This window comes from Pseudopipra pipra, unplaced genomic scaffold, assembly GCF_036250125.1.
Source record: "Pseudopipra pipra isolate bDixPip1 unplaced genomic scaffold, bDixPip1.hap1 HAP1_SCAFFOLD_267, whole genome shotgun sequence".
Classification (NCBI taxonomy): domain Eukaryota; kingdom Metazoa; phylum Chordata; class Aves; order Passeriformes; family Pipridae; genus Pseudopipra; species Pseudopipra pipra.
This window is the reverse complement of record NW_026990746.1, coordinates 1-51,364: the sequence shown is the minus strand read 5'-3', so window position 1 is coordinate 51,364 and position 51,364 is coordinate 1. Positions and strand designations below refer to the sequence as shown.

Below are 51,364 nucleotides of genomic sequence, written 5' to 3'. Positions count from 1 at the left end.
TGAAAAAAGTGAGCTGCAGAGTGTGTGACCTACAGCGACAAAGGAAGCATTTTTGTCAAGCAGGCACAGACAGACGGATTTTGCAGGAAAATCTGCTCTACAGACAAGGGGCAGCAGCAATATTCAGCTTTCAGCACAGGGGGAGTGCCTATGTCCCTGCATTAGTGATGAGATGCAGAGATGGGTGTGAGCTCTGAGGACCTCCATTCCAACACCACCTTGTAGGGCTGGGATTACAAATCCTCCCCTGGTTTTACTCTGTCACTTGCCCATGATGGGGCAGAGCAGAGCTCACCCACTGTCTCCCGCTCCTCCATGTTCCTCAGCTTGCAGAGATGGGGAACATCACTGGGGCTTGCCCAGCAGAGCCTTCGCCAGTGCAGGACAGAGCAACTGCTCCAACCAACACCAGGGACCTCCTTCTCCAGCTGGGACACCGACCTCTACCAGCCTCCTGCCTGTCGGAAAGGCAGGGTGATTGTTGCATTGTGACTGGGACAGAGTAGGGCTGCAGCAGCACAGCAGTCCTGGAGAGACAGTGAGCCTTCAGCCCACCCACGGGTATTGCAGAAGAGGATGCGATTTTCCCCATAAAACCATTTTCCTCACAGAAGTGATCAGACATTAAACAACAGGACAAGGCAATCAAAGGTAGAAGTAAAACACGCCCATGGTGACAGGGCGGTGCCTCTGTGCACTTTTTCCACAAATAGCTGTAAGTGAGGCAAGTAGGTGGAAAGGGCAAAAGCAGACACAGGTGACTCACTGAGAAAAATAAATAATGGGTGTTACCTGAGAGCGAAAAGGGAAGAAAACAAATGCTGGAAAGCAATGCCCAACCTACCACTTTAAAGATCAGTCAGAAGCTTACCTGGCAGGATGGCAGCGACAGCTCTGCAGGAATTTGGGGTGCTGTGAAGGCCATGACTTCCCAGGTGTCACCGAAGCTTTTCCAGAGGCAGAGAGAAGTTGGATGATGGAGCTGCAGGCCCTGCCAACCCCACTGCAGGTTGTGAAAACCTCCCTCGCCTCCTCCCCTTCTGCTCTCTTCAGTGAACTTATTTGCCCCCTGGCAATCAGATCTCTCAGCTGCCCCAAGAGCTTTCAAGTTCATTTCTGCCAGTGCAAGCTGCTTGCTGGTCATTGCTCCTTTAAGTGGCTGAAACAATCCTACAAGCCCAGGTCTAGCTGCATGAGTGGAATTGGCCCACCAATTGCCACTGTGCCCATAACAAACAGCAAGCAACAACGGTGTTCCCCATCTGAGCCTGCCTCTGGGGACACATAGGGTCCCCCACATGCTTTGAACCTCAAAGGTGGAATTTACAGCTCAGTCTAACCAGCCTGTCACTCCCAAGGAGTTCAAACCAGGCTCCCAGCCCAGACTGGTAGCAGCCAGGCAGTCCAAATCTCTCCCTGCAGAAGCAAGCTCAACATTGTACCCGCCCTACTTACCAAGAAACAGAGTCCCAGCAGAGCACTGCTCTCTCCTACAGGGAAGCTGTGTTGGATGCTCCCCTTCCCATAGCTCTACAGTGCACGCTGGGAGGGGCTTGCTGCAGCTGTAGATGCTGCTTTGTCCAAATGCCATCTCTCGTAGTACCTATAAACCTTCACAAAATATGCCAGGAATATCTTCGAAGTGGCTCCATAATGGAAATACCAGACCAACAAGGCAGGCTTTTGGCCTATACACCCTGCGAAAATCAAGGAAACTGATAATGTGGTATCCCCAGATCCCAGTACACATATAAGAAGCCACAAACCCACTGGGAGCGAGAAGCAAGGGTGGCTGACACTTCTTCCCAGTTCTCTTCTTGGGAAAACAGTCAATGTCCTGAGACTACATAACGTTCACACTGTGATGGAAATCAACACTGAACACTGAAAATTGCACCTGGTTCCCCCCCCCATCAGCCCTACTAGTGAACTGTGCAAGCTATTCCTCGTTTATACTGGTATTTTTGGTCTTCCCTCTGCAATTTTAAGCATTTCATTGGTTAACCAAGAACAACTTTTGCTGATGTCGCTCAAAAAAAATGGTCTGAGTTTCAGAGAGATCAGTGAAGCTCCCAATGCTGCTATAAAGAACACTGGCACAAGGCAAGAAATTAGAAATCACTTTGCTCATGACAATGAGACGGTCTTTAGAGCAACCTCTCCAGTTTCACTGCAGTAGAATTATAACCATTTTGGTACAAAGACATTTGTAGTGGAATTATTTATTTCATCTTCCCCTTCACTGTAGGAGGAATGATTTTTAACTGAGCCCAAATCCACTTGCATTCAACTGGATTGCTAATTAAGCTACAGATGTCTCCTGATGGCAGCAATTATTCCTGGTAACCTTAATGAGCTTGCTACATTCCTTAGTTATTGTTATGAAAAGTTATATGAAATACTTTGCCTAATACTACACAGCTCCTGGGGGAATTGCTTCTTGATCTGTTCTGGTTTGATTAAAGGGAATGACTGTTTCCTTTCTTAGCAGTATTTCTCAAGCTTTTTGCAGCTCATTTCCCTTGTCTTTTTTTTGGCACTTTTAACAACTCTGACCAACTTTTTCACAGATATTTTCTTTTCCAAACATTTCTATCTGGTTTTGCTCTCCCTGAACTCTCCAGTGCGTTTGCCTGGTTTATTGCACAGTTTTTTTCTCTCTTTTCCAGTGATCTTTTTTGTCTGGAACATATGCTTTACTTACAACAGGGACTTGGTGCTTATCAGAACTCAGTGGGGTTTTGTAGTTGTTGTTACAGTTTGTTCCAGATATAAGAAATGTACCTCCTCACAGTGGAACTTCAGGAAAAGCTTCACTTCAGTGCACAGAAAATAAGGATCTCCTTGAAACATTTAACAGAACAGAATAAACTGAGTAAGCCAAGTAAGCACAGCTTTCCAGGTCTTCTCCTCTTTCCTGTGCCTTTGTACATCCAAAATCCAACAGGCATGCTATATAACAAGCAACAATAAACCCAGGGAATAAAGAACTTCATTGCATTTCAAACCAAAGGATCACTTTTTTAAAAAAAATCTGTATTTATTGTGTTTATACTCCCACTATATTCCTCCTGAAGTCTCCTACCATAGGCAAGAGGTGCACAGAAAGCATTTCAGTGGTTATGACTACTTCTTGTGGCTTAGTACTAATTTCAGGAGCATCAGAGTTCATATGAATATGTGAACTTTCCTTCAAATCACGAGCAATTATGATTAACTCCAGAGTCAAACAGATTCCTGCCCAGCAAGGCACATCATGGAAAGCAAAGACTCCAGGTGCTAGGTCCTGATCAAGCAATTAAAACACCATAGTTTGGAGAAGCATTCAGTGATGATCCCATTTTTCTGACATCGAAAACAAAGGAAGGCTTAGGAGCACCTTCCGCATGAGCAATTAGAGCAGGTAAATGCAGCAGCTTTTGAGTATCCAACCAGTTGCTACCTCCTTCTGAGCCAACCCAAACACATGTGAAAGCATAGCTGGCAGAGTATCTTTCAACAAAGCTTTTTTTGCAGGAACTGCTGATTTACTGAAACAAACTTTTTATGGAAATGAGCTGTTCCTCCTGAAACATTTCAAGTCCTGGGATGGCATTTCTGGATGAAACCAGCAAGTCAGAGGAGCTGGTCTGATAGCTCAGCAATGTTGTGAGACTGGCTGGGCCAGAATTTAGGTCTGGGAACTCAGATTACTGAGTAGCCTTCCATGCAGGCTGTCAGCTATTTTACAGTGCCTTTTCTGTTCTGCCTTTGAATAAAAAGAAATGCAAAAGCCTCAATTTCTTGTTGTCAAAGAGACTCCTCTTCCAATCACTCTGTGTGCAAAGGCCAAGAGGAAAACAATTAAATAGCAAAAAGTAAGGAATTTGTTCAAGCTCGCACAATCCTCAAAATGGTGACCGGACCCTGGTGGTCTCTAGTCTGACCTCCCATGAGGAGCAGGACTGCCATCACCACTACAGCAGGTCACATGCGGCTTCATTCAGCCATGTCATGAACATCAAGCAGAGATCTGTCCACCCCTTGGGGCAACCTGTTCTTCTGTAGCACCACCCTCCAAGTGAAGTCATTATTCCTCATGTTCAACCTGAACTTCCCATGTGGCAACCTGTGACTGCTGCCACTTGCCATAATGCCTGTACCCACAAGATTTCGTTCTGCCATCTCTATGGCTCTTCTTTAAGCAGCTGTACAAGGATCTGCCTTCACTCTCTCTTCAGGCTTAACAAGTCCCCTTGTGCCAAGGACATCTCTGAATCAAAGGGATGCCTTCCCTCACTTTTGACACCCAGACACACTCTGCCATGCCAGAAAAAAAGGCTCTACAGGAAGGGTAAGCAGAGACAGCTTGCACAATAGATTTAGACCTGGCATTGGTGGCAGTGCTTCCTCAGTTGCCTTTCTCACTACAGAGATTCAGTCTCCTGACATGAGCCAACACAATGGCATTCTGTTTTGGAGAGTGGTGTGAATTCTGCTCTCAAAGAAACATTTGTTTCAGTTCAAGCTTTGGAACTTTAAACAAGTGCAATTAAATGCACTGAAAATGCTATTACAACATGAAGACTAAAAATATAAACACAAAATGCCAGGAGTCACAAGAAAAGTTCCTGGAAGAAATGCCCACTCACCCACACTGCACAACCATAACATCATCGAAGCGACAGCTTGCATTTTGAAGCCAGATAAACAAGCCACAATTCAGCCTTTTTTCTACTGCCAGAAGTTTACACCCACAAACAACTATTGTCAGCACTAGAAGTGGCACCATTTGGAAATTCTCTGATCTGCATCAATAGGTAAGTCCCCAGTGCTACTATTTGGTATAGATATGATTACTTGTGGTTGTAAGTTTCTACCTAAAAATGCTAAATCACTCCTAGTTTATACCACAGAAAGCAAACTTCAGAAGAAACATTTGCAGTACAGGTTCTTGGATGCTTTTAAGAACTAATACTGTCCTTATGCATGAAAAAAAAAAATCAATTTTAAATTTACAGCCTTCACCTGACAATAAGTGTCCTGAATATGCTGTGCTTTTTAAAATGCACTGAATGCTCAGACTTCAGTAAAAAAAATTTATTTTCAATATAAAAGTGCCAAAATATTCACCAACATTGTAATCTATTCAGCAACCAGCTTACTCTAGTAATCAAAATTGCAAGCATCTTTATTCACATTTTTAAACCGAATTCCTTTCACACGTTTCCACAATAACCCGAGTCCCTCGAAAGAGGGAAATTTGCATTTCGATTGGCTGCTGTAGTCCATATGTCCAAGTTCATGTAGGCACGGAAAGGGTTAAACCTCGGATAGTATTCCTGCTTACACATAACTGCCTGGTTCTCCACATGGGTTGAATGTTGAGTCGTGGCACTGACGGGGCAGCAGCTTTCATAAACATCACTCTGAGGTGCCCAGATGGAACCAAAAAGTCCAGACATTGGAGACAAGCTTCGGGTGCTTGAGAGGTAGGGCTGCAGAGCAAGATAAAACAATCATGGGAAACTGCACAATGGACCATTTGCCAAAGAAAACCTGAAAACGTAGTACTAAATGGGAGGAAGCAGCACTTTTGCAGAAAACTTGAGAAACACACAGTAAAAAATTGCACAGGAGTTTACAAAGAAATATGGCTGCCGAAATTACAGCAGCATCGCGCGCACGTGTGTGTGTGTTAAGGACCTTCACTGAATCAAGCCATGTGAGCTCATCCCTGTAAGGCATAGATATTACTGTAACAAGAATATACTGTAACAAGAATACTGTAACCAGTATTCAGTTCTGGTCAGGATGCTAAGGAAAATAAGGGAGAAATGGAAGGCACGTGAAGAACACCATCCATATTTTGAGAGTTAAAATTAAAAGAGAAGGATGCCTAGAAATGACAAGAAAAAGGTTCAAGTATATGTCAGTACAGAAAGACTATGCATATCGGGAGCAGAAAGGGATATTCAGTATGAAAGAGAGACTATAATTGGGAGCTAGGGAATTTAGTTAGAAAATTTTGAAAGCTTATAAAGAACCTCCTGGAGGGCAAGATGTGTTAGTCTGCAAGGAAGTCTCTCAGTGAAGGTCATGGAAGTCTTGGGACTTTTAAAACTGAATGAAACACTGAAATGTATTGTGGAGAAAAGCTCACCAGGGAAATGAACTGAATTATCTAATGTATTTTCCAATCTCTACCTTCTGTGTTTCCTGGCATTCCTGAATAAAATATGAAATAAAGCCATGTTTGTTTTAGGCAAAAGTCTTCTACCAGTTTTTAACTTTTTAACACAGAAGAATTTTCACTTTTACAGTTAAAACTATTTCTTGCTTTATTTGGTTAGTTTTATTCAAAATAAACCTACTGTAAATGAAAAAAAAAAATCAAAATTCTAAAACAGAGGATCTTGAAATATGAGGAGAGGAGAAGGTGATTACAATTAAAGACCACCTTGAACTGAAGTCACTACACTGCACTATGGGATGACACAAACATGGCTAGTATGGAGTAAAACAGGTCAAAGTCAGCATTCAGAAAGCTGCACAAATCCAGCTTAAATCACTTGGATTTCCTAGCAAAAAAACACCTGTCAAAGTCACTGAGAGTAGCTGTCCTTTCAGCTCTACAATTTCCAAATCTTTTGGGTTTTGCTGTCAGCCATTTCTGTGTTTCACCCTCAACTGGAAAAACCGATTTCGATAGGAAAAAGTTTCAGCAGACTACATAAGTCCAAAATGTTTTTCCATATGTAAGATGATTTTAGTCAATTTTCAGGAAAAAGGATCAAGGATCTGTCTTAAAATTTCACAGACAAGGTCAGTAACATCCTTGACGAACAGCTGGGAAAAAGCCAGACTACCAATGCTAATACATATGCCAATACCAAATACATATATCAGGCTACTTAAAAGATTAATGAAGAATATGCAAGCAACAGATAGGGAGAAGACAGAAATGCACTACAAAGGCTTTGAAGAAGTACGTGAAGGCAGCGCCTCACAGTGACAACACTCACTGTGGAGTTGACATAACTGGTGGGCTCCCAGGCAGGTGGCAAGTTGGGATGAGCATTCCAGGTTGAGGGACAGTTCTGGTCAATGAAGGCTGTATTCTGCACTGCTGCAGTACCTGGGAAGCCACTGGGATAGTTCATGTTTTCTGCAGTTTATAAAAACAGGAAGACAAATTAAGGCTTTTGCAATATAAACACTACAAACATTTCTGTGGAGGAATGTTGAATCTTGTCAAGAGTGAGCCAGGCTGGAACTGACCTAATCCTTCAGTGACTTCAGGCAGCTTCAGGGTAGCACAGCAGCAAAGCCTAGCAATTTCTGTCAACAGGACTACCACTCTCTATTAGGGAGCCACTAACAAATTGTTATCAGGAGGATGGAATAAAGAGTTGGCAACTCCTCTACTGGAGAACAGTCTTTATTAGCCACAGAACATGCATGACAGAGCCTACCCAGGCCTCTTTGCCAACATGTCTCAGCTCTAAGCACCCAAGGGAACACCGTCCTGCCTGTGATACTCTAGTCTGACCTTTAATTATTGCTTAGGTAGGTAATGCTAAAGAATTCTAGATTGCTGCCAGTGTGCTCCCCAAGCCAAGAAACTCTAGCCTGGGAAGGTAATTGGTCACAAGAGGCCTTGTATTTCACACACTGGAAGGCAGGAGCCTGCCAGAGGGGAAACAAAGAAAATTGTACAAAAAGATTTCTGTAATACTGTAGTCACAAGCATTTCTCTCTATTCCCTCTGAGAGTCCTGCATACCGCCTTTTCAGGCTTAATAACTCCATACGAAGGCCAGTCTTCTCATCCACCACATGCTCACATTGTTTATTTCTACAGAGCACTCAGTCAGCTGGAAAATGTAAAGTCCACTTAAGCAACGAATGCCCAGATGTGTACAGACAAGCTCAGCCTTTTGTTTTATAAAAGGTGAGAGGAAAATAACCATGCTCTGTGATGATTCATAAGCTTACCTTCTGGGAAAGCACCATATTCATTCATCTCTAGTGGGCAATACATGTTGGAAAACTGGCTGTCACAAGCTGCATTCCAGTCGATGAAGCTGTCCCAAGAAAAAAAATATGCTGTCAGAAACAATTTGCAGAACTTCTGAAAATTATTTAGAAATATTTATTTAACGTAAAGCTGTTGGATGCAAAATGCCTGTATCTGATCATGAGGTTTTTCCCATTCCATTTGTCAATTTTGCCAGTATCTACTCTGTGCCACTACATAATCACAGAGATTCTCTCACTGAATTCTTTTTCATCTGGGAGAATGAACAACTTGTAATGACGGCTACCAGAGTCCTGCTATGCCTGAGTTCAACTTCTTCTTCCACAGAAATAAAGTTGTACTTCTTTCCCACAATCATGGATAATGCGATTTGAGGTAGAAGAAAACTTATACCATTCTCAAGCATTCGAATGCTTGAGAATAGCAATTAAAATCAAGATTTCTATTTTCCTCACAACATGTGCTAAAGTCCTGTTAAACAATATGTTTTCTAAACTACACATTAATTTGTAGGGATTATACTTCTTTTAGTTAAAATAATTTCAAATTTCAAGAAGATTTTTCAAAAGTAATTCCTGAAGACATGTCAGTAGTGAAACAAGCCCTGCTATGCCAAAAGGTTGAAGTAGTCCAAGTCTGGATCCAGTCTGGACAAGGTAGACATATAAAAGGATTTCATGTGAAGCTGCACTAATTCAGTTTTACTATTCTGCCAAGAAGCTATCGTAAGCTATCACTACTAAATATCAATAAATAATTACGTGCAAGTAGTATAATATGGAATCTGCCAGGAATCATGGTCACTCGCACAGTAAAGAAATTCTTCCTCATGTTCCTTCACGTTTCTGCCCATTGCCTCCATCCTCTTGACACCCTACTTTCAGATACTTATAGACATTGATGAGGTTCCCTCTCAGTTGCCTCTTCTTGAGGCAGAACAGGTCCAGCTCCCTCAGCCTTTTGTCATAAGAGAGATGCTCCACTCCCTCGACCAACTTTAGTAGGTCTCTGCTGGACCTGCTCAAGGAGTTCCATGTCTCTCTTGTACAGCATTCCATATGTGTGGCCTCACCAGGGCAGAGTAGAGGGGTGGGATCACCTCCCTCAACCTGCTGGTAATGCTCTTTCTACTGCATCCCAGGATACCAGTGGCCTTCTTGGCACACTGCTGGCTCATGGACAGCCCGTTGTCCAGTAGGACCCCCAGGTCCTTCTGTCACTTCGGATGACAGCACACGACTTGAAGAACTGGCCGTATTTCACTGCTATGTGGTGGCAGAACATTTCTGCATTTCTCTAGTTTGTGGTGCATCTTTCATTAGTAAAATTTGACATGTGAGTAATGTAAAACACAAGAATTAATCAAGTTCATTACTAGAGGAAGATCAACCCAAATACACACAGAGCCTGAAATATACCAACTCGTATGCCTAAACCACCTTCAAACTGGAATATCTGTCTTTTTATAATGATGTCTGCTCATGCCATTTAACACAAGTACACACTACATGTGATATACAGAAGCTATGTATTTAGCAAGAGGATAACAAATTTAAAAGCCAGGCCCTCTGCCTGACAATGTAAAAGATATGAAAGGAATTAATAGCTTTCCAAAATGTAACTAATTAAACCGGAAAGGAGTTATTCTAGAACATCTACATATGAATAGGAACAGCAGTGAATTTGTCTTAGTAAAATTAATCATTGTGTACTAATGGAAGAGCATTAACAACTGGAACTAAGATTGAAGAGGCAGCAAGAATTTAACTATCATCTGCCTTACAAATATAAGTCAACTACAATCCTCTGCATCACAGAAACCTAAACAAAGCATTAGCCACACTTTTTACATAAAATGTAACTTGCCTGTTGTGAACAGAGGGGGTTTCCTGGATCATGCACGGTATATTATTCTCAAGGTTGTAGTTTAAACTGTTTGTCATGCAGACTGGCTGGGCAGGCCACAAGTCTCCTGTTGGGTAAAGACCTAAAAAAGGAAAGGGGAATGAAACGCAGAGCAACAGGAAGGAGACTCTGCAAACTCTGTCACAATGACACTTTATTCTCAGATCCACAATAAGGAATGTATGCTAGAGAAAAAATCCAGAGTTACTAACCTATTTTTTTTTGTGATAAATGTCCACCTTCAAATCTCAAAATTTCTATTTTTTATAAAACATATATATAAAGATTCAACCTGAGAAACTGGAATTCAACAAAACGGTAAGAAATTCCTACAGAGGAAGGTGGCACCCTTCCACACAGCAGGACAGAGAGCAGGGATGTGATTCCCACTGGCCTCCTTACCCCTACACATCAGTCGGTAAGCACCTCTGAAGTCCAACTACACAAAAACAGTGGCAACAGAGTCAAATTTTTAATAGACTGGAGCCATTTATAACCAAACAATTTGTGAACTCGTATTTAGCCCCTAGGGCAGATATTCATTGTGCTGCTCTTTATGGACTGAATGCCCTGACTACCCACAGATACCTGGTTCCCATCAACTGTGAGAACTGGCAGATGGAGAAAGCAAAAAATCCAAATCAGTAATTTCCATGAAAAAATGGTTGCAAAGTTAGCTCTATTGCATTATTTCATGTGACACATGTTAATACTATTACCATGTAAAAAGTTTAATCAGCATTTATATCCTATCAGACACATGTTAAACCTACATGAGAAGGGATAGTGATGGGTAGGCAGTGCTGTTGCTTAAAGAACTATGTGTGTGTCCTAACCAGCTTTCAAACTCCACCATGTAGCATGATGCCTTTATGAATCCCACTCAAAAAGCTAATATTACTTCCCTTTGAGACACAAACAACGAAAGCTCAAGAGTTTTAACAGCTCAACCCAACCTCATTCATTGCTTTCAAAGAAAGCAAGTCCCAACTGTGGAAATTTAGAGAGAAAAATGGTCATGTTTGTTTTGAGTCATGTTTGAGCTTCACTTTAACACAGCAACTAATGCTCTTGATCTCCCAACTGCATTGCTTTTGGACATAAATCTGTGCAAAGCAAGAGGATAAAGAAAATAAAGAATTCCTAGAACATGAGTTGAAAGCTAAATGCAGTCTTCACACAGAGAAGATGCAGCAAAAATTGTCAAGGTTATAAGTAAAAATTATCAAGGTTATAAGCCTTCATTTGCTAACTTTGAACCTAAGTTGTTTAGAAGTTCTAGTAACAACATGTCTATCGAGTTGGTGTACACAAATGTTATTAGCAACATCACTGAAACTGCTTGACAAAATGTGCAAAAACCAGCTTCAGTTTTTAATACTGACCTTTATTTTTGTCAGGATCTGCAGGTATGTCAGTGAAATTGGGACATAAGGTTTCAGGATACTGGGGGATGCTGTTCATGTCTCTGCTGAATTAAAATAAAATTTAATTTTTTAAGTCTAGACACTGTTATGTTTCATAATCCAAAGTATTTCAAAGGAAATACACAGAGATGTAAAAAATATTCTAATGAACATCATGATTGCTGCTGCTTTCCCACTGTCCTGATCATTCTTATTTTTTAATTACCACTGTGCAATTTTTTAAGGTTTTTTTTTCCAATTAAAAGCCAGCTACTTATCACACACGCAAAATTAATAAAATTAATATGTCTTAATTATCCCACTTTTATTATCCAATATCAACCTATTGGAAATTAATTCAACAGCTTATCTCTAAAATTGGAAAACAGGTTATAGTTCATGAAGATCAGTAGGACTTCTCATAATGTTTCAACAAACTCCAGGCAAGTTTACTTTTATGTCCATGAAGACACATAGACACACACTAGCATCAATTTGATATTCATCAAAACCCATCAAAGAAACTCATAAAAATGAATGGAAAGGAAACATTTTCAAGCACCAGAATCCCAAAGGAAAAGGATTAAATTATTTCTCCTAATGAAAACACAAAGTGAAGAATGAGAAGTGAAATGAGGACTCACACTAATTGTAGATTCTATCTCTAATACAGTAAAGAGGTAGAAAGGAATGTAGGGGAGGGAGGAATCAATTTTCATGCTGTATATCCTAGGAGAACATTATTCCCATTAAAAGAATAGCAGCAACTTGAAAGTCTCACTCCCACCTTTTTTTCAAAAAACATTACTACTTTAATATAACTAAGTGGAAATATAGTAAGTTGCTTTTCATATACTGAAGATGATCTTCTTCCAACTAGTAAGCAGAATCAGATGATCATAAAAAATGACAACAGGTAGGTATAATTTACCAAACTGAGACACAATTTCAAGTTGGTGGTGTTTCTTTAATGTCTTACAGGTGTAGATTAAAATTTTTTACCTGGTATTGCAGATGTTATGAGACAGATTTAAAGTGATAGGAGTTTCAGATGGAAAATCATTTTGTGAAATATTCTCTCCTAAAGAAAAGAATGACTGTGAAAATCAAAGGTCCTATAAAAAAGAAGTATGCATAGAATATACATACACACAAATAGATTCATCAATGGTGTTAATTAAGTTTTCTCTCAGACTGGATTATCACTACCTGCATTAATTTCAAAGCATGCTACCTAAGTCCATGTGGTTTAAAATGTATTTTATGACTCAGATGTGATTATCATACTCTTAATGGAGAGGTTCACCTGTTACTATCAAATTGATTTTGAATTTGTATTTACTTATTTTCTTTTTTTTAAAAAGGGCATTATAATTTGAACAAACAGAAAAGTCATATACACAGAATTCGTTATCTTTTAGATCTCAGGTTCAGATACATCATGTCCTATCATTTAGTAATGTAAAGTTTTATACATACACAAATACACATGTAAGTTCCTGCATATTTTTAAATCATTCAAACCATATTTTTTCATGTACTCAAAGCTGGGTTTGCTTGTGTCACTTCAACATTTTAAAATTATGGCAGTGACAGGGTTTACGCTTTCAACTATTTTAATGATATTCAGGCATTCAAAAATTGCAGTAATGAACCACAGCTCCCATTTCTCATAATAGTCAACTGGCACAGGTCTCCTGTCTACTTATGCCTTGAATACGTCTATCCAAACCCCACATCCTCAGATCTGAACTGCTTTCACACATTCTTCATTTGTGCATTTCTTAAATAGCTATAACATTTTAAAAAGAATAATATGATGAAACATAAATTCAAAGGCAGAAATTGCTCTCAGTTCTCCCATCTTTCCACAAAAACTAATTCAGATTCCTCCAGCGAGGAGCCTGATGCTTTCTCTGGAGCCTGACAGGTCATCTTCATTTCCACAAAACTTGTGGTACTTCTTGTCAAGTACAAAATTATTTAAATCTCACCCTCTGTTTCTGAGAGGTGCCCTATAAAAGGCAAGTTATGTGCCCCATGCTGTGGTAGCCCTTTCCATTCAGAAGGAAGGCGAAAACTTTGCCTGCCACTGTGAAGAGAGACTATTTGCAAAACTTACTGGATGGAAGAAAATGCCTGGCAGTAATCATTGGCTTTTTATCTCCGTCTGAACTGCTGGTACTGCTCCAGCTACCCCAGCTCCCACGACTGGCACGAACACTTCCTGATGAACTTCCACAATCAGAGCTTGAATCAGAACAAAACTTCTCCAAAGACTTCTTTTTGGACCGCTGATAAAAGCTTTCTAAAGAAGTTGGGAAAAAAAACCAACCAAAAAACCAACACAACATTTAAGAAAGCTTTGACAGTGAAAAGTCATCTGAAACATAAATTTACACGTATTCTCTGTATTTACTGACAGTAAGAGAGAAAATATTTACTGATAGCCTCTGTAAATATACCAGCCCCTACCACAACGTCCCAGTAAAATATCCCAGTAAAATAAATGCAAGTGAAGATAAAGTGCAGCTACAGGCAACAGGTTGAAAGAGGAAGCACATACTGTCCTTTGAAATATACAGTTAGCACTTTAAACATGAAACATATCCTGGCTATAGGATCATGCACACTAAGAGCAATGACAAAATGTTGCAAGTAATGAATTCATAAGTGATAGATTCTCCTTTCATATTACCTCATCAGAGAGGCAAACGACTATTCTACAGACATTGATATCTTTCATCAGATCTCATCTTCCCAAAAGTCAGGGAAAACAGATGATTAAAATCCTGACAGAAAGGCAGGAAGCAGGCACCCAAGCTAGTGGGGTTTTTAAAAAATGACCTGCCTATTCTAAAACTGGCCTTTGCTATACAGTTGCTTCAGTTAATACCAGCTTTCATTTGAACACACAAGACTGTCAGTCCTACATCAAGAATAGATGGATTATGGCTTCAGACTGACTCATTTTCTGATTTGCATCACCAACTAACCCCCTGGAGAAAGCATGCAGAGCCCATCAGAAATGAGCACGTATTATTTCAGGCACTGTCATCTTAGCATCAGGGTTCAAAAGTGAGAAAAGCACAGGTCTCTCAAGAAAGGAATACAGCTCTAATGCCACAGAATCCATATTGTGTTTCTTTCCCCATTTAAGACAATTAAGATTGCGTACCTGTTTCTCCCTGTATAGACAAGCTCCCAGCTTTTTGGTCTGCTTTACAATTTTCCCCGTTACTCTGAGGACACCAGGCTCTTATTCCAATATTCGCTCTCAGATCCGGCCTTTCAAATTCACTGCACATATGCTTCAACTCACTCTGCTCAGGGACCCTAATACAATCACACCCAAAGAAATATGTTTGCATTTTATATTTGCATTATTCCTTTTCAGGCATTAAACACTTTAACTCACACTCCTATATAGGCAGGATGCAGGGGAAGGAAAAGTTTTGGGAGTCTTATTCCCAACTTTACAGAAACCTAAAAAACCTTTCTCAAAATACAATATTTCGCTACACAGATGACTACTTTTCAGGGGGAGAGGCAAAACACGTGTATATTTAACTTCATTCTCTAATGCACTTGCAATCAGATGTTAGAGGAATAAGCACTAATGTGTAATAAGCACAGTCTAGCGCTGTACGAATATCCAGATACATGGAAAAATGTGCCCTGTGTTCATTTCACTGGCATAATTATAACTAGAATAAAATCATAATCTGAAGCGATCCTAAGTTTTTGCTAGTAAAACTGAAGTATCTCCATTCAATATTATAATCACAGAGTATTAAGGAAAATGAATAAAAGCCAGCTGTCAAATTTCTATAGAAAGGGAATGGTTCCATCTTAACTCAGAAAGCAGCAAAGGCTGAACTGGTCCAAGGAACAGACACTGAACTTCAGTATTTCACTTCTGGTATTTTATCCATCCTACTTATAAAGGTATGCATGCAGCAAAGATTTACACATGTGCTGACTTCCCACACAATGAATAGTAATTTGTGCATAATGAGTTATAACAGTCCCTTCAGATTTACAATCTCCTTGTTAAGTCCACTGACCTCAACAGGACCGCTTGCAATAAAAATTAAGTCTGTGAAGGCTTTGTAGGATTGTGACCTTAATTCAAAGTGCTGGGGGAGGGGAAGGAGGATGATTTTCTCCTCAGAAGTGTTTCTATTCTAGCAGCAGTTTGTAAATAGTATTTTTTAACAATCCAAATAACTTAAATTTAAAATACATTAAAACAATATTTAAAAGTGATTTACAACTGACATTAAAATGCATTTAAACAATCCTCATGGGGGAAAAAAGTAACTTTCCACTGTGCTCTCCATATTCTTTAGTCTAGGGCTGCTCTAGTCTTTTTAATCATTATGGCAAAAATGCAAGCCATCGTCTCCTTTCTACATATTCCTCTTCCAAAATTACTAGAAGACAACATTCCCCAGTTACTCAATATAGCAGATGATTCTCCTGAAGATGGAATCATTTCAACAATTTTATTTTCCTTTTTTCACTGAAGGGAATACACAACTGGAATTTCTCCACATAATACACAATGGAAAGGAAGCTAACCATCAAACTTCAGAGACAGTACACTCCAGACTATAACAGAGAGCTACCACTGTTATGCAGAATGGAGTGCATCTATATAAATACAGATTTACAAGTGGAAATTTTATTTTTTTTGCTGGTGATATTTAGTACTGCACATTCTTAAAAATAAAGCCTCAGGCAAGGATTGAAGTGTGTTTATTTAAATAGATAAAACAATCCTGCCTAATGTACTATTCAAAACCTGTGGAAACATGACAGTAACTCTGGATTTCTTCATGATTTGGTGAGGCAATACATACCTTGTAGATATATTAACGTTCTTCTTCTTATTTTTTCTAGATGTTCTATTTCTATTCCAATTCATATTTGATACATTTCCTTCCTTTTTCTCCTGAGGTTTCTTCTTCTTATATGTATCTTCTTGCTAAAGGTAAAAATATGAGCTGAGACAATATGTACATTATAAAATGATTTTAACTCAGTCAATGAACTTCATTGGATTTTTCTAGCTAAATTTCTTTGGACAACATCACCCGACCCAAATGCATAGTTACTTTATGATTTAGTGCCTTTCCACAGCACATCTTCTTTCCAGCACCATGAATTTGATCAGCCTTTCCAAGACTCTGTCCATCAAGACAGCAAGAGATGACAAGAAAAATTTTTGAATTCCCAAACTTAGCATTTTCCCCTTCACAGCATCTAGCTCTGACTTCCAGGGAAATAAAAAAATGGAGGGAGAAAAAGTAAAGCAGTCAATAAAATTCCCAATGTGCTAAAAACAAAAAACATCTGCCAGATTTATGATCAGTTTGTGTGCAAGTTCAGCAGTAATAAATCCTCCCTCTCCTCAGCAGCTGGAGGGGGCAGGGGAAAGCCTTCATTTGAATTACAACTGAGAAAATTATGGAGTAAGTTACCAACAAATAACAGTAATATAAAAAAATGCAAGAAACAAACTGAGCACCATCAGCCACACATGGAAAGAAGTTTGTAAAAACAGATCCCAAAATAAGACTAGACCTTGTCTGACATATTCCCCAAGCATGGTTAGCAATTCCTCCTTACACTTTTTTTGCTGTGGGATTCCTATCCAGTAGACAGGATATAAACATAATCCAAATTATTGGGTTTAATAAAGTTCTGATAAAAGTTCTTTTAGTGTTTTAGGCTGCCTGTAACAAAGGTACAGTCTGATGTGTTTAGCATACTCAGAAACCAGAGGTGAAATGATCCTTCTCAGCAACTCTGCAGTCTGTTAAGGGGCTTCTGCCTGCTGTATTCTCAAATGCAAATTTCTGATGCAAAGCCCTGTATTTGGAGATCAGGTCTGCAACTGAAGCCCAGTGTGCCCACCCCCCCTCCAGAGAATGTTCCCACATCATTAGTGTGGCTGATAGCTGGCATTAGATTCCAGTACACACGTGCTGCTCTGACAGTAACAATCTCTGGCTCTGATATGGCACATATCACAATATAAGAGCTGTTTTAATTTTTACACAAACTGTTCATCATTCTATACAGCAGCATTAATACACAATGGATGAGGGACAGCACATCTGCTTACTTCCTCAGTCATCTGATTTACGGTGTTTCAGATCTGTGACTGTATGTAATAGTCCCAACATACACATACATACCTATATGTGTATGCATATATAAAAAATAGAAAGATAATTTTAAATTTGAAAAGCAGAAAGATCACAATACAAACCTCAGAACAAGTGGTCTCCTCTTTTGCACAGCATGGAGGCTCTTCCTTAGGACCCTTATTAATCTTTTTCTCTGTGGAAGGCTTTAGGTTGATCTGCCTTTTTAAAGTCTCGCAGCTTTCTGCTTCATTCCTGAGAGGCACTTGCTGGCTATTCCCTACAATCAAACAGTAAAAACAGTTGGCTTGGCATGAGAATGGGCTCCTAATCATAACCATTACCTTTCTTTACAAAGACTTGTGTTGCTTTCCAAAACACTAGGATACTAAGCTCTAGGCTGATGACACTGAAAATTTCAAAATCAAAAGCTAATGCTGTGTAAAAATTCTTAGAGCAGTTGCAAAACGTAGCTTTGTGGTTGGTGTGGTGCTGGTTGGCTCATGTTCATGAGCACACAACTCCTAGCACATGCATAAATTACACAAGCCCCGCTCATCTTATCTGAATTTGAGCTATTTGGGTCTCAGCCATCAATCTGTAAGGTAGAATCTGAAGCTAGAGCATACTGGGCTAAAAAAAAAACAAAAAGAAAAAAACCTGCAAGCTGAGTAGGGAGAAGACTTTTTAAGAATGGGTAAATCAAACTAAGGACGGCCTTTACTTGGTGCTTTACGCCTCTGAAGTGCCCTCTGCGTTCACTACGAAGACAAAGGGAAATCATCCTTTTTTAGGATGGGTTCCACATTAAAAGTTCCTTTTCTTGAGAGACTTGTGAGGGAGAATTATTATTTTGGTGTAACAAAGTCCAAAAGGTGAAAGATTCAAGAGGAAGCCTGCCTCAAAAACTAGCTGAGTTGTCCAGTTGAGTCACAGTCCTCATCTGGGCCCTGCCAATGTTGGACAGGACAGCATTAACTTCACCTCTAATCAGTTCCAGGCATCTCAGATATCTACCATACATCTACAGTGATGTGCTACCAAGACTCTTGACTGCTTTGCATGAAAAATGTCATCACTTATTGAACTGAACTGGTCTTCTCAAATGGGAAAGGCACACCCAAACGTTTTTACCGTTTCCTACCAACAAACTACAACATCCTAGCTCCGAGTCAGACATCCTCTCCCCTCTGGAGCAGGCAGCCATGGTGACTGCAAAAGGAGTGCTTGTGAATGAAACATCAGGCAAGGGAGGTTGACAGAACTCTAAAGAACTCTCTGTTGACCTCCAGCATACAAACCTGCAAGTACCCAAGGTCTTGAACACTCACTATTTGCACAAAACCACATCTGTAACTATAATCAAGATACAAACACTGCAACATAGTACTTTTTAGACTTATTTATCCCATGAAACATCTTGAAACAACTTGAAATACTCACATCCCTGATAGCACAGAAAACCACAACTGCTAATAGACAACAAGGGAGTTTACCTTTAGTGCTTTACCACTGAATACAAGAGACTGGTAACTGTGTCAGGACTCCTGAAACCCTCTCTCAAGGTGGAAGTTTTGTCAATGAAAGTAGGTCTATTAGCTCCCAACTGGTTTACGTATAATCATGATTTCCACAGCCTATACTCAAAGCTACTTTCCTGTGCACACAAATACAGTTAAGACATAATTACTGACTCCCACATTCCCCCTCTCTCTCCCCCCATCTGATCTCCTAATTCAAAACAAACAATAAACAACACTGCAGCTTAGGAGCACAGGGTCAAAGTACTCCGTACGTATGAGTGAAACTATCCTGCCTCTACCTGAGACTGCACACTTGTACCCATTGTATCTCACAGACGACGACACGAGAAGCAACGGGCCCGTGGTAACAACTACATGCGACAGGAGGGCCTGAAATCCTTCTGTGATCGCTCACTCACTGAACTCTGCCACAGCTACAGCAAATGCCAGTTTTCAGCATTCAGCTACTTTGCCGAGTGCCTCAGCAAAGCCGAGCTTCCAGAAGATACATTCTCCTACCCTGCTTTTGACTTCTCCCAGGTGTTCTTTTGCTGCTCTTAAAATTTTGAATTGTGAAGCTAAGAGATAAGACTTCCCAGGCAGCTTATTTTCACACTTTTAAAAAAAGAAAAGATAAAAAATATAGCTATGCAATTACTAAGAGAAACACTGATCTGCAGATTCCTACAAAATGTAAGTTCATAGCATTCTGATGTCAGTTTTTTGTTATTTTAGGTAGTTTCATCATAGGAGTTCTGCATATCCAGTTCTGAACATCCTTGTTGGTGACTATTAAGCATCATATTGTCAGTGGACTTGAAAATTGCAAACTGGGATGCTTCTAAATATCTGAAAAGGGCAATTTGTGTCTTATAAGCAGATCTATGATATCAATCATTTTAACTGTTAAAATGCTACAGCACAAGATTGAAATCTGCAAATGAAGCAAATTTATAACTCATGAAACAACTTTCAATGCAAGCTACTTCCTTAGGAGTGTAAACAGATAAATCACAGTGAACGCATCAGAAGTATCATATCTCCTTGTCCCACACAAAAGACAAAATCCTGATCACAGTGAACTCCTCAAAAGATTTCACCTAGTAATTTAGAGTAATAGAATTTGAAAAAAATTACCACTAATTTTCCTAGAAATTTCCTGCAGTTCCGGCTGTTGTTGAGGTGAATTTCTGCACAAGTGACTTTCAGGTAGCTTCTTGGACATCTTCACAGGACAGAACTCCTGTTCTTTGAGCTCAGCTAGATTTTCTGAAGTTTTAAGGTTAGTTTCCTTAGGAAACATACATGTTTGAAGATCTTCCTTCAGATCACACTCTGAAGAAGTATTTTTAATGAGAACTGTATTTTTCAGTGTACTTTCTTCTTTACCCAGAAAGTCTTCTGGAAGAGTTAAATTCTTGTTAACGTTTATGCCATTTGCATACTTCAGAGTTACCCAGTTCTCACTGACAACATCAGTGCAAATGTCCTCTTTTGGTGCTGAGATTTGGTTCTCTGCAATCTGATTCTGCTTCTCATCAGTAGCTGCAATGGCACTGCCAGCTGCTGTGTTTGGTTTCTGCTTACTGTAGTAAACTGAACATTTGTGTTTCTTTTGAGAGTGGCTGTAGGTTGCAGGACTTCTCTTTGCTGCGCTCTGACTTCGGCTGGAAGAAGTGCCTACAGATAGGAAGCCCTTCCCTTTACCTTTATCTGAGGAACTGTAGGAATCCATAAATGTCTTGCAACTTCCCCTGGAGAAGAAATAAGTTATTTGGGGTTATTTTTCTTTATAAAGCTAACATGAATTGCTTTATGAGATATTTTTGTAAGAAACAAAAGGGGGGCATATTCTCAAGCCATGAAATTGCATTAAGTCTTCACTTTATCATACACCTAAGCCCATTCTGATTCAGTGGGAGTTGAGCAAGACTAAGTATGTGCTCAGACATCAAACACACTTACATGCTTCAGTGTAACTGACCACTCAAGAGGGTCAGATTTGTGAATCATCAATGTATTTTCCATTCTTTCCATGGTTGCCACACATGGTATATCCTTTACTTTCATCACATAATTTTTCCTTATGTACTATTGGCAATATACAAGATTAATAAACGCTTGAGTTCTTCAATTTCTTTTGTGTGGAGATAAATATACACCACAACACTGAAAGTTCTCTGAAAAGAGGTTGCTTAGAACACCATCTCCTCTAAACCAGCCCACAGCAATATCACAATACAAACAGACAGAAAGCATCACTCCAAGGTACAAAAGAAGAAAAAAAGTCTTTTTACTTGTAGGAATCAGAGCTGATTACGTCAACAGAGTTGCTGTTCTGCTGTGGTGAAGAATTAGGATTTGGCCTCTGTCTTGATTTCATGAACTCTGCTAGAATATACTGGGCTTGCTGGAAGGCTATCAGAATCACTCCGAGCAGGGACAAACTGCCAAAGAGAACAACAGATACTGATGTCTACAACTTTCAGAAATATTCAGTGAAAGAGTTAAAAAGCTTCTAACAAGATGCACTTTTGAAATATTTTGCTACTAAATTCTAAGTAAAAAGACAGACAAGAAAACTCAACATAGTTGTGAAAAGTAATAGTTGCAATAGCGTTCCTTTTTTTCCTTATAGCCCTTACTAGTTATTAGGTCTATAAAATAACTCAGTCACAAGCTTTAAAAAAAACTAACAAAGAAGCAGTGCCTTCTAAAAAACCTAGTCATTCATTTAGAGATAATTTAGAAGTCTCACTACAAGTCAATGACTATACATTGTAGAAGATACCTATCAGTCTTCTGCATGCCTTCTATTCATTCATGATAGTCATGTCATTATTTTGATATTTATTTAATACTGTCTCTTTCTTTTCCTAGAGAAAATGCTGGCATAAAATGAGCCACAAATGCTACTGTATTTCTGAACTAAAAATGAAGCTGCAAAATATCCTCTTTATACATGGTGTATTAATTGCACCAAAAATAAATGGATCAGAACAAAAATCTTTGTAATTCATCAAACCACCTTTTTCAGTCATGCAGTATAAACTTTGTTAGCAGGAAAACAGAATGAGAAATTCCTGATTTTTCAGATCCCTACAGTCCCTTTTTGTTGCATCTAGAACCACACAATGTGGTCACTGCTACTTCTTCATTTGTGCTCTGTTTTCCGTGTCAAAACAATGCAAGCAGCACCGCAATGTGCATCAGGATCTCGGATATGCATCAGCACATGTATGTTACCATTGTGACATTCACAGTCACTGCTTCTTGTAGGAATTCAGGGTTGGTGTGATGAAAGCACTGAACATCACCTGTGCCCAACACAGCATTCAGTTCACAGTACTCAGTGTGAAAGGTCAGTAAAGGAAGACAAAAAAAGCAGTGTGTGCAGAAGCAGAACCCTTCATTGTTTTACAAAGGTAGTCTTCTTCAAAGCAGTTTAGCATGTGCCAGCAAAGAATCAGCTAACACAATCCCCACCATCTTTCTGGGGTAGCCTGTTTTGCAGTGTGCCTAGCAAAAACTAACCATAAACACAAATAATATTTGACATGTGAAAGGAGAAAAGAAGCAGAAGAAGAAGCAAGTCCTCAAGTAGTTGTCTGAAACTATAAATAAAATTCACGTTAATTTTCCAGGAATACTTAAAAAGAATCTTCAAGCCCACTCAACTCTATTTGTAATGTTCAGATACTAAGATGTTACATGTGTGTCTCTACTGTGGTGGGAGCAAGTCTTCTAGTATGCTGAGAATTCCCATAGGGATATCCTAACCCTTTTTCATTGCAGCCTTAACATGGAAGTTTATCAGGAGGAGCAGCAAGAAATGCTTGCCAACTCCATCACCAGCTACTGTTACCACATCTAAGCTGTCACAGCCAGTTGGCAGGACTCTCAGGAGACAGATGCAGTAGAGATTTAAGGTCCTATCATCACAAAAAATCTAACAGAAGGCAAAAGTGCTTGCTGATCTTTCCCTGGCAGGTCCCTTTCAAACTGTTGCAAGGGTCCTGAAAGCATTACCTTACAAAGAGGACAGTGAGCCTCCAGAAAGACTCTTCCCAGCTGGGGCCTGGCACCACGTCTGCACATAGTGGTAATAGATGGTGAGGAAGAGTCACGTTGAGTGTGAAGTGGAACTCCAAATCAGCAGCAGTCACCAGTGTAAGCTCACGAATTACCCAGGAAGACGTAAAGTCAGGAGTGAATCTATTAGGAAAAACAGACAGAACTGGTGTTACTTTTCCATTTTTGGGCTGAATTTAATTTTCTGAAGTCACATTGATACAAAAAATACAAAATAATTCCTGATTTAATAATATGGAAAAAAAAAAGGCAATGAAATAAATGTCCACTGTCTGCTTAAACTGTGCACGTGGCATTAGCACCTAACAGCAGTTAAGACTTTTAGGTCATCTTCAGTTGGTAATATACGTGGTTTTCTTGTGACTCTTCACAATACTCTCGTTACTGTGACTAGTTTTCCTTTTTTCAAGGAGGTGCACATGAACAACTCAGGTTTTACAAAACTCTTTAACAAAAGCACAGTTGTCAAGAGTACAGGCAGCATTATTTCAGAATGGGGCAGGTACTAGGGTACAAAGCTGGAAAGACAGGGAAAGCAGAAGAAAACATCAGATTTGTCTCTTCCTCCACTTCCCTGACCCACCTCATTACTCTATTTGACTGCCACGGGTACTGCTAGAAGGTATGACTTGCCTTTTTAATTAGTAGAGATGATACTTGTTGTATAGGAAACTGAAGTTACTTTAATATAGTAATATCAACTCTACTTATGCTTAAGTCACAGTATCTTTCACTCAAGAGGATTTTAAAAAGAATCAGTTTTAGACTATGTTCAGTGTTTGGAAAACATGACTAGATTATGGTCAGGCTACTCGGAACATGCTAGAGAATAACAATCAAATTAAAAATTGTGGCAACTCTTTTGCTTTAATTTATTACTTCATAATGCACTGATAAAAGTATGTATGCTGCTTTTTAGAAATTATGAGTCCTGTAAAGAGACACTATTATATTATCCATTTGTTACTATTACCCCTAGGGAAAGGCTTATGACATTTACATTCACAAGTTTGAGTGTGGGTATGTTACTGCAGCATCATACCCACAAATTTCCACTAAAGTTATTTTGTCAGCAAATTTGTCAGTGCTTACACAATGCTGATCTCTCGTGATGAGTTCTGGGCCAGGAAAAATTCCTGACAGTCTAACACTTCAAATCCATATCCTTGGCAACTGTAACCATTGATTTTCATCGATGAAATTGTTATAGGAAGAGGCCCAATATTCTCTACTTTGAAGTTCTTCGTTATGGATAGAATTTGCTTGCTGTCTTTCAGTTCTTAAAGGAAAAAAAGAGAGCAATCATTTAACAGTGCATAAAAATGACTTTCTTACATTTACAAGTAAATTGCTATTTTTATTTACAATCTAATAAAACACTTAATATAACCTGTTTTGCAGTAGTGTAGTTCTAGAACTTTTAACCATTCTCAGTGAGTGTTTTGTAAAAACAGAATCTACACCCCTCATGACCAAGCTGTTCACCTTTTAACATTCTGTTTACTTAACATTAATGTACCATATCAGTACCACTACAGAGTAATGCAGCCAGCTACAAAACTAGAGACCTGTGTCTTCTTACTCACGTCGTCTGCAGTCCATTAGCGTAGCTTCTGGCACCTTGAATCGAAGAGATCCTCCTGCACCAGGTAGTCTTCCCCCTACTTTAAGCAATTCTTTGGCTCCAAAGCCTTCTACATTGACCACATCCAGAACAGTTAAGTTGTTTCTGCCATAATGTAAAAATCAAGCAATCAGTCACTAAAACACAAATTAAGTTTGCAAAATCACGGCTTTGCTCTCTAGGTGCCAAACCAACAACAGTGTTTCAGTAACAGAGTCAGTGGCCAAAACTGGTCAGGTTTTCCCTAAACAGAGATGGGATCACTCCAGAACCAGTCACTAGTGAATTTCACATAGTGAAGGAACAAGTTTTGTAACCACTGTCACTGGATAATAATTGTGCCACCTAGTAAAAATGGTTTCTTCTTCCATAAACTCTTTTCCTACAAAGATAACCAATGTTTGGGTGCACGTAAGACTCATTGGATCCATAAATCCTATCATTATGGAGTCAAGCTGAAAATAGCAAAGCCATGCAATGTGTTTCTCTCTTAACTCAAAATTACCTCAGTATATTCATATACATTTTATAACCCAATGACCACATATCAAGAAAATAAGACTGTATTTTTTAATGACTGAGACATGAGGCACAAACACACTTTAAGCACTTTCTATAAAATCAGAGGTATTCTGGCTTTCAAATTTTGAGCATTTGTCCATGCTCTGCGATTTTGCAAATTCATTTTACATTGAGTTGTTTGATTCTGACTTAAAACTGAAACGAGGCTTACCTGATTAAAATAAGGGAAGTTACTCTTTTGTAGTCAAGCGGTGTAAAAATTACACCAACTCTTCTGGTTTCCAGTGGCTGTAAACTTAACAAAAGCAGCTCAGAACTGCATTTCTTGCTGATGAAATCCTCTTGATGTGCATTCTGTTAAACAAAAATGCACTTCTTATTCACAGAAACCATGTGTGTTTAAAGATGCCAATAAAGAAAGCACCGTATCGTTACTTAGCACTACATAAGATATTTTTGGCAAGGTGCAGAAACTGCTAACTTGTTATACAAAAGTCTTTCATTTTGACAGCATAAAACATCAGATAAGGTTGTTTATTTGAGCAAAAGTTCATATTACTGCACTTATTATGAGGAATGTATTACTTCATTTTTTTCAAAACAGTTTTTATTTGCTCAGATGGAAAAGAAATTATATAGTGTCTTTCATACTCAAAGAATCCTGAAACACTTCACAGCACAAGAACTGACAGTGTACTGATTGCATAGGGAAATGTGGCAACCATTATACCCTCAGCATATGACTTACAACTTGATTTAAGTGAGAAAGGGACTGTTGGCAAATATGCTGATCATTTGAGTCACTGGAAAGAAGCCAAAGTGAATTCCCTACTGTATTATTGAAAACCAGAACTACCAGAAGTTCACTTAGTCTGGAAATAATGTAAATTTTTGGTTTGTTTGTTTTTGATACCATTGCTTATTCTTTCTGCCACTATAGAAATGAAAATAGCCCTAAAACTTGCTCTTCCAGAACTGGGGGTCTTGTCTTAGAAAGGGGTGATCAGATAGCTATAGCAGTCAAAGCAACCATAAACATTCCAAAACAGGCTCTTGCTTGATTGTTTTTCATTTATGGCTGATTTATTAACAGCTTTTCTGATATTTTTCAGTTCAAAATGTTTTTATTCTTAGTCTATTTTATGAAAAATAACATAAAAAAACTTTCAGAACCTGCATTTAACAAGCAGTATTTATTAAAAGCAAGCCACATACAACATTTGCAAACTTCACCATGTCACTCCCTAAAAAGAAATGCACGCACTCAAACGTGAACCTAACAATTCATTACACATAAAGTGACTAGGGAAATGATAACGAATTGAAAAATTCGAATATTAAGAACTAGTGATTTGTTTAACAAGCCAAGATCCATCTCATATGTGCTGAATACCTATCTAACCATAGATGTTCCCCATAGCTCTTCAAATCTAAAGAAAAACATGTGTTGCACACACTGATGCAAAGATGTACCATTATTTTTCCATTTGGTCAAGAGTATGGTGCATGGGACTGTCGAAACTCAGTCCTACCCACATACTACCTTCTCAGAGTGTGCCTACAGGCAAGGGTTTATGAATTGCTGTCTCCTCTCTTTTACAACAACTCTTACAACTGCTGCCAAAACCGAAAGGTCAGCTTTGATTAGTGCAGCAAACATACTCTTTTCTTTTTATAAGAAATTTCATTAAGGTCTTAAAGCATATGTGCAGAAACATGTATCTACACAGGACATTAAAGATGAGTCTAGAGCATGCCCAAAAAGCAAGGAAAATACATGAATTCCGGGCTTTTGGACAAACCAGAAGTCTAAGAAGAAATTATCTGCATACTCTGGATGGTACTCTGGTCACCAAAATATGCCAACATCCCCGATACAGCATCTTCTCTGTTTCTGTCACCCATGACACATCATCTCAGGGTTTAACCACAGCTCAGCACTGGTGTGACACAGTCAAGTGTTATCACACATATGTAAAAATTAGGCAATGGGAACCAGCAAGAACCATGACATTCCAAACCTGAATCTGGGAGCTGCAATGACACAAAGCTGAAATGTAGAAATCCAGTCTTCTCCTTCATTGAACTACCGGACAGTAGTGTACTGAAAAGATAATCAGCTAGTTCCTGACATCACTGACTCAAAAGCCTAACACTTCATGTTCAACCTGGAGCTAAAAGCTAAGTCTCAACAGAGAATGCAAACAGTGGCCTCCTCAACACGTACACACAGTGTCCAGGCACACATGCACTCCCTTCCTATAGCTTTTGAGTCTGTTTTCAAAACAGACTAAAACTCTGAAAAATAATTAACTGCAAAGATACACACCTAACAATCAAGAAAACACTATGCTTTAAATAGTACCTCGGAACGACTGAAAAGTAGCATAGCTAGGAAAAGCTTTCTCTAGTGTGCCAGACCACTTCTTCTACCAAAAGTAGCCATCTTACCCTGTGAGAACATTCATCCATTAGCCTGAATTCGGTGGTTGTGAAATTAATAGCTTGCACATTTATGCCGAACCTAAATAAACCAAAAGAAAAAGTTAAGCACTTGAAACCCAGCCTGTCAGAAGTGAATTGACTTATTTTTACATGCTGGCATCCGTTCTAAAATAAAGATTATTTTTACAATTTCATTTTGGCAGACGTGAAATACGGGTCTGCATTTTAACAGAATACACTACAAATCAGTTTTACATGAATTCCACACATTTGGAACACAGACAAATGGCTGGGCATTTTAGATATATCAGTGTACAATATTGTAAATGCTCACAGTCAAGAAATATAATTTTTAAGCCACACAAATACAAACACCCCAAAGCTTTTTCTGCTCACATAACTGTTAAGAAATAATAATCATTAAATCTCATTAATTTACTCAAATATCTCCCTTTCTACTCATGATTTGTTTGGGACAAATTTCTGTTTTCTATCACATAATTTACAAATCAAATTCATGTAAAGTAGTTGATTATTTACCTGAGCACAAATTATAACCATTTGACATGAAGGTATTAAAAACTGACGTACGAGAACCAACAGGTAAAATTTAGGTTATAGAGGACTAATGGACCTCAAGCCACTAAAATGAAAACTCACTTGTCACAACTGTCAATGACACTAGCTTAAAAAGAAACAGTTAATGGATGTGATTTCTTGTAAACCTAGAAGATCTCCAGAAATTAAAATGTGAAAATACAGAGAAAATGTAATTTCAAACCACTAGAAAGAGTCTCTGTGGAAATCACATTTAGTATGCAAACAGATGTAGTTATTAATGTGCATATATATACATACACACACATATATATATGCACATACACATACCTATGTAAAGAAATGAGGTTAAGGAAGCAATTACACAGGAATCTGGACCCCAAATATGCAAGTTACACTTCGGCACATGAGTAAAATCCCACTGTCTTGAACCAAGCAGTCCTACCAACTACATCATTTTCTCTAAGTGTGACAGCCAGGGCTTATTCTGGTGAATTTCAGCTCACCTCACTGTGCCCCTTTATTGCTCATCTAACTCTAATCTAGATTTCTCATTAGATCATCCTAGTTCTAAAACAGGAAGTCCAAAACAATGCAGAAACATTTACTTAGCTGGCCCTAAACATTTATGGTGGGGTTCCTGACTCTGGACCTGAATTTTTCTTCCTGGTTCCTGTGTCCTCTGTAACTTGGATTATTATCTAAGAAAAGGCTAAGAAAAAAATTTTTCGTGGTGGGATGGTTCAGATACCTTCTTCTCAGTGATCAGGCTACAGACCCTGTATAGATACCAACCGGCATTGTGGGGACATGCACATCCCCAATTCTGTAAGTTGTTCACCTCACCTGGGCAGCTTGCACTAAGCCTCAGATCCTAAAAGATGACTAACTACAGATCTGGCAGACAGAAACTTGCTTAAAACATACTCAATTTGTAATTCATCAATGATGAGGTACATTACAAAGTCAAGCACCATACAGGAAGCTGCTCTGAACATGATTATATCTTCTAAAATGAGTCAGAACATTGTCCCCACCTAAGTGACACTTTGAAAAATTAAAAAACTACAATAAGCAACAATCATAAGGCATAGCAAATAGATCTTTTAAAAGGGAAAACAGTATCCTGAGATAGTTTTTTACCATTTGTTCAGCAGACTCAGTGAAGCTTGGGGATCAGGGTAGTAAGAAAGAGGCAGAAGCTGCAACGTAACTGGGAAGGATGAAGGGTTTCTTAGTACGAAATATTTTACCTAAATAGTTTGGAGGGGAAAAGAAAAAGTTAAAAACTACATATTTGAGAACTGGATGGTAAAACAGTTCAGCACTGGTAATATGATCTGCATTTTCAAGGGACTTCAATCTGGCTTCTGTCTTAATGCAGTATAATCATACATGCACAAGACTGCATGGAACAGCAGGACATGTCACCACAATGTCATAATTTGGAAAATCAGCTAAGAGTGCCCGAAGAACTGTGTGTATAAAAATATAGACTGCCCCCGCTCCCCCAACAATCCTTTCATTTGGAGTTTGATTTATGCAGGCAGACATGAACAAAGCTCTTGCACAGAAGAAAGTGCAGTTAGTGAAGTGCCACCCCTTCTCACAGAAGTCTGAGTGCTAGCAGGTTATTATACACATTACTGTAATGACTAACAATTAAATTGGACACATGGAATATTAAGGTAATTCACAATGTGCATATGAAAACTATTTCCATATGACTGGTTCTGGCATAGGGTAGGTTAGTGGAGACCTAAATCTGACAAACAAGAAAGACATAATTGTCAGTGTGGCTGGAAGAGTGCTCTGCAAGTGGTGTATCTCTCATAAATGTTTTACACACTTCTGTTACACAAGGCAGTGGTATGAGGAAGACTTTACTGTAACCACATGCATCATTAATAACAGTACACCCTATCCCTAGTCCTTTGTTCAAATATTTTACCACAAACATGTAACTTATACAATGATGCAAGGAAAACTTTGACAACCACGAACAATTGTTGGATAAGACCTACGTTGCTTTACTCCTCTCCTTGTATTAAAACATTACAACTAGGCAGCTAGAAAACTTACCAAAGAGCCAAAGGGATATAAATCTAGTATCTTAAATTGGATCAAAACACTGATTTACCAGCAGTATGAAAATGCTAAGCAACACCAAACATTAACCACAAACTTTGTTATTTAAACAAGCTAAACATACACAACTCAGAAAACTGTAATAACAACCATCCTCACCATACTACTTTTAACGGCTGTGGCACTGAAGTTGAGTGTAAGGCTGGGCTCTGTAGTCAATCGCGGCAAGAAAAAGGCAAAGGATTCCTCTTCAGACTTCTTCTGCTGAATAAAGTGAGGCGATCCTAAAATACTTCTCCTGCTTTATTGGTAAAACCAGAAAACTTTGTTAGTTGTTTTCTTTTTTTTATTTTCAGAAAAAGAAAAAAGATGATTTGCCAGGATTTATAATTACATCAACTTATCTTTCCTTGAAAATGCTCTTTACTAAATAAAGCCCATAAAGCTGTACCCTAGTAGCAGAGAGCCAGTGTAACTTATGTGTATGTACACCAGGGACTAAGTACCCTAGAAGCCATCCAAAGACCCTAATCCTGAAAGGAGTGCTATGCAACCTGTTGATGAAGGAGTCATGCAACTCCATAAATGATCTGGTAAAACATGCTTTGACTGCTTTCATGCTAGGTAGCCATGGTGAGGTAACTACAGTCAGAACATTATTTACATTCTAAAGTTCAAGCATCTGAAAAGCTTACTTATGGCTGGCAGTGTCTTGAAATGAAAGCTGAGTGTGTTCTGGAGTGCTCTGAAACTCCAGGTGCTTCAAGACAACTAACTTAAGCGTAGGAAGGCCCAAAATGTTTTCTTCTAATTAAGAATACTTCAGAACAGAAATATTCTTTCTTACAACACTGTACTGGCTTGAATTAAGAACTTCAACAGATTCTGTACAGACCTGCAGGCTTCCCCATGTCTTATTTTACGCCATCTTCCATAAAGGTCACTTGCAAGCTCAGAATCCAGGTCCCAGGCAGAACGGTCGAGAGAGAGACTCTTCTGCCAAAGCAGATTTGCTAAAACGATAACAGATTTTGCTCTTTCCATCAATCTACTTCTGAACATGAGTAATCAGTATCTGCAAAGGGTCCAGACCCAAAAATAAAAACAGCAACCCACTTTTCCCCTTCAAAGTAAGCATATGTGAGAGTATATAAATTACTTTACATATCAGATTTGCTTAAGGAAATACATCTGCAAAACCACAGTAATTGTACATGCAAACAAGAGTATGTGTATTGCACAGGCTTATATGCTCTAGTAAGTCCTTTTTACTGCCACCATTTCTAATGGATGACATTGAAAAGTCATCATGTTATCATATTCTCATTACAAGTCCTGCTACATAAAATGAATTTTCTACAATAAAACTACTGACAGATGCCAAAAAAAGCCGGAGATGAGCTTACCTGAATCAGACTTTCCCAAGTAGCACTGAATATCACAGTGGGCAACTGCTTCAAAATTAAGATCTCCCTGCTGGAAAACCAAAACAAAAACGACTGACCATATGACAAAATAAGAGAACAAATTTCAGTTTCTCAGTGCATAATTTTAATGACTAAAAAAAAAAAAAGAATTAAAAATAGAGAACTATAATTCCATCACTGCTTAACTTTGGGGACTTCTCAAGCTACAGAACTGTTTCACAGCGTGGTCTGCTACTTAGCTTTTCTTTCAGGACTAAGGAACAGATTTCTGGCCTGAGAGAGGCACTGCTGCATTTGGGTTTGCAAGGCCTAATAATAAATCAACACAACTGAATACAATACCTTGGACACAGTCGCATATATCTGCAGAGGTATTTCAAATATCACTCCCACATTTGTGGCCAAACAAATACTAGAGAGCACATTCGTTACAGTGTCTTTCACACTGAGCTTCAAAGAAAATACATTCCAGCAGCCTGGAGGTAGAGTCAAAGGTTCATCAAAGTTCAGAATCTAGAAAGAATCAAACAAAAACTGAATTACAATTTATACACCATTTCTGGTGCAAGAGGTACCTTGAAAAATGTAAAATTTCTCTTCCTTCATGTTTTTGCTGTTACTGCATGCACATATGTGCCCATAAGTGACCCACACAGTGCACACATGCAAATCTCCTATCAAAATACAAAAAGAGACATTTAGATGTATTCATAAAGCAGATTTGCCTGCTTTGAATCAAGCAATTGCGCGAGTAAATTATTGGCTTCGCCTTCTAAACTTCAAAGCTCATCTATGCACTAAAGACTTCTATTATGGCCTATGAAGAAATGCTGAATCCTGAAGAGCACAAACACACATGTAACAGTTCTGAGAACAGAGCAAGAGTCTATAATTTGATGCATCTGTAGCTGCAACTCAAATGAAAGAACAGTTGTTAATAAAACAATACAAAACTAAGCTGGACAGTGAATAATGCCTCACGAGACAGTAAGATCTTCAGGACCTAATAGTTACAGATACCTTTATTTTTAACTGATTCCAACCAGTTCTGAGAACACAAAGTTCTTCAGAGAATCCATTTTCTATGTCAAAGGTCCATATCCTTAAATCAGAGACAAAACACTGTATGAAGAAGAAATAAAGCTTACCTTTACTATGTTCTTTGTTTCTCTGGCTATGAAGACTTCATTCAATTCAATGCTGAAGTAAAAATTATTTGTAAACCATATGGACCAAAATCCTGAAGTATTATGATGTGGTTCTATATGAAACAATGCTGCAGAAGGATCTACATCAAAATACCTGTAAGTAAATCCAGAAAACAAAATACATCTGCAATAGTCCTTGAGCACACATAAGTAGTCCATACAAGACAAGATACTCAGTATTCTTGCATAAAGAAACTCTTTTAAGTTTTTACAGAGAAGAACAAAATTATGTCCTTTTTAATAATTACATAAGAGAGTAAAAATTTACAAAAACCATGTAAAAGAGGTAGGCAAAAACTCTACCCCCTGGTTATGCTACAGTACACAACATTGCTTACTGCTTTGTGAAACAGCAGGTTGGATGAAATTGGCAAAAGATGACTGAAGAAAGAAAAGACTTCACATTTTTTCTAAAACTATCCAGCTTCTGCATTACATTAACCAGGTTGCTGGAAATGTTGTCATAGACTAAGCAACATTTATATGATATGAGCTGCTAAGGCGTATCCTTTTCTTCTTGGGATAAAATATGTAACTATTGCTTGACATGTCACAGGCAAATGACACAGTAATAACAGGAAGAAGCCTCTTCACTGACCCTGGAATCATTCAGTGACAAAGCAAGTTAACTTCCTCTCTTAAAAGTACGTTACAATATTTTTATTATAATACCAGTGAGCGTTAACAAACATACAAAAATCCACTGTCAACCTACCCTTCCATTACAGGACAGGAAAGACAGGCTTTTAGTGTTGTAGTGCCTTCCAATACATTGTTCTTCTTATTGTCAGAATAAAGACTTTCACTGTCACAGGATGCAGCTGGGCAAAGAGCAGACACACAGAATAGATCAGCCAGGACAAAAGCATATCCACAATGATTTTCATGTGAAGATTTGCAAGACCATAAAGAGGAACATTTGCTGGTCCAACCCTCACAGAGATGAGCAAACCATTTAATTGCTCGAGTCCTAATTTTCAGAGGTTTCAAGCCTTACTTCAAGAATTTACGAATGCTAAACACCTTCAAAAAACACATACAACAAGGCTGCAAAGAGCAACCCAACCAATTTTAACCACATGTCATTGGCACAGCATTCTTATGTAACAGTGCACACTGCCTCCTTTTAGTAAGTGAAAAACTGCTCCGAAAAAAGAATCATTTAACATAATAGTCTCTTCTTTCTTCTTATTTGCCCTTTTTTTGCTAGGAAAAACGTGTCTCAGTGTCACTTTGAAAGCAGCTTGTTTCATAAAAGTTTAAAGTCTGTACACTGCAGTCTAGTGGTCAGAATAGAAAACAGGCTGGAGTCAGGAACACTGAAATGTCAACCTCTGCCACAAACATGTCTGGTCTCAGGCAAACCTCTTCAATGATCGTGCCAAGAAATGTCATAGAAAATGACCACCCAAGCACAATAGCCTTTTAGCAAACGTATGTGAAACAGAAAAAAATGCATATTATAAAAGGATGTTGAGAAAGCATATTCAATAATTATGCTAACATTTTAGCAAATGTTTTCTTCCCCTTCCTCAGAGCCTTTGATCAGCATAAGAGGAAGTATATATATATATATATATACAAAAATGGTGGAAACAATTAGCAGAAAGAATTCATGCTCCTTCTCAATAAAGTCCAGACAAATTGATTTTGAGATCTTTCAGGGTCTCTGCTGAAAAAAGCTACCCTTTCATAATCAAATCCTGTTTAATCATATTATCTCTAAATATATGTATCCTGTACCTTTACAAGAAATAGAAGCAACTTTTGTAAAGTTAGTAGACGATGAAGATAGCAGTACTGGCTCAAACTCCACAGGAGGTGTGTCTTTTTGTGACAACTGCCGTATTTCCTGCAAGAAGACAAGACATGATCATCTTTGTAGCAGTACTACCATTATTAGTATAGCAGCTCCTGTATTAGTCTATCTTCTTGTCAAATTTGCAACCTACCATCTGCCATTTTCTCATATCTTCTAAATCAACACATGAATTTTTATTCAGTTTAACAGCTCTTATGTCATTAAAAAAAAATCCATCACTGAATTACAACTCATCGTCTCAAGGATTTATTAGACATTTGGACATTTTAAAAATTTAGAAGTGTGACATTTGCTACCAGCAAAATCAATCTGCTACTAGAGAAAGCCAGCGAGTTAATTCCCCAGTCAAATTCGACACCCTAAATTATGACTTCCTGAAGACCACAATTACCTGTATATGCACAAGGTTGTTTCCAGAATGCATAATATGCACGTCTACTGATGAATGACCTGTCCAAAAGAACAAACACCAAGGTAAGTTCACCAAGGATGGAAGCACTCTTGTTTTGTCAGACACTCATATGAGAAGCAATCCTAATTTAAATTTAAAAATCTTTGTGTGACAAGAGAAAGAAAGAAGGATGGTTGGTGCTGAAGTAACTTTCTAAGGGCCAGATTATGAACAGCAGGAGAGAAATTAGTTTTTACTGTTCTGCATCACATCAGCTACACGAGATCCTGGCTCACCTGCTTTAAATAGAAAGCATTCTAAGGAGACAATGTGAACCCAGATTCAGTGCTTTGGGATCAAAACAGGAATGGTCCTATCACCTGGTACAGTAGCAAACTATTGCCTAAAGCAACTGGAGACAGGTATAACACAGCTTTCAACTGCCAATAAAGTGGTACATCTGTACTGGGTAATCACCCTTTGTCACTGGCAAAGCTATGTTCCTGTTCACAGGACATGATGAAGATGTAGAGCACCAAGAAAAGAACAGCAGAACAGAATAAGAGATGACTTTTATACTACAGGCGGTCAGCCAACTTCCAGAAGGAAGACAACTTGAGTTCTTACCCTTGCTTATGCTTGAATTACATCAGTATATGCAGGTTCACAGTGAGAGGACACTCTCCCAGTTCACCAGCCACTATTTTTAATAATGTGTGTGTTTTGCTCAGCTGTTTGAAAGAAAGACTACAAGTGCCAGCTTCCAAAAGAGGGTTCAAGATGCTAATTATGAGTGAACAGATGCTCCATATACCCAGAGAGCTGTGTAAAGTGCATACTCTTCTTCAACCTTTCCAGCTGGCTAGTTCCCCTGTGCAGACACTCCCTACCTGCTGTCCCTCTCTAGGTGCTGACACATGTTGCACACAGAGGCTAACACAGCATCATATTCCCATCAGTCAGACTTTTCCCTCAAGACTACATTTCTCATTTCATTATTCAAACAGAAGGCAAGCAAGCATTGCTATTTGATATGGTAAAGCCACCATCGGTACTGATGGAGCACAACATGGAACTTCTCACCAACAGCAATTCCAAAGGGCTTACAGGACCAACCTCTGACACAGTGAGGACTTGTAAGTGCACCACATTTAACAGAAAACAGCCCTAAAAGCATACTTCCAGTACTTTAACCATTGAAAGTGTTCAGGGCGAGCACCCTTGACACAAGAGACGTGAACAATTTTCTACCAGCATCAGAATAAATGTACATCCACAACTCAATACAGCAAAGCACTGGCATCTCACCAGCAAGGAACCTTGGTTTACAGTGGGTATTTCAGTTTCAGCTGTGAAATATCACATCACAGAACAGGTACAAGGGAAATAGTATATATTGCACATATTGTTTTGTGACTAGGTTTTGAAAGGCATTTTGCAAAAGACAAAAAGATGTTAATTTTTAACAAGTATGTTAAAAAAATATTATTTTAATCTGGATTCTTAAGCAGTTCCTTCTTCTCCAATCATTAAGTAAAACTTGCAGTCTAAAAAAAAAGCTATTCTAACAGACTGCAAAGCTCTGTGATAATTTAAAATCCCCTGGATTTAGAGGATTTGCAGCATAAAGAAACTGCAAGGAGTTGATTGTTTTGCTGGTGGAATTCTAGCTTACAAGAAGAAATGATGTGGACATCTGTATTACTTCATTACCCTACTTTCCAAAACGGCCACTATTCCCAGTACTATAAGAACCATTCTGCATTCACAGTCCCATTATGGTCAATTTAATTAATGAGAAATCAGAAATGCAGTTGTAGAAATCGAAGGACCATGCCATCCTTCTATACTACTTAAGCAGATGCATAAGCATGGAGGATTGAAGAATGAAAACAGATATAAAAGATGAAACAGATAAAAGAAAGAAAAATGACAAAAAACAGATACAAGAATGATAAAAGATGAAACAGATAAAAGATGAAACAGATAAAAGAATAAAACAGATATAGTTTACAACTTTGCAACTGTTACCTTCATGAAGAGAACTGTGTTTAAGGTAACTCTACACAAATTCTCTGACAAGTTATGTTTAACTGAACTGATTTGGTTTCCCTCACTCATGAAATTAAGCTGTAACTGAATTTTATTCAATTTAGCGCATCAAATTACAATTTAAGTATAAAACCAAGCTGTATTACAATTAAGAGGCATATTTAGGACTTACCTGAGGTCTTTGTTTTTTCCATTGCTACATAAACAACAAAAAGATTCTCCAGTAAGTATTGTCTGTGCTCCACAAAATCTTGCTGGGCATTTTCCACTCTTACTGTCAAGCTCATTTCTAGCAGCATTGGGTCATCAGACATAAAACAGCAACTCTGAAGTGAGACAAGGGATATGGGGTGTGTATGATGGGGGATAGAACAGAAAAAATTCATTACAGTAAGGTATCTTGAGAAATTAATCAAAGGTATTATCTAATAGACAAGGTTTCCAGCACCAAAATGCTGGCAAAACAGGAGTAATTAGGATCTCTGCTAAAATCTGAGAAGAAACCAAACACAGTGCAAGTACAGACAGCACAGCAAAAACAAAGACAAAAACAACTAAAAAGGACACCGAACCTTGAGAGAATGCAAATTCATAAACTGTCTTAGTCAGTCTCACCTCAGGGACTGCAAAACAGTTTCCTTTGTTAAATCCTCTGCCTTCAATAAAATGTGCCATAAACAGACTGATGCATGTGTCTTAATGGTAGGAAGACAGTTCATGTTCACTGGTCTGTTTATAGTTAATTTTTCCAAATCCTGTGTTTATTGTCTCCATTTCTCACTGAAGTAATTTTAAAAAAACAAACATACATGTACATTTCTTAATAGAAAACACTGTCGTCTGGCTAGAATACTTCAGATAAATACAAGTAGGATCTTATTTCTATCTGTAAAGAGTGGCTGCTGTTAACACAGCTGAGTCCTAGCAACTACAAAGACACAGACAACATTTCACACAAAAAATTAAAGCCAACAAAGCAAAACAAAACTAGACAATCAACAGTGAATAACATAAATTGATTCTGCATCACACCACAAAGGTTGCTAAACCCAAGCTCCAATGCCCTACCAAGAGGACTAATTTGCTTAGGACGTGGAGGAGTAGAGAACTGGCACATGAAGTGCTCTCAGAAGTGCAGCAAAACACCTTCAGCTAATCTGAAGTGCAGCAAGGAAGTACAGCAGGAGCCAGGAAGTGCCTGGGAATGGGATGCCAGCTCACCGCTCACACAGCATCAAAGAAAACCTCAGCACTTGAAATGGCTGCCAGGAGCAGGAGAGGAGGCTGCCATGGAGACTGGAGCACAGGCACGGTGTTGGGAAGCTCAGATCAAAGAGCAGGCAGCTGCACTCCATGCAACCTCAAATGTTCAGGTGTACCTATGCACTATTCAATGCAAGAACCAAACATGAAGAGGAACAGCATAGGACAGCTGCCACGTGCAATGTACACAAATACAGCTACGGAGTCTGGGCCTCAGTGCTTTTGGAGGGGGCATCTCTGCTAACATACTCGCCCCTCCTCATGGCCCAGGTCCATGGCCTCCTCCAGGGACCCCCAACATGGACCAACCAGCCCAGGCTTCAGCCCCTCAGTTCACAGATCACTTCTCACTGTGAACCAGACATTCGTGAAACATTTCCGGAGAAAAGAAATTACAGGGATCTAATCAGTTTTGTGCCCTATGTAAGTAATACAACACTCACACATTAGAACACTTAGCCTGTTGGATTGGTATTGGTTTGGTTCTTTGGACGTTTATGGAGTATTTGGTATCTTTTTTCATCTCCCTCTCTCCTAAAGATTTTAGTGTGACATGTGTCACATTTATTTGGTATCCCAGGATACAGTTTTATAAAAGCACAATTCCCCTTTGAGACACTGAAAACTACATTGTTGCTAAAACTTCTAGAGCTCTAGAAAGCATCCCTCTAAGCTTGGCTTAAAATAAGAAGACCTAAATAGATATAAAATAATAATAAAACATACCTTAACTAACTGATATGTGTCATTAGGTAAACTGCATTCAAGGTGAACCCGTAAGAGAGTAGCATTCATAGTTTCTGCCTGTAAGAAAGAAAATTGAAGAAAACATCAAGCACATTGCTTCAAATGATATCACATAAATCTGATTCATATACCATATATTATAAAGATAATAGACTGCTTCCATGCATACATAACAGAGCAATGTAAGGAATTTTTAAAAATGAATATGACTACTCTATACAGTAGACCATCAATCAGTCTCCAAATTTCAGGACTCTATCAGTATCTATTTACTTATCGAAGTATTATTACACATGATCATTCAATATTTATAGAGCATCTGCATGAGAATTTAAATAAACTTTCATATGTCAAAAACCTGTATTCAACAGACCCTTTTTGTATAATATAAAAGCTTATTTCCTTGTTTTCTGTGTATTTTCTTTGTTGACTGGATACTGAAACACAGCTGCCAGGCCAAGAACATAATAATTCTTGGACATGGTCTGATACATAGGCTTCATGCCAAAATGGACAGACAGAAAATACTTGTTTCACCTTTTTATTGATTGTGTTGCCTTTTTATTGACTGGAATGGGAAAATAAAATAAAATAAAAGATGACATTGACTTTGCTACCTTGTAAAGCACTCATAAATCTAATGGGGCAACACCACCAACAAAGCTAAATGTAGTTCATGAAAGCTATCTGCAAAACCTGCAGCGTCAAATTATTTGCACAAACTGCTCAGTCAGTATGTCTTGATTCTAAATCAAACAAAAAGTTACAAAAACAAACAAACAAAAACCAGAATCAGAATGACAGATCTATCAGTGCCTTAATTACAGCAAAATTTCCATCTAATTTTGAAACCAATGTGGAACCCCCACCCTCTGTTTCTCTTGTGATACTGAACTAAATATCTCAATAGGTATCTGCAGGTTAAAGTTTTTGGAGGTGTTGATGAAACTGACTTCTAAACAATTTTAATAATTTGATGCTGAAAAGGAAAACCGAAGAAACTTTTGAAAGTTTCTAGCACCCTATTTCGTACCTCCCTAGGACAGGAAGAAGGGGGCAGACAGGGGGCATCTGAGCAGCAAAGTTTACCACAAGTGTGGCATTTCACAGGGTCCAGTTTTATAAAAGCACTGGAAAAATGAAGCCAACATCTGCATTGCCTATTTAATAGGATTTCATACCAAAATGACTGAAGCTTCACACAAGAGGGCGGTGTAACCCCTGCAAAGGTGGTTAGCAGTGACTCAAACTCTGTCCCCAACAACTTGAACCCCTGCAACCTCCTTTCTTTTTCACAGATGCTTTTGTCCTCATCAAATTCTGAGAGCAGAAAAAAACCCCATTTGATTCCAAAAAATGCACCACTTCCTAACCTCTCACAGTCACGGCTGCTAGTGGAGTTTTAACGAGGCAGTAAGGTTACAACTTTGAGGGTCGCCTCAGATAAACCTTTAAGCTCAGACTTCCATTATGAGTGCTTCTTGAGAGAATACTACTGCTTCCATTGTCCTAAATAACGATTTGTTAGTCCTTATTCAATGCCACTGTAGTTTAAAGTAGTTTAAGACCCCCACATCACCATCAAAAAAAAAAAAAAAATCAAGTACATTATATTTTTCCAGCCTTTGTTTTCTTGACCTGGCATAGATCTAACATAGAAAGCTGCTAATGTAAAACATACAGAGGGGAAAAAAATGCTATTGGGGTATATTTGATGCTGATCTGTTTTCTATGAGAAATTTTTACTTATTTGTGAAGCTATCTTCAGAAATGGAAATGGGTTTGCATTTCTCTAAGGCAGACAATAGTCGTGTAACTGTCATGCCCACTATCTTACAACACCAACAGGATGGCTCTGAGTTAACCCTAAAGAGAAGATAAAGCATCTGAGAAGAAAACACTGTCAGAAGCAGAGTTTCCAAGAAAATAAACCCAGGACCACATCCACATCTCCCACCAGTGCAAGCACTCTGTTTACACTGTAAATATCACTGCTAATGCATCAGAGCAGAGAGCTGAGTTATGCAGTGAATGCTTGTACCAGATGCAAATTGAAAAGGAATGTCACAGCAGGGAAAAGTTAAAGCGTTGCAAATCAGTACAACCTCTGCCACTTCATTACCTGGTGCCTCTATTCCGTATCAGGTACGCAGGCACACACAACTCGGCACCCACAAATGCTATATGAACTGAATAGAGACAACTGATAGAAGCCACACAAATTAAATTCTTGCCAGTTTTGGTAAGTTCTCACACTTAAATTTTAAAGAAACAGAGGCCTCTGTCAATAAAACCCTAAAAATCTGAACCCTCCATCTGATTTGCAAGAAGCCCTACTTCTGACAAAGGTCTAGGATTCTCGCTGGGGGAGAGTACAGCCGGCAGTTACTTAGGAAATAATTCATCCATCAAGGAGATGTCAATCAGACATGGCTCTATAAAAGATTTCTGGATATATTCCTGCATAATTATCAGGACTGTAAAGTTCAAGCCATTTCCTAGAGTTTGGGTACAGTATCGTTAAAAAACAACAAACACTGAACAAGCCTGCTCTTCCTCCTGTAGGTCAATCCTTCAAAGTTTCTGTCCTGGACAGTCACAGACCCTAAAGTGGTATTTCCACTCTGAACAGTGTTAATAAGCTGTCCCTGCAAAAATGATTCAGCAGAGTTTCATCAGTGTTTTGCAGGCAGTTATCAGGATGGCACACCAAAAAAACTCTACTGTCCAACTACCTTCTTTCTCCACACCCAAGCACCACACTTGCATGTTTGCTTCTCTGACCCTCTGCCCACCAGCCCAAAACACAGCTTAACAAGTGTTCGACTCCTGCCAGTACTTGCAGTATTTCCCAAGTCATCAGTTCACAAACTTCGAACTCCTCTGGGAAGTCAGCAAAGAGACGCCTGCCCCTCCTTTGATAAGGCCCTCTATGCTGCATGTCACTCCTCCATTGACATTTATACCATTTTGAACATACTGAGGCAGTGATGTAGCTGCTGTTAGTGCCATCCAAATACTAAACAATGGCAAAAACCAGGCAACTAGAGCAAAGACTGCACCTAGAAGCTGGATAAACAAAGATGACCTATATGGGCTCCACCATCTGTTATGGCTTAGTGCTAACTAGCCCCTGTTGAATGGCCACGTGGACATACTAAAACATTCAGTGTTGGACACAGCTCTTCTTTCCTCCCAGCAAGTGAGCCAGGAGACCAGAAAACCTGGGATCCAGGATCACAGCCAGAGCACTCCAAGCAAGAGTAATTCCTCAATTACAGCACAGCAAAATTACGCCCAGAGAACTGAGTCAACGCTTTCTCAGAGCTCATGTCCTGCAACAAGACTAGTGCCAGGTGGTATCATGCCGCAAAACACGACCTCAAGCTTGTACTCCCCACAAATAAAGCATAGGATAATGCTTGTTACTCTACAGTAAGGAAAATGTCAAATGTTCCCCAAAACTTCACTACTCAGGGATTCAGACTGAATTGTAAACCAGCATGCCTACAACTTTCAGATACCTGACAAAAACCCATTGAGCTAGTTTCGTCAGCACAACTGAGAGAACAGCCCAGCAGAGGAGCTGGGACAAGAACAAGTGCAAATAGTTTAAATGTCAAAGACTGTCTCATAAAAGCAGCTGATCACAGAAACCAACTTCTCTCTTGCAGCCACTGGTACTCAGATTTTTTATTAATGTTCCTTGCATCCCAACAACCTGGGGTCAAAAAGCTCCTATGGCTAAGCAGATTTAGGTTCCATCTCCACTCAAAACATATACTGTACCAGTGTGTGTGATGCCTGGACGTTTTGAATGTGTGGAAGCAGTAAGTAGGCATTTGCTAGCTGCACTTTAGGTTCTTCTGGAGAAGACATCAGAGTTCCTGTTCCAAAAACCTGGTGTTAAAAAAAAGTTCATTACATCAACATCTAGTATTTCACTTATAGCAGCAACTTACAAAACTATTTTGCTAATAATAACAATCTTCCCAAGAAACAGATCAGTTTTTCACATTAGGTTCTTTCAAAAGACAATTTATAGACATAAAGTTCCAATGCAGAAAGTAACCATACACATAAATAGCACTTTAGAATCTTCACTCATTCAGGCACTATTACAAAGACACACACCAGCAGAGTATCAGGTTATCCCCAAAAGAAAGTACCTAAATGCTCCTTCAGGCAATTACAATACATATATCACCATCTACCTTAAAAACTGAGTAAAATAATTTCTGATCATTTTGGTTTTCAAAGTCTGCAATTTTCAGAACACTGTAAGATTTTTAAGTTGTATGGTTTTACTGCATTTATATTTTGCTCCACCAAGATTAGTTTATGAGAATGAGACGCACGATAACTGCGGGGGTGCATGTGGAGCCAGAGACATTGAGGAGGGGGGCAGCATCAGAGGTTAAGAAAACTACTTGTGGTTTTTCACATGTATGCAAAGATTTATTATTTTTTAATAGAAAAATCCCACATCTTTTTAATTAAGAGGATAATAAAATGCATTCTATGTTCACTGAAGATCTCTGACTACAGATAGAAAATACCAGATGAGAGGGAATATGGCTTTTTTTAATGGAGGTATTTACAAAGTACATTTTACTACAATGGTAACTCATCTCCATGTGGATGATTCCTCTGTACATACTCTTGTATAAATGCACTAGAGACTTCAAACATTTCAAGACTTTGGGGCTCTCAAAAGCACTGTAACTGTGCATCAAACACTTGAGTTTGCCTGATTTTGAAACTCTTAAACCTAATGCAAGTTGAAATCAATGGCAGCTACTTCCTCTGTTTCAGGTCACTGGTGAAAATGTCCATGAAAACCAGTCTGCTACTGATTTTTGCCTCAGCCCAATAGATGGCACTGACAACTGCTTCCCTACAACTTGTTGAAAAGGCCCTGGCTGAGCTGACCGGGCAATAAATGCTCAGGAGTGAGCACAAGGAGAGGAGGGATGTCAAAAAGAAAAGGTCAATCACTTTATAATGCACTTTTTCCTCATCCTTAATGAAATGTTCCTGTCAAATGTGGCATTTCCTCTAATAAATACTAGATAAATGTAAAGTTTGTATTACAAAACATGTATTTCAATTAAACTTACCTAAGCTTCAATTTAAGGAGCTTTGTTTTCCAGCACAGTATCAAAGTATGAAGATGAAATAGCTAGATGATTGATTAAAGTTCATCTTGTTTTATAAATCACTCTATTCAGAGTTAAAATGTTTCTTTAACAAATTAATAAAAGCCAAGAATTTGGAGTATATAATGTCCCTCATAAAATTTTTAAAAAGCCAAAGACCTGCTGGAGTTCACTAGTTAATTAGAAAATAGACAGCTTTAATGCACAACCATTACTTCTACTTTCATGTTTCAAGGGCCTAAATTTCTCACCCTGTGCTACATCTCTAATGTGTTTACATAAAATCCTGCAGAGTAGCTGAAAAGCACCTAAAATATTTTCTAATGGGCTTTTCATAACAAATGCATTCCAGCACAGTGCAGTCTAGACTGCAGTAGTATATGAAACCAACTAGACAATGATCTTGTAGGTATGCACATACACTTCATTTTACAACCACAAGTAGCCCCACTAACAGTAGCAATTTTAACCATATACATGTACATGATCAGGAGACTAGCATGATCTGGTAAAAGAGATGTATTGTTGATATTACCCCACCTGATTTGTATCAGGAATTCAACAAATTTTGACAGTCTCTAAAAATATGAAACTCACTTTATAAAACACAAGTAAATCCAAAACTCAAGCTAAAAACAAGACTGGTTACCTGACATGAAAGTACTCCATGAGATGAGGTATTTATAAATAATGAGCTTTCAATACTGCCTTCTTCTGTCGGCAGGAAGAGTACTCTGAAAGACACCTTTCCCATCGCTGGAATCACCTGCAGAGATCACAAAGAAGCTTGCTTGCTTGGTGCCAGTGATCACACACCCACCACTCAGTCACACGGCCCAGTGGATATTTCCACACACACACCCCTATCTGTAGATCTCACTAAGCAGAACTTCAGTGCTGAGAAGTTTCACCTGTCCACAACCCTCAACTCTCACCACAGAGAAGAACTGAAACCATGCAGTAGCTTGCCAAATAATGGCTGGAGTTTCTCAGCTAGCTCGGGCCTCATTGGTCAAGGCTTCTTTTTGTGTAAGTTGTTAACCATGCATCACCAACAGCCTCTGTATGCACAAAAACACTTCCCCACATACAGATGGCTATTACAAAGTGAATCAATCCCCCTGTGATACACAGTCAAGTGAGTTAAAGCTGAACTTAGGCAACACCATTAGTAACCAGAGAGTCTAACTGAAAGAACAATGACATTTATGTCTGCACAGTAATAACCACTCACCCATAGTAAAAGCACAAATCAGATGAAAACCTAATAAAACCCCTTTGTGCATCAGCAGAGGATAAAATCTGGGCTTCATCAAAACGAGATCACAGCAATTCATTTTTAACATGCATTATATTGTTATACATTGTTTAAAAAATCAGTTGAAATAATGGTCTTAGATTATAAAGGCAATTATGGTCATAATTGCAATATGAAATGCATAAAACATTTCACTGTAGGTTTTTCTGAGGAATATGCAAGACCATTCAAAAGACTGAAAATTCAAGGCTGTAGAACACCCACATGGCCTGTGGATCACTGTATAATGCTGCTCAGAATAGAACGAGATTTAAACAGCCTCTCTAACACTGAAAAATTCTTCTCTTCCTCTGTTACTGTCAAACACATTTCCCTACTGTAGGTTTTGAATGTCTCATCCCATACCAGTCTAAGTAGAAGTGAGCAAAAAAAACCACTAGCAAAACAGAGAAAGAGTTGGAGGTCCTACAAAAAAGCACGAAGAGAAAACACAGAATGAAGAGCTTGTGCCAAAGGAAGCACGAAGGCTTGGCACTTGGCCACTACATAGTTTCCAAAAGTACATCAACACTCACCCGGCTATGAGCAGGAGACACATGAAACTGTCTAGTAGCTGTAAACACTGAATTGACTACAACATCTCTATCTCTACTAGGATTGTAGGCATGTAGCATTTTAGCTCTGGGTAACCCCAACAACCTAAAGTAGGGGGAAAAAAATATAAATATATTATTCACATTATAAGCACAGGTAATGTATGAAAAAAAGCAACAAACACAAACCACTCTCAAAGGTGTTCATCTGCAACAATTACCTAGTTGTAACTTATCTCTGGAAACGTTGAATAAATTTTGCCTTTAGTGTACAAAGGCAAATATGTAACACTGGGACATGAGAGGTGCACTTAGACAAAACTCATTGGAGTCTCTGGGAGCTTAAGGAAAAAATAACCCTTACAAAGCACAAAGTTTTGAATAAAAAAGGTTTATATAACTAAGCCTTATTTTGTCAGCTAAAGCAATGATTCTCTTAAGGCTTTTGTTTAAGCTAGTACATCCTAAAACCCAACATCTCAGACCTTCCTCCAGTGCATCCTCTGAAGCATTCCTTTAACTCACAAGGGGACTGTGTTTCTTTTTGGTTAGCAACAGACCATAAGCTGATTATCATTTAAGAATAATTTTCTAAAGTTTTCTTAAAAGAGACCTAAGAAAAAAATCTCATGTATTCCACCATTATGGTTTGCCCAGGACTTTCTGGATTTCATTTTTAGAAGTTAAAGGCAACAAGCTCTCTCTCCACTAGGAAGGCAATCTTTCAAAAAAATTAACAATCAGCATGAAGTAATGATTTCACATCCATGCAGATTCCCCTGAAATATACCCAGAACACATTACAGTTCCCTACTACCTTTTCCTCCTTCTTAGAACTATGTTGATTTTAACTTACAAAGCAGTGCAAGGCAAAAAAAGCGATTCCAACTCCATGGCAATTACTTACTACTTCTCTTTTTTTCAGAGGATGCATGACCTCAGCTAAGGCTCTTTACCCAAATGGAGCTCAGTATAGCTGTTCCTCCACACTTCATTATTAACTAAAATAACAATAATATAAGATACTCACTGCATTCCAAAATGCAGAACTGATGGGTGAAAATGTAAGGCCTTCCCACTTGGAGGCATCTTTGTTGGGAAGCTGAAAAGAAGGGAAAACAAGCACAATTAACATTTAGTGGGCATGATGCTACACTTTGCAGGAAAGGAATATACAGTACAGACTCTTAACTCTTTATGTTCTGAACACAGTATTTCCAAAACTTTTCATCCATTCCTCTCACTGCTGGAAGACTGACCATTTAATAAAGGAAAGTGCATGCTAATCAAAAGTGCAGTTTGAGAAGTGTCTCATTATAGAGGCAGTGCTGGCTTGGACAACCTCCCTTCCTTGCACATACTTCCCTAGTCACAGTGATACACCTGTTTATGGGGCTGTGCAGTAAACTATGGAGGGAAAACAACTAAAAAGAGTCCTGGGGAATGAAAACTACATCAGCATGGAGCAGATCCCCAGTCTTCATTTCTTCTATGCAAAAAAGAGTAAGAAATACTGTGAAACACATACACCATCATCTTTCCTTTGCCCTAGGAAAATTCACAATAAAGTTTCCATCAGTTCTACCACATTTTTAGCTTATTTCAACATCAGTTGACACCCTATAATATGGAAATCCCAGGACATCTTCACCATTTTATCAATTAAAACATGTCCTCCGCAAGTCCCAACAACCACAGTGGTAAAAAAAAAGCCCTGCACTTGAGTTCATTACATCTACAGACCCAGTGCTACAGTGTTAGAAACTTAGCACTTGCCTAGGCAGAACCAGTTTCATCTTTACTGGATGATGCTAATAAGCATCCTAGTAAGGATGAGTCTGGGAAGGGAGAGATGGACTATGGTCTCACTAGTCATCCTGCTGCTTTGCATAATGTGTGGTAGTACAGTTAATTGGTTCCAAATTTTAAAATGTAGTTCTGTAACATTACACCTATAATATACATTAGTGTGTACACAATTCTGCTGCTGTATTCCAAAGCAAAAGAGAAATCATAATTTATTACCAGTCAGGAAAAATCATAATTTATTATTATGAACGCAGACAGCTTCTATGAAAACATACTCATATAAGGGAGAAAATTCCCTTGCTGCTATAGCAGGAGGAATGCAATATCCAGGTAGCATTCCTGAGGAGCTGCTACTGAGAGTCTCCTTCCAACCACCTTGTCTCTGCTGCAGTCAGCTCTTGTTCCGTTCCTAGAAACACCGCAGCAATCAGCAACTCCTTCCCCTTCCAAAAATCAGCCTCAAGGACATACCCAGAAGGAAAGTCTGAGTACCGTTGTAAACACACACAAATTAAAATTACTACTATAGTAAAAGCCACAGACATTTGGGGAAGGCACATTTCTTAAAGGTCCTCAGATAATTTTCATATATGCACACACATATACAGCAGAATAAAAGTTAAGCCACCAATTTATGCACTACAGTACAATCTTGAACCCCACCACCACTTAATTTTCTAGCACCTTACAGGTTCTGCTAAAATACCTTTTCCCACCAGAAAAATCCTTGCTGAGAACAGCAAGAATCTGAGTGCCTCTCTTTGACAATTCATGTAATTGGCAGAGGTTCTTCAAGACTTACTAACCTTCCTTCTAGAGAGCTCTAGAGCTTCTCCTCTCAACCCTCGCTCTCTGCAATAGGTACCAAATGCACCAACTGGGTGCAAAATCCAGCTGTGGGTGCAGGAAACTGCATTTCATTTGGTTTGGGTGAACACGGCCACACTGTAGCACTAGGTCTCAAAAATGCACTGTACTATTGTTCAGCCAACCCTATACTAGTCAGAAAATGACAAAAGCCTGTGAGAGCAGCAGAAGGAAGATCCCAAGGCTGCCATTCACCCCTTCTGGAGAAGGCAGCCTGGACTTGGAATGGCTGAAGCTAAGCCTCAGCTAACAAACTCTGTGGGTTCTGAGCTGGCTCCTGAGCACGGAGATAACTTCGGAGCATTCCAGCACACTGCTTGCCCAGGAATGGTCCCATGGTTATAAGACATTCAGCTTGTGCTCTGCACCCCACAAAAGCTGCCAAATTGCTTCAAGCCCCAGCCTGGCCCCAAAAGCAGAACAGCCACATTCCTATGGCAGCGTGCCCATCACCCAGCAGCTGTCCAGCTCCAGGGCATCTGCACCACTTATCAGTGGCCCCAAAGCACTGACAAAACATAACTTGAGAGCTGAGTTTCTTCAACAGCAGGACTAGTGGAAAGAGATCTACCACTGTTTTGGGTTGGGGGTTTTTCCCTCAAGGGAGAAGATGACATGTTGGAATAGTGGGAACGGGCAGGGGAACATTCTGCTCACCACACTTTGAACAACTAGGATGCATTTTGAAAGGCACCGCTACAGAGAGAAAGAGGCAGGCCCATCTACATCAGAAGTGCACTTCTCCAGTGTGTTACTGCAAGTCTCTTAAAGGCAGATGGAAGCTGGCAGAACACCATTCTGCATCCCTGTGCTCCAAACACAATTCAGCACATTCAGTTCTCTGTGGGGGACCTGACATAGAAATAAACTAAGGCAACTTATTAAGACATTTAAATTTTAAAGTCAGTTTTTCACAAAAACATATTTTTTTAAGGATCTCACTTCACCAACAGATTCATCTCAAGTTATGCCAAAAATTACTCTTTTGGTTACAGATGACATGTCCAAAAAAGTACATGGATTGTTTCATGAGAATGTTACAGGCCTGGGAATGACACAAATATCTGCTTAAGAATGGAAGTCTTGAAACAACAAATGTGGAGAAACAGACCTCTTCCTAACAGAAAGAAACTGGTTTCCAATGACTCTTTCATTGCTATTAAAATCAGCTAACATTCCATTAACCATGCCACTTCACAAAGCTGGACTCCATACTCCATGGCCTCTCTTTTTTTTGGCAGACCAGTTGAACAACATCTTCTGAATGACAGATTTTGATAGAGCACTTCAATTCCAACATTTCAGAGAACATTTTTAAGCACAAGCGAACCGGAGGGAAACAGGAGAAAGAAACAGAAGAGGGGAAGGAAATTCTTGGCAATTATTTTGAATACTCAGTGCTAATAGCCTTTTGTATCAAAAACCTCATTTAACTGGTGCTGTTATCACTTGCCAGTCCAACAATTCAATGCCTTTCCTCCTCTCCATCCACATAACATATTTAAAAGTCTGACCCATCCATTTCCAGGGAAAAAAAAAAAGAGTAAGAACAACTGAAACACTGAGCTGTGAGAGCGGGCACCATACGGTCACCTAGAGCACGAGGAAGATCTGGGGGAAGGTTCTGGTAGGGAAGGAGAGGGTAAGCCCATGAAACCTGCAGCTCCAGCTCATCACTCCAATTCACAGAAAACACCCAGCAGGGAGGGACAAATCTTGAGTGTGCACACAACCCCCAGCATCAGGAACACCTGCTGGGGAGAAAAGTGGATGTGGAGCAGAAAAAAAGGGGCTGGAGGGGAAGGTGAGATGAGGAAGAGGGGTGACACCAGGGGAGAAAAGCAGGATGGAGGAATGCAAGCACCCTCAACCACCTGTGGAAGCAGAGAAACATATAACTCCAGGGCAGCAATTTCAGAGGGTTTTGTTCTTGTTTTTTAAAAGGTACATGAGCTGTAAAATGTGAAGCCATCACATTCCCTCCACTGAGAAGCTCCAGAGGTGCTTATCTGTAGGGAAAAGGGCAGCTGAGAACATGGAGAGGTTCCAGCCTTTTACAATGTTTCCTGCTCCAGGAAAGAACATTTTGGTGTCCTGTTGATGTGGGACTAACAAAAGGGGATGCTAATACAGGGATGTTGAGAGCACTGTGAAATATACCACTGAAATTGTTTGCCCTTGCTTCTTTCAGATCCGTTAGCGTTCAACGTGTTAAGTAAAAATAGGTAAACAACCAGGTCAAGTATGATTCTATGTATTCATTTACAATCTGAAACTCTAAAATTTTTATGCAATGTATATTACAAACATTTGTTTGAAGTAAGCAAAATCCTTTTATTTCCCCCAAAGTTCAACAGAAACAGGTCATCCTTCATAGCAGATTTATTCATACTTTACTGGTCAAAACCACAAGACAAATATTTATCCTAAA

The 51,364-nt window shown here is 39.0% G+C and overlaps 1 protein-coding gene across 6 annotated transcripts; it reads right to left on the bottom strand.

Annotated features, from left to right (window-relative positions):
- Positions 1-5,064: 5,064 nt before the first annotated feature.
- Positions 5,065-46,354, bottom strand: LOC135408245 (transmembrane protein 131-like). Of its 6 annotated transcripts, none has more exons than XM_064643507.1 (31): positions 46,240-46,354; positions 45,056-45,172; positions 43,037-43,147; positions 39,227-39,304; positions 37,410-37,563; positions 35,186-35,244; positions 34,716-34,824; positions 33,688-33,793; positions 32,913-33,066; positions 32,107-32,277; positions 31,744-31,813; positions 31,233-31,350; positions 30,497-30,638; positions 29,393-29,502; positions 27,698-27,770; positions 25,458-25,600; positions 24,687-24,829; positions 24,193-24,379; positions 23,038-23,223; positions 21,306-21,455; positions 20,146-20,762; positions 17,611-17,765; positions 16,196-16,320; positions 14,509-14,666; positions 13,453-13,638; positions 12,333-12,411; positions 11,310-11,395; positions 9,886-10,006; positions 7,977-8,065; positions 7,005-7,147; positions 5,065-5,477 (listed from the first exon to the last, which is right to left on the bottom strand). In XM_064643507.1, the coding sequence occupies exons 1-31, from the start codon at positions 46,336-46,338 to the stop codon at positions 5,199-5,201; spliced, it is 4,518 nt and encodes a 1,505-aa protein (XP_064499577.1). In that variant the 5' UTR covers positions 46,339-46,354; the 3' UTR covers positions 5,065-5,198. The 6 variants fall into 6 exon arrangements, with proteins under 6 accessions (XP_064499577.1, XP_064499580.1, XP_064499578.1 ...); XM_064643510.1 differs by having other exon boundaries at positions 11,310-11,392; XM_064643508.1 differs by having other exon boundaries at positions 30,497-30,635.
- Positions 46,355-51,364: the final 5,010 nt, after the last annotated feature.

What these genes read in the sequence shown, in the direction of transcription:
- LOC135408245 (XM_064643507.1), bottom strand. Translation starts at nt 46,338, where the DNA reads ATGCTACATGCCTACAATCCTAGTAGAGATAGAGATGTTGTAGTCAAT. An exon ending in TCACGAGAGATCAGCATTGT is followed by an intron (nt 23,224 to 24,192) that starts GTAAGCACTGAC and finishes TTTTCCTAATAG; the next exon opens with ATTCACTCCTGACTTTACGT. An exon ending in AGATCCTGACAAAAATAAAG is followed by an intron (nt 10,007 to 11,309) that starts GTCAGTATTAAA and finishes TTCCTTTTTTAG; the next exon opens with GTCTTTACCCAACAGGAGAC.